A 72,089-nucleotide genomic window follows, 5' to 3' on the forward strand; every position below is an offset into this window, starting at 1 on the left:
GGTACCCTTAAGTGTTTACCCCTCAATGGATGTGTCGGTTAACCACACACGCTCCATCGATACTATGATAAACATTAAGTTACCCTTTGCCTACCTTGTTAAATACGAGTTAGTGTGTCGGTTAACCACACACGCTCCACTAACCGACTTAACCAAAGTGCAAAGTGTAATTTCATGGACTAGCACCTTATTCACATTTTCCTAAGTAACTAAGATTGGGTATTTATAAAAGGTTTAGTTACTTAGTATTTATCATTAATACTTTTAATGATGGGAGAATTATAGTCCTTGTCCTACCCGTTCGTATAACGACCCTCCACCAGTCAAGGAAGCGGTGGGTGAGAGTGGACACCCATTAAACTGTCATTTTATAGGCAGTAACCTTATACCCCCTTATAGACCGGCTTCGTGAATGAGGCCTACTAACAGTAAGACTGACTTGCTCTTATACATATATATTATTAACTTATAATATTATAAAGTATAAGGGTTGAATTTTAACTTTTAAACTTCTAAGGGCTAAACTTGGAATTAAAGTATTCATAAGAGAAAACTTTTCAAATTCCAAAACTTGAGGGCAAGTTTTGTAACTTTCAAAAATTTTCTATCCCATAACTTATGTGTTTAAAGTAGTTTTAATTAAAAAACTCTTCAAGTTCCATAACTTGAGGACAAGTTATGGAAGACTTTAAACTAATAAAAGAGTTAACTTTTCTTTATTTTATAACTTATGGAATTAATTATGGTTACACATTTTATTACTTAATGAAGTGACCCTTGAACTTCCATAACTTGAGGACAAGTTATGGAGTCATAAAACCATTCAATGAGACAAGACTCTTCATTTTGTAACCATTGCCAACTTTTACGAGTTTTATGAAACTTAAATGTGACCTTTCATGTAACTTGAGGACAAGTTCCACAAACACATTTTAGAATCAACTTTTAGATTAAATGGATTGAAAACAACTATTCAATTACCTTTTCTATTAATCTAAGCAACTCATAAGAACAAGATAATTCAAATCAAACTTTTTCATGTAATTAGTCTAAACCTTAAATTAATACAAAACATGAATCTATTGACAATTATCTTTGAAATTGGATTAGCATGAACATTACCACATCAAAAACAAGTTTATAAGTCCAAAAACATTAGGATAATGTTCCTAGTCCAATTCCAGCTAAAAAAGTCGAATATATGCTGTCTGGGGGTCCAACTCGTCGAGTGCACGAACCAACCTCGGCGAGTTGGATGCATTTTGCCTTGGACTCGGCGACTCTGCTGGGCAAACAGCATCAAAACTCGATTTTTCAGCTACTTTTGCAATTATAACAAGAAAACAAGCCTAGGCTCTGATACCACTGTTGGGTTTTGAGCATTCTAACACTCCTATGGTGTACATGCAACCCTATAAACCTTGGATCTATGTTTTCTCTATTATACATGCAAATAAGAACTTTCCAAGGCTTTAATCCTAACTAGCATATTATGAAGTTCTTATACTATAAAGTACTAGTTAGACGACATACCTTTTAATGTAGCTTGATGTCTTCAAGCTTTAAGAGCTTAGCCCCAATAGTGTGGAAGCCTCAAGTGGAATCACAAATCACCAAAACACCTTGGAAAACTTTAGAGAATATGGATACTTGGTTCTCTCTAGTGAAATTGGCTAGCCCTTCATAGTGTACCCACACTAGTTCCTATTTCGCCAACCAATGACATCTTTATATAGTATGGAAACTAGGGTTAAACCCATGACCTTTCATTTCATATGATCCATGGGTTAAACACTCCATGGACTATCCACGAAAGCTTAGCCCAACCTAAATGAACTTGGCCCATTCCATATATATATAAGAGTCCATATTTAATTAGTTCATTTTGATCACTTAATTAATTATAAATTAATTCTTGATTAATACTAATTAAATAATATGATTATATATTAATACATTAGAACTTATAATATATTAATATTAATCATAAATATACTATTCTCAAAAGATTATCCATGTAAATTGTGTCGGTGAAGTGCAACCCAAATGGACCATGCCGGGTCGGGTCAAGTACATACCAAATATAGTTATGGACTTAGACATTAATCCAACATCAAGTGTATGTTTGGTAATTATTGGGTTAAAATTTGAGAAGATTTTATGGGCCAGGGGCTAAAGTGTGAGTTTTGGCCTTGATTTGAAAAGGATTTTCGAGGTCAGGGTTTAAATGGTAAATTATGGGTTAGTTTTCAAAATAATTATGGTGGGGAGGGGTTGATATGGTTAAAATGGGCAGAAGTTTGATGAACACGGGTTACACCCGCTACCCCCCCCCCCCCTTCATGCAGCCTTCTTATATATGGTTAGGGGTATTAGAAACCCTAACCCTAAATGATAACACCCAACCGCCACATTATAACTTCTAGTCGCTGGCCGCCACCATCATCTTCAGCCGCCGCTTCCTCCACTGTCTAGAACCTAAACCATCGTCGTGCCCCTGTTGTCGGTGACATTGAAGACCACCGATGAAGCCATGAGACCCTCGCTGTTGTCTCACCGTCGGCGGAGGGTGTTGTGTTCGTCATTGTTGTTGCTTTCCCGTTGCTACGCCATTGCTCGCGTCGCCGCCTCGTCCTCCGTCTTTCTCTTGCTACGTCTCAGGCCACTACTCCGTGTTGGAGCCATAAAACCGTCGAGACTGGCGCCGGTGTACTCCTCTTGCTGCTCCGATTATCGTTTACCACCCCAATAGGGGGTTGTTGTGTTCGCATGAGCAGGCCTTCTGTCGAGCGATGTCGTGAAGAACCACCATGGCAGCCGGCCATGGTGGTTATTGCCGTCAACACCACTATCAACAGTTGCTGTCACCGCTATGGGCCACCAAGGGGGTGGCTGTAGTTGCTTGCAAGTTTAGAGCGTGGGTGGGTGCATTTTTCCGTTGAGTTTATGTGGTGTGTTTTATTTGACCGGAAAGTCGGGAATAGCCACCGCCACCACCGTGAGGTGGTGGTTGCCGCCACGAGCAACTGTCGGCCACCACGTTGTGGTTGTGTATGTGATTAGTTTAGTGTGTGAGTGGGTGTGTGTGTGATTAATTGAAATTTACTTTTGTAAAATGTAATTTGAATTTGGAATAATGAAAATGAACCAAACCACCACCGTGAGGTGGTGGCCACCGATGTGAGCCGCCATGGACCACCACTACCTGAGGTGGTAGTGGGTGGTGCCCCACAAGCAAACCCTAATGGGCCTAGCAAGATCCTTATGGGCTTAAAGATTAATTTTGGGCCTATTGGGCCATGTTTGAGTGAAAACCCTAATTATGAGTAATTGGGCCTTAGACTTATTGGACCCGTCTTTGGGCCATTGGGATTGGAATGTGTATTAAGCCGAAATCACTCCATATCATTTATCTAGTAGAGTAAAGGACTTAATGGATTAAGTCCTTAATGGGTTAAGTAAGAAACACTTAACCCTAGTTATCATTTTATGTGAAACCCTAATTTCACTTGGGATTTGTGTTACGCCATCCAAGAAAAAGCAAATGGACTAGAATAATTAGTTGGGCATTAGAGTAAGGCCCATATAAAGGATTGGGCCCATTTTGGAAAATTGGGCCATAGTTTGGGCCTAGATGGTTGTATGATATTGGGCCCTTAGAATGAGACATGTTGGACTGCACTGAACAATTGGGCCTTAAGGGAAGTCCATGTAGAGGTTTGGGCCCAATTTGGAATGTTGGGCCATATGTTAGGCTTTGATCCCTAGTTTACTTTGGGCCAATGGTTTGGACCTTGGGCTTAGGTAAGCCAAGCTTGGGGTAATGTAGTAATTATCCAAAGTATGTAATTATGGTTATGTAGTGGAACCCAATTATTAATTGGGTGTTATTTAGATGTTGACAGATTGGGAATCTATCATCTAGCAGCTGGGGTCGAGACTGCGGGACTTCAGCAGTGTGGGATTGAGTCTGCGAGACTTCAGCAGTGTGAGGTGAGTCCTCTTCTAGTAGGAACGGGTCTAAGGCCACAATGTCGGCCCGTTTAGATGTTAGTAGTATCGGGTGGGGCCCAATGAAGTGGTTTAGCTTACATGTTATATGTTATGTGTTTCGGACTTCGGTCAGATGTCGGGCGGGGCCCGATACAGTGGTTTAGCTTACATGTTATATGTTATGTTTTCTAGACTTTGGTCCGATGTCGGGGCCATCCCGAGAAGTAGTTATGGATACTTGATGTCTTTGTGATTCATGCATGTTTTGTTATGTGTAGCATGTCGGGCAAGCCTGACACAATATATGTGATTATGTTATATGTAATGCTATGTTCAGTTTCTTCCGGACTTCGGACTAATTTCGGGCGGGGCCCGATGCAGTGGGCTGGGCCCAAGTTATTCTGGACTTCGGTCTGATGTCGGGCGAGGCCCGATGTAGTGGGCGGGGCCCAAGATATTCCGGACTTCGGTCTGAAGCCGGACGGGGCCCAAGATATTCCGGACTTCGGTCCGAAGCCGGGTAGGGCCCGATGTAGTGGGCAGGGCCCAAGATATTCCGGACTTCGGTCCGAAGCCGAGCGGGGCCCGATGCAGTGGGCGGGTCCCAATATATGCATATATGATTCTGTGTATGGTATGTGGTAGCTTGGGGGAGACTCACTAAACTTCGTGCTTACAGTTTTCAGTTTTGGTTTCACGTACCCAGCTTTTAAAAGATGAGCTCGGGAAGATTGCAGTGTACACACCATTTGTTCAACCTGGGATGTTTATACTCTGATATATTCTTGACAGTTGTTAAGATATTTTGAGATACATTGTTTATGATTCTTATATGACGTTTGATGAATATGGTTTTATTACTAAATTAAATGAAACTTTCAGACTGTGTTTTTGGGATGTTTCAAAATATAAGTGTGTTAACTTAACATGGTTGTTGATTTTGTTTTTTTTTTAATTTATTTTAATGACTTCCAATACATATGGGTGCTTTGGAAGCCTTTTGTTGCTCTTTTCAAAAAAGTTTATTAATTAAGTATAATTGTTAACTAATAAAAGTGTGTGTTTCATTGGGTATTTTTTATAGAAACAAAAACATGATGAGATTCAGAGACCACTATAGAAACTGAGAAGAACTTATCGTCTTTTTTCCTCAGGTGCTTAAGCTAATTCTTTTTTTTTCATAAAAGAGGGTATTTGATTATGTTTGTTACGAATAAAAATGGGTATTAGATGTGTGATTGATTTTGTAATCAAGACTTATTTTCTGTACATATATCATTTACTTATAAAGTTTTTTCTTTTTAAGGATTTAACTAATATGTTGCATCTTTTTGGTTCTTGTATTATTTGCAAGATAACTGTGTTAAATGTAGATAAGAGTGATTTTATTTTGAAATTCTTCGAAAATTCCAAAAAATAGTTTGACCCTAAACTTCAATGTGACAGAACTAACATTTGGAAATGTTCTAGGTTAACTGCGGGTATTGGTGCTTCGTTGATGCCAAAAACATTTTTGAGGTATATCATATTACCATTCTTTATTCTTCAATTTTTAAAAAAAATTATGTTTGTTATCTTGCATTTTTATTCCATGGTTCTTGATGCCACCATGTGTAAAAATTGGAATTGTATAAGATTTTTCTAATACAAATATAAATAGTTTAGTGACTAAATTTATAACATGATAGAATTATGTTATGCTTTTATTTATTTTTCTTTAATATTAAAAGCCGCTAACTTGGGAAAATGGATTGGTTGTGCTTCAATTTGTACAGGATACTGTTCACAAAGGTTACTAGAAACAAGATTGATAACCTTGAAAATCATTTATCACGCTTTTCATAACAAGTTAAATGTTTGCGGTCTCACATTTGTATTGACACTTTGATATATGTAACATAAAATCTATTAACATATATTAAATGAATGAAATAACAACATATTTTTTTGGTTTTGATTTTGCAGTTTTTGATATAGGGGTAATTCTGTCAAATGCATAATTGGCATAAATTAAATTTGTATATTTGTAAATTTCTCACTTGGATTATAGTGGCATGGACTATACTTGGATCTTTATCATTAGAAAGGTAGTTATATGTTTTTTTTCGTAAACAGCATAGCAGTGTGATTAGTCTATCTAAAGAAGTTTAAATGAATGATACATGTTGGAGTAATATTTTGTGCCATCAATGTAGCTCATCGGGTGCTATGGAAACCAAAACTAAAGGATTAGTTGTCTTAAGAAATATGTAAAAAATTTACCGTATCCAACCCTGCAAAGTTGGGATTCTTCCCTAGTTAGTCTTAATTTCCCAAAGATGAAAGTTCTCATTCATCATAGAATACAAGTTGCATGATTCCAAGTTTTTGTCAAATTGAAACTTGGTGATGAGAATCTTTCCTTATTTGGTAAATTTAGACACTACCAAAAACGAAAGAATGAAATCCATATTGCTAAAAATAGAAACATACAAACATCAATTTTCACAAATGCTATTGCACGGAAATATAAGATAAAATCAAAAAATTTCTCTATTTATAAATTTGTAGAAAAACTTGTCCTTACAATGCAATTAAAAATGAAAACCGTGTTTCTAAATATTCCTAAGCAATCTATCATAACCCCTAAGTAGTAGCTCAAAATTCTGATCATCGAATCATGCGATCGAAATCCATCTCTTCACGATCAGACTCAACATGCTTTTCCGTTAATGTTCATTTCATCTTCTTCGATCCTTCAAAACATCAAAATGTAATCTTATCACATCATGTATTAAGAATCTATAAATAGGAACTTAATAGAGTTAGATAGTGGACTTACCTTAAGCAGAGTCAAACACCTTGACTTTACCATCCTTGTGATCTTTTAGGTAAATATGGCAGCTTCGCATCCAATACTCCTTCACTTGGCAATAGAAACAAACAGTCTCTCTCGGAATGGCACACGAGACAATCTCAGACTTAGCCTTTCTCTTTTCCATTTGGTCGACCGGTTTGACCATGGCAGATCCCTTTCCATTGGGAAGAGAAGACTTTTCTAGACTTCCAATGTTTCCATTGTCAATGTCCATGGAAGTTTGGGAAGTAGATCTTCCAATCAAATTTGCATTACCCGTGCATCAAATCATTTCTGATTCAGCAGGAATTAGCAAATAGGTAAGATCAATAAGGGTCACGTCGCGATCTGTCATATAGTAGTCTTTAACAAACTAACCATATGGCTCGGGGAGTGACTGAAGAACCAAGTCAACAGCCAACTTCCTCAAGAAAAAGACACGTAACATTCCTAACCTGTCAATATGTAACTTCGTCTCCAAGAAGGGAGCACATATAGACTTTCCATCTTCATGTTTGCTTGCCAATAGGGCTTGAGTTATCTTGAACTTTTCAAGTCGACGAACATGTGGATCAGGGAGAATAAATGGAGGAGGTGGAGGAAGTGAAGCATGATTTCTAGTTCCTTAATCAAAATGTGGAACATCATCTTCATGAGGAACCTTTTTCCAAAAGATTCAGGAAGACCGTAGTTGTCAGAACTAGACATCTACAAGTGAGAAATTAAAGTTTAGTTTATTTAAGTCTTAATATAACACCCAAATGAAATATTAAGGCTAGGATCCAACACAATAATTCACAATTCGGAAGAAGGATGTCGTAATCCAATTGCAAATTATTTAAGGGTAGGTGAATGACGATTTACCAATTTCCACCATAAAAATGAAAAAGAGTATTAAGTTTTAAATGAATTGAAATTCCTAGATTCTTTTGGGATTCATTTAACTTTTCAATGGCATGTTTAAATCTCGATTATTCCCTTCAAGTTTGTGACTAGGATACCGAGGATCATAAACAAGGTGTGAATAACCATGCAAATTATCTTGGTACTCTCGATGTCATTAATCACCAAATCAATGTTTCAGTTAACCACACACGCTCCATTGATCAATGATAATTTACGAGAACCCCATTTCCCATCCTTCATTAGTCCACATTAGTATGTCGGTTAACCACACACGCTCCACTAACGGGTGCAATGTGCAATTTCATGAGTTAGCATTAAATTCACATTTTCCTAAAGTAACTAAAATTGGGAATTTATAAAAGGTTTAGTTACTTTATATTTCATTATACTTTTGTAAGACCCAAATCTGCTTGTGTATCAATCAAATCCGTTTGATGGTGCGGAATCCCATTCAAACGGATGATGTCAGATCAAAATAGAAGAGAAGAAGAAGAAGAATATGAATCTATTGTATTGATGATATGAATGAAGATCCTTACAAGAGATTCACACACACATGCACCTTCTCTCTAGTTTCTCTCTCTAGAACAACTAAGAATACACACACTTAAGCTCCTCTTTTCTCAGCCGTGAACTCCTCACCCTCCTAACATCTATTTATATGAATATGGGGTACATGGGCCATAGATGCATTCACAGCCATGAACAGGTTTACGGCCGTGAACAGGTTTATGGTCGTGAACTGGTTTACGACTGTAAACACTCACCTGGCCATGAACACAGCCGCAAATATATATATTACATTACAGAAAAAACAATTGCCTAGAAAAGTAAAGTATAAACCAATATTTTAGACCCAACAATCTCCCCCTTGGTTTATAGCTTTCTTTTCTAATTGACCCAACAAACTCGCCATAAAAAGTAGTTGGCTTTTCTTGTCAATCTCCATTTGGAGTTTGGTTTCAGCTTTAATCTTCGATATCTTCACTTCAAGATGAACATATGAATCTTCAATAAATGACTTCATCTTGAGCAGTTGAGCTTATCTTCAGAATTTGACATTGAACGCACATTGGGTGAGGAGGATTCTTGATAAGATTCTTGAAAGATAGTTGTTTCAGCTTCAGAACCTTCAGAGAGAATAATAGAGAGAACAAATCTTCTTGATCACTTCAGCAGGTTCCTAGATAGCAACAGACTGATTATGGAGGCTTCAATGCAATCTGTCACATAATCTTTAATTACAGCTTCACCTTGGGATTGAACGATTGAATGTTTAAATAATAATCTTCATTTCATGCTCCTTCAAATGAGAATTATTCGATGATCATGGATGAAACCTTGGCTCAGAAAATCTCGATACAGTCTCCATGAGTTTGATCTACATCTCAATTCACTTTTCAAGACAAAACCAAACTAAAAGAAAACTTAAAACAAAACTAAAAACAAAGTTAGCACACAATACTTTTGGATTTTTCATATTTTCTGGAAAAATAAAACAGAAATAACACTATTTTTGGATTTTTTTTTTTTATTTTTTTTATTTTTGTTTGGTTTTTAAATTTTTCTGATTTTTGTTTGGATTTTTAATTTTCTTTTTTTTTTTATTTTTGCAATTTTTTTTAATTCTCCCCCCTTATATTTGTGCATAGGGAAAATTATGTACAAATTTAACAAAAAAAAAACATTCAAGTATTGATGATATGAATGAAGATCCTTACAAGAGATTCACACACACATGCACCTTCTCTCTAGTTTCTCTCTCTAGAACACCTAAGAGTACACACACTTAAGCTCCTCTTCTCTCAGCCGTCAACTCCTCACCTGCCTAACATCTATTTATATGAATATGGGGAACATGAGCCGTAGATGGGTTCACGGGCGTGAACAGGTTTGCGGCCGTGTAAGACCTAAATTTGCTTATGTATCAATCAGATCCGTTTGATGGTGCGAAATCCCAATCAAGCAGATGATGCCATATCAAAATAGAAGAGAAGAAGAAGAAGAAGAAGAAGAAGAAGAAGAAGAAGAAGAAGAAGAATATATATTCGTACACGGGTTCACGGTCGTACACTCCTCTTGACCACTAGTTCTTCTCTCTCTAAAACACCTTGGATTTCACACACTAGTTCCTCTCTCTAAAACACCATGGATTTCACACACTTAATCTCCTCTCTTCTCTCATTTGTACACTCTCACACACTCCTCACCCTATATATAGGGGATAATTGGCCGTACACGGGTTTACGGCCGTAAACTCGTGTACGGCCGTACACACAACCGTAAACACTTATATAGCTGTAAACACCGAGTTGTTTACGGTCCTAAACATAAAAATACATTTTCCTAGAAAAGCAAAGTATAAACCATATTTTTGACCCAGCAACTTTTAATAAGGATTTAAATGGCCTATCAAACCCGTTCAGCTAACGACCCTACACTGGTCAAGGAAGCGGTGGGTGACAGTGGACACCCATTCAATCACCATTTTATAGGCAATTTCCTTATACCCCCCTTATAGACCAGCTTCGTGAATAAGTCCTACTAATGATAAGACTGACTTTTAACTTTTACATATACAATATATTAGACTTTTAGTTTTATATAGTATAAGGGTGTATTTTAAACATTAAAAATACTTGGTGGTTTAATCTATTAATAAATTAGACTTTTAATTTAATTAAACTTAAACCATGTCATTATGGATTTATTAATTTTCTCTTTTAATTAAACACTTAATTAATTTAATAAAACCATAAGGGTGTAATTTGAACTATTCAAAATATCAAGATTCTAAATATAAAATTCAAGATTAAAACTATTTAGTTAATTTTTAAGTTACGAAACCAAGAGTTGCAATCTTTTTGAACCTTTTCAAATTACTATGGATTTTGGAATTTTAGTGCTTCATAAAAGAGACTTTTTTAAGTTGCAAAACTTGAGGGAAAGTTTTGATGGGTTTTATGCATAAGAACAATCCTATGTGCTCATACAAACCCTAATGCTTGGATCTAGGTTTCTCTATTGTACATGCTTTGAATCCAAGACTAATAAACATAGATCTAACATATTAGAAACTGAATTAGGGTTTATAGATTTACCTTTGACTGTTATATAGCAATAACAATCAATTCCTTGCTTGGATTGGCTTCAAAAGCTTAGTGCCTCAAGTGTTGCACCTCTAATGGAGTCACAAACACCTTATGCAACTTGGATGAAGAGGAGAAGAAGAGAGGCTGCCCAAAAACGGCTGGAAACCCTAATGGAAGACTTTTCCACGTTTTTGGGGCATATGGGCCCTTTATATACATGTAGGCTATTAGGGTTTACAACTAGGAAACCCTAATATGACTGCTTAGGCCCTAAGCAGCCCATGGACTCCTTAAACATATCCCTTGGACGATTTCTAATGGGCTTCCCATAGAATTCGTCCAACCTATATATTATTAGGTGATCCATAGCCCAATTATAATTATCTTATAATTACAACTTCAGTCCCCTAAGTTTAATTAATCCTTTTTAGCCACAAAATTAATTATCAATTAATTCTTGACTAATATTAATTAAACAATATGATTTCTCCTTTAATATATTATTCTCATAATATATTAATAAATCATATTTAAACCTTTCTCTCCTTAAATCATCCTACATATTGCTATGGTGAAGGCAACCCAAAAGGACCATGCTCATAATCGGGTCAAGTACATACCAAAATAGTTATGGACTTAGACACTAATCCAACAAGTTTTGTAACCCTTTAAAAACTTTTGGATTCCAAACTTGATGACAAGTTTTGTAACTCCTTAAAAAACTTTTGAGTTCCAAAACTTGATGGCAAGTTTTATAACTCTCTTTAGTCATAAAAGAGACTTTCCAAGTTCCATAACTTGAGGGAAAGTTATGAAACTCTTCAAAGCCATTTAGATCAAATATTTAACTAATAAAATAATCATATAATTTTATCTTTTATTAATTTGACCTAATTCCACTCATGTAGCAAGATAAATCAAATAACACAAATAACTAGCTTATCATATAACTTTAAATTATCTTAATATTTGACATTTATCTTTTAATTGGATGAGGTTGATCAATACCATATTAGAAAAAAAAATAGATTTTATGATATAAAACAGTTCATGGTAATGATCCTAATCCAACTATGGCCAAAAAAAACTTGAAAAATCGGCAAGCAAAACATCCTACTCGTTGAGTCCATGAACTAAACTCATCGAGTTGCCAGTCTGTGAGTGAACTCGTCGAGTCAGATCATTGGACTCGTCGAGTCCATCAGAAGAGGCCAGAAATGCAATTTTTTTAGATTTGAAAACAATACAATTGCATCTATATAACAGAAAACACCCATGTCTCTGATACCACTGTTGGGATTTATGTACTACAACACTCCTATGGTAGACATACAACCCTAATTCCTTGGATATAAGTTTTCTCTAATTATACATGCAACAAAATTATTCAAAGCATGAAACCTATAACTAGCATACAACATAGATATTTGAAACACAAAAACTAGTTAGAAGAATACCTCTTAGTTGTAGCATGTAGAATTTGGCCTTTCAAAAGCTTAGCACCCCAAGTGTGATGCCTCAAACAAGTCACAAACACCATGAACAAGTGGAGGATAATGAGAGATAGGTTAGGCACACCAAAAATCGGCTATACTCTTCATGGAATACACTCATCACGATTTTAGGGTTTAGGGAATACATATATAGTGTAGAATTCCAAGATTCATAAGCAAACCCTAATTCTTACACTTAGGCTTATGATCCAATAACTCATATGGACTAACTCTTCATGGACTCTCACGTAAACTTAGTCCATCATGGATCAATAGCCCAAACCATATGTATCACTGATTTACATAGTCAGTCCCCGTTAATTTAACTAGTCTCTTTTGATCACTAAATTAATTCTTGATCAATACTAAATAAATAATATGATTTCTCAATTAATATATTATACTTATTATATATTAATAAATCAAAAATAACCTCTTTCTCAAATATCCATCCTATCAAATTGTTTTGGTGAAGGCAACCCGAAATGGACCATGCTACTCTCGGGTCAATTACATACCAATTATAGTTATGGTCTTAGACACCAAATCCAACAGAAGTCCCTTAACCAAACTACTTCCTTTGATGCTTCACTAGCGGCTATGTACACCGATCCGCATGTAGAATCAACCACCGTGTCTTGCTTGGAACTTTTCCAAGTTACTGCTCCACCATTTAGTGTGAACAGTCAGCTAGATTGAGAATGAAAGTTGTCTCTATCTATCTGAAAGATGGCAGCACTATACCTGTCACTCTCAATGTATCACTGCCACCAATAACAAGAACCATGTGCTTTGTCCTTCAAAAATACTTGAGAATGTTCTTAACTGATGCCCAATAAGCTCTGCCAGGATTTCCCTGATAGCGACTAACCATACTTAAAGCCAAGGACACATCAGGGCGAGTGTAACACCAAGATTTCCAAAAATAAAATTTTCATTTAATTAATCAATTTAATATTAAAAACACTTGTTTAAAAATCTTATTCACATTCGAATTACAAAACGTAGTTTCATTTCCATTATAATAGAAGACCAGGATCCTCCAAAACACAGCTCTTTCTCCGGTGTGTACAATCAAACCGTTGCCATCCCGCGTTACTGCAAGAACCTGAAATAACATAACATAAACAACGTAAGCACGAAGCTTAGTGAGTTCCCCAATATACCTTACGCACATACGCCTTCCGGCCCGGACCTCACGGTCCACATAACATTGCCTTCCGGCCCGGACCTTTCGGTCCATGTGTCTCAGGGGACTTCCGTCCCTGCTGGGTAAACCTTCCGGCCTTACCCACGCCGACCTTCCGGTCCATCACACATCATATCGCCTTCCGGCCCATAACATAATTGCCTTCCGGCCCATACACATATATAACACATAATACAAATACTCTAACACATAAAGCACATATATCATATATCATACCTGACCTTTCTGTCACATAATACCTTGCCTTCCGGCCCATATATATAAGCATGTATATCACGCGTAGCAGCTAACTTTCCATTTATAGCATGTAAACATAACACATAACATACTTGACCTTCCGGTCACACAAACAAACCCTTTCGGGTGAAGTATAGTGAGACAACTCACCTCGCGGACACTGGAAGATAGCAACTCCTAAAATCCCTTGTACTTGATCCTCCGAGCTACAAGCTCCCTGTAACATCATATATCCCTTATTAATACTTCTATCTTCCACGTTAACTGACCCTAAGAAATCACACCAGTCAACTCTGGTCAACAGTCCATTGTCAGCTCGACTGGACTCGGCGAGTTCCCTGGCGACTCGGCGAGTCTGGTCGTCCTTCAATCCTCTAAGATTCCCCTTCTACTCGTCGAGTATCCTCTTTGACTCGACGAGTCACTCCTGGAAGAATCGCGGGGCCACCCCGACTCCACTCGCCGAGTCTGAAGAACAACTCGGCGAGTCCCAGTGAATCTTCAAGCTACTCGCCGAGTCTGATCATCCGACTCGGCGAGTCCATGCCATGCAGTCGATCAAACTGCTTCCTGAGATACATATTTTCCCCGAATATACAAACATAGGTCCTTCTGGACCTCTAAGGGTACTAATACAGGGTTATAAACGTTGGATAACAACACAACAATCCATCTAATCTCCAAATGGGTTTCATAAACCCTAAAATCGTGCACACATCAATATAGCAGAAATGATCCGAAATATTACCTGAATAACACCCTCTCTGTGATTCCAAACCTCAGAACTCGATCCCCTTGATATTCCTTTGGCCAAAACTCTTCTTCTTCTTGCCTAACAAATTCTTCAAGGTTCCAAAAGCTTTCTCTCCTGCTCTAGACGCCACAGTCGTTTAGGGTTCTCCACAATCGGCCAGAAGACGTGAAATGACGACATAACAACCCTTATATACGACCCAATACGAAACGGCTAGGGTTTCCGCTGAACAGCGTCGACTCGCCGAGTCCATACCTGGACTCGTCGAGTCCAGTCGCGAACCCGCGACCAAATCTGCGACCCTACTCGGCGAGTCTGGCTCCAACTCGCCGAGTCTCCCCTTTAAAACACCCCAAAATGCAATTTAACAATACTTGAGATTTTGGGCTGTTACAATTCTCCCCCACTAGAATTAGACTTCGCCCTCGAAGTCTCACTCTGAAAATAATTCTGGATGCTGCTCCCGCATCACACGTTTCGGCTTCCCTAAACACTTCCGATATCTTCCGAGGTCGCTACAGAACCAATACCAGAGGTACCTCCTTGTTCCTCAGAACCTTGATCTTCCGATCTCCGACGGCCACTGGCCTCTCGACGTAACACAGGCTCGCATCCCCCTAATCGTTCTCTAGTAGAACCACTGCTGACTCATCCGCCATACACCTCTTCAACTGCGACACATACCAGTGTCATGGATCCGTCCCAATTCCGTTGACAGCTCCAAACGATAGGCCACCCTTCCTACCTTTGCACCTTCACGAAAAGACCCAACATACCGGGGCCCCCCATTTACTCCTCTTCCTAAATCGAAGCACCCCGTCAGAAATACGAAGTTGCTGACCTGAATCATATACTCGTAACGGCGTCTGCCTGCATAACTTTCCTGATAACTCTAAACGATCACTAACTCTCTTTAACCTGCTGAGTCTGCTTTGTCAACTAAATACGAACTCTGAACTGCTCATCACTCTTTGTAATCGGAAATTACCCAATTTGTACTCTGCTCCAAATCTCAACGATCACTCAGCCCATAAGGGTTAGGAAACCCTGAACCACCGAATCCCCGATCCAAAGCCCACTTTGCCCATTCCGGACCGACTGAGAGATCCGTTCTCCCTCTCAAATCAACTCTCACAAGATCCCTCTTGCCATCACATATACATACTGAACTAGTCCCAACACTCGCAGGTTGAAAAACCCGATTCACTGATGATATCCTCGAACATCTCCCAAGACGAGCCACTAATATCCGTCCTATACCCTGATCAGAATCACACTGAGAATTCAAGATTCTCTATTCCCTTGCATCCTTTCTGAGTCTCGCCAGTCATCCCAACCCGGATGGGTTCCTACTTCACTGCCGCAAACACGATGCTCAAAACCATACTCGAAATACTCTAACCATAGCTCTGCTCTGCAGCTTTCACTTTCGTGAACTTGCACCCCCTTCGGAGTTACATACCCTCCTCTTTTCCTTTTCCACGGAACCCTCTTGAACATAATGCCACTCCAACCGGTGCCACGGTGCTCGCCCCAAGCGACACCACCCTTTTGCGTAACTGCTACTCACATACTCTGGTTCTCATTGCAGGGGCTCTCAATCCCATGCACTCTCTCCACTCATCAAAATCACTGCCTCCGCTAAACAAGATCAATAACCCGGGGCCAGACCTTCCAATGCAATCACACTGCAACATACGCGATCCGCAAATCTCAAACTAATCCAGCAATACCAACAGAGTCTCCAGTATGACTGGACCGACTCTCATAACACATACTAGCCACTCGAGGCTATATCTCTGTGGGTCCGTACACCCAAACTCTGCGAACCCTCAGGTTCTAACTCTGGGAACCTTCCGGTTCCAGCTCTAGAAACATGCACAACATAATCCCGTGGGATTAATGCAGTACAACCCATCACGTACCTAAAACGTACCAATACTCTGATCGCAAAATTCTGATTACTTACTCAAGCTTGATCCCGACCTCCTCTCAGGCCCCCACAATCAAATGCCCTGGTCTGTATCTCGCCCCGCATACCCAACACTCGCTCTCGTCGGCCTATACTTTGCGCTGACACACACTGCTGAATCCCAACAGCTAAGCACCCTTACATACTCATCGATCTCCCGGAGAATTTTACAATTCTCCCCCACTAAAGCACTGACTAATTGCCACCGATCGTCATTAACGACCTTTCAGAACCATCCTGCACAAAGAGAACATTTACCCACTGACTGCTTCCCACAAGCGTAAGCAACCCTCAGCAAAACACATCTCCTCCCTGATCAATCCGCTCAAAAGAATCCGATCTTTCAATTATCCACTCCACAACTGCAGATGCTACCCGTCATTCAACCCAGTGCCGCATCTCCACTATCAACCCTCACGAACGATGACCAACGGAATTCCCAAGCAATAACCCATAACCAAACCCACAACCTGCCAAAGGTTGAATATCGCATCGAAAACCGCACTAGGCTACCGGTACCAAAACACCAAACTATAATCATACTAGACCATCAGGGAACAACGAATGCCAAGCGAACACCTGAAGCACCAATCCATAACCATGCCCAACCCGCGAAACAACGAATACCGCATCGAAATCCACACCAGACACCAGCACAAACAATACGCCACAATCAACGCAAGCTACTCAAGACATTAAGAGAGCATCATACTCGCAGCTGCCTCCGGCACTGCTCCGTCTCCCTCTGCCGCAAGCCGATAAGCACGACCTTGAGCCCTTGGGCTCTGCTCCATCCTGTCCTCCTCCTGAACTCCTCAAGGTGGCCGATGCTAGAGCCTGCACCGGTCCTGCAGGAAACTGTGGACGGTTGACCCTCAAATGTCCAACCTGCCGACACTGATAACAAATCCTGAAATCCCGAATTGGCACTGATTGCCGACAATCCCCCATTCTAACGTTTACGGTCATGGACCGTTTCGGCGCCGACTGCGACTGCATCGGGGCCTGCCTCATCTCACGCAACTGCAACTCAACCTCTAACTCACGCCACATGGCGGCCTCCTGCGATACCAACACGGTCTCGCGCCTCTGCTCAGACACGAACTGTCTGATACCCCCCCCCCCTTGAGCATACTCGGATATCGGGACATCTGAGCCTGCTCCGAAGCGAACTCAGGGCAAAACATCGCCCTCTCAATAAACATCCCGATGCTCTCAGTCACCGACTCCAAATCCTGCTTCAGCTTAAGGAACTTCCGAGCCAATTTCTCCTTTTCATCCCGCGGAACATAGCGAGTACTGAACATCCCTCTGAATTGATCCCACGAAACCGCAGCCCTCTGCGCATCGGAAAATGACCTCGTGGTCAATCTCCACCAATCCTTCGCCCCGAGCCTCAACAGGTTCAGAGCACACCCCACCCTCTGATCAGCAGGGCATAACCTCGTGGAGAAACACCCCTCCATGTCCGATAACCATCTCATAGCACAATCGAGTCCTGGACTCCATCGAATGTGGGAGGCTTCGCATAATAGAAGTCCCGATACTGAAAACCCCGACTAGCCCCTTTCTTTGCCGTTGCTACAGCCGCTGTAACCGCCGCGGCAGCCGTCTCTGCGAAAGCCACATATCGCTCATCAAACTACTTCAATCATAGTGGTCCTGATCGACCCAAACAATTCTGGCGACTCAGCCCGCAACAATGCAGCAACCTCATCACGCCGGATCTCGCGAATCCTCGCATCCCGCTCGCTCGTGCTCGTCCGATCGATAACCGGATAACAAGATAGCCACAAGCACCATCCACTACGAACCATGGTACTCATCCCATGACATCCCTCCTCAACATGCTTCGGTGTATGGTACCTGAACCATAGCACCACTCCTCAATCTGCTCCAATGTGTAGCACTCGAACCACAACATCTATCTCAATCTGTTCCGATGTATGGTGCCCTGACCATAACATCACTCTGTATCCGCTCCGATGTATGGTATCCGAACCATAACATCACCCCTCAACCTGTTCCTTAGGACCTTCAGAATGCCCCCTGTATCAAGTATGGGTCCTCTGCTTTCAGTAGTACGGGCCCATACTACCTGCCACATCTACCCATACTTTCCACACGGACCATCCCAGAGTTCCTAAGTAGCTGATAAACCTGCTCTTTCACCCATCTCATCGCGCGTGCTCGCTTCCCAGCGAAATCTTCTACTCTACCCGCGCACTCATCTGGCTAGGTTTACTCCCTAGTCCCTTCCGCCGTCCTCCCACTTCTTTGCTATCAGCTGCTGAAGAGTTCCTAATGATGCCAGCCCTCTACCTCCTGAGTATCGTCATACTCACTTAGTAGCTAACTCCCATCATCGACAACTCCACAAAGCACAAAGCAAGCAGCATTCGAGCATTGAAGCATACATAGGACTCCCCATCTGTGGTAGCTCCACCTTCTCGGCTCATCCTCGGAAGTACCTCTGTACCCCGTAGCTTTACCCCTTGTGCGTTCCAACTAGATACTCTCACTCATCACATACACACAAAAGCATAACGCACATATAACAGCAAACCCTAGACTAAGGCATCACAAATCAGGCCACTCTAGTCCTAAGATGTGAAATACCTAGCCTGTCTCTAGCATGCAATAATGTCTCATAAAATGCATAATAGATATTCCATAATACAAAAGTAAGGGTATTTTGGGAAATCACCGTTTGGCTCTGGCTGATTGTACACACTGCTCTTTCTTGCTTTCTCTTTGAACTCTTATTCACTTTTAGAAAACCATTTATTTGGAAAACTTTTTCTTACTTCCTCAGTTTGAGTCCAGATTTACCCGTAGGTGCGTCCGAATCCCTCAAACCAAGGCTCTGATACCAATTTGTAACACCAAGATTTCCAAAAATAAAATTTTCATTTAATTAATCAATTTAATATTAAAAACACTTGTTTAAAAATCTTATTCACATTCGAATTACAAAACGTAGTTTCATTTCCATTATAATAGAAGACCAGGATCCTCCAAAACACAGCTCTTTCTCCGGTGTGTACAATCGAACCGTTGCCATCCCGCGTTACTGCAAGAACCTGAAATAACATAACATAAACAACGTAAGCACGAAGCTTAGTGAGTTCCCCAATATACCTTACGCACATACGCCTTCCGGCCCGGACCTCACGGTCCACATAACATTGCCTTCCGGCCCGGACCTTTCGGTCCATGTGTCTCAGGGGACTTCCGTCCCTGCTGGGTAAACCTTCCGGCCTTACCCACGCCGACCTTCCGGTCCATCACACATCATATCGCCTTCCGGCCCATAACATAATTGCCTTCCGGCCCATACACATATATAACACATAATACAAATACTCTAACACATAAAGCACATATATCATATATCATACCTGACCTTTCTGTCACATAATACCTTGCCTTCCGGCCCATATATAAGCATGTATATCACGCGTAGCAGCTAACTTTCCATTTATAGCATGTAAACATAACACATAACATACTTGACCTTCCGGTCACACAAACAAACCCTTCCGGGTGAAGTATAGTGAGACAACTCACCTCGCGGACACTGGAAGATAGCAACTCCTAAAATCCCTTGTACTTGATCCTCCGAGCTACAAGCTCCCTGTAACATCATATATCCCTTATTAATACTTCTATCTTCCACGTTAACTGACCCTAAGAAATCACACCAGTCAACTCTGGTCAACAGTCCATTGTCAGCTCGACTGGACTCGGCGAGTTCCCTGGCGACTCGGCGAGTCTGGTCGTCCTTCAATCCTCTAAGATTCCCCTTCTACTCGTCGAGTATCCTCTTTGACTCGACGAGTCACTCCTGGAAGAATCGCGGGGCCACCCCGACTCCACTCGCCGAGTCTGAAGAACAACTCGGCGAGTCCCAGTGAATCTTCAAGCTACTCGCCGAGTCTGATCATCCGACTCGGCGAGTCCATGCCATGCAGTCGATCAAACTGCTTCCTGAGATACATATTTTCCCCGAATATACAAACATAGGTCCTTCTGGACCTCTAAGGGTACTAATACAGGGTTATAAACGTTGGATAACAACACAACAATCCATCTAATCTCCAAATGGGTTTCATAAACCCTAAAATCGTGCACACATCAATATAGCAGAAATGATCCGAAATATTACCTGAATAACACCCTCTCTGTGATTCCAAACCTCAGAACTCGATCCCCTTGATATTCCTTTGGCCAAAACTCTTCTTCTTCTTGCCTAACAAATTCTTCAAGGTTCCAAAAGCTTTCTCTCCTGCTCTAGACGCCACAGTCGTTTAGGGTTCTCCACAATCGGCCAGAAGACGTGAAATGACGACATAACAACCCTTATATACGACCCAATACGAAACGGCTAGGGTTTCCGCTGAACAGCGTCGACTCGCCGAGTCCATACCTGGACTCGTCGAGTCCAGTCGCGAACCCGCGACCAAATCTGCGACCCTACTCGGCGAGTCTGGCTCCAACTCGCCGAGTCTCCCCTTTAAAACACCCCAAAATGCAATTTAACAATACTTGAGATTTTGGGCTGTTACAGCGAGTACATGTCATAGCGTACATGATCGATCCTATAGTCAAAGCATAAGTTACTCGAATCATATCAGCTATCTCTTCATCCTTACATGGGCTTCAGTCTTCCTTAACTTGGCAATTCTTTGAATAAGTACCTCTCCTTTCTTTGAGTTTTCCATACTAAACCGTTTTAGTACTTTGTCCAAGTACATACTTTAACTAAGTCCAATTAGTCTGTTCTTTCTATCTCTTAAAATTCTTATCCTGAGAATATAGGTTGTCTATACTAGATCTTTCATAGTGAAACACTTTCCAAGCCAAACATATTTTCTATCTCTTAAAATTCGTCAAACATATTTTCTAAATCATTGTAATCAAGTTGTCCTTCAGGCTCTTTTTCAACCACCGAAAATCTGTCTTGTCAATACATTCATAGTCAATAGGATCGTAAGACCTTTTGTCAACCCTGAGTCTACAAAATCATTCATAGAAAAAGTTGTAAAAATAAAATTACATTGATATTAATTAAATATTTTATGATAATAAAATGTACCTATTTTATAAACGCAAGTTGTAGTGCACAAATACAAGATTGTTTAGTCTTTGATGTTCCAGTCTATTCCTCTTTTTTGTATGAATCCTTTCAAAGACACTCCAATTACGTTCACATCCAGAAGAATATGCGGTTTGGCTTAGTATTCTAATAGCAAACTTTTGTAATATTGGAGTATCTCCACCAAATAACTTCCACCACTCATCTACAAATAAAATGGTAAGAAAAAAATATATTTCACAATAATATAGTTAATAGTATTATACAAAAGTTAAATGTTACCTGGACGAGTACTAGTATGAGAAGCAATGGCACTATTGATGGGTTTTGAGCATTCTAACACTCCTAAGGTGTACATGCAACCCTAAATACCTTGGATCTATATTTTCTCTATTATACATGCAAACTTTCATTTTCCAAGGTATTACCCTAACTAGCATACAAAACTTTAATACTTGGGTAATAAAACAAGTTAGATAACATACATTTTGTTGTAGCTTGTTGCTTGGAGCTTTAAGACCCTAGCACCAATAATGTGAATGCCTCAAGTGGAATCACAAATAACCACTAACGCTTGGAAACTTGGAAGAGGACTCTCTAGCTCACAAAAATCGGCCACACTCCTGCAAAGACTCTAGGTGCCAATTTCTTAAACCAAAGGCTTCTTATAACTTGTAGTTACATTAGGGTTACACCAAGTAAACCCTAATGTGCATGACTTTCAACATTCCTCATGATCCATGGGTTTTAACCTCCATGGAGTATCCATGGGTCACCACATGGGTTAAGCCCAACACAAGGAATCATGGATCATTAGCCCACATTATAAGAATGAATGATTTACACAATCAATCCCTATATATTTAATTAGTCTCTTTTGACCAAATTAATTCCAAATTAATTCTTCATCAATACTAATTAAATAATATGATTTCATATTAATATATTATAAGTTTTAATATATTAATAAATCATAATTATCCTCTTCTCAAAAGTCCAAATTGTTCCGATGAAGTGCAACCCAAATGGACCATGTAAAACCGGGTCAAGTACATACCAAATATAGTTATGGACTTAGACACCTTATCCAACAGTCTCCCACTTGGTTAAGTCTAATAACTATAGTTGCAAGTACGACTTCAGGAACCGACCAGCAATCGTAGCTCATAAAACTTGATGAACTAAGACGCGCCATTTTAGACAAGTGATCATATAATCCTCTGTTCTCAAGATATCAGACGCACAAATACATGGAACAACGTCATACTTATTGTCCAACAGTTTGTTTCCTGATTTCCGATTTGTTTGACATAGAACTTAATCGAACACATCAATTGAGTTCTGACCGTGCCCGACACATAGGTCAAAAAAATCATCAAAGGGCCCAAGATATCGCTTTTAATCCTCCGAGAACTAAAAGGAACAGATAAACTTTGACTCATATCCTTGTACTAACTATTCACCAAATCATACACAACAGTATGTTTTATAACATCAAGTTACTGATGCGTTTTCGTACTATCAATGCACAACCAACTCATAGTCAACAACTCATATCTCTTGGTTTGAAGATTTACATGATATTATTATCTCACAATCACTGGAAAGGAATTCCATGAAGTGATATGAGTGAGTGTGTGTTTAATCCAATACTCATAACTTATAAGCACTCATGAATGTCATAGAAATGTCTAACCATTTCAGACAATCTACAAGCCAAATTAATGACAGTCTTAATTCAATACCTACTTCCAAAGTATGATCGACTGTGGACAGTTCGAATAATCTTATTATTATGGAAGTCAAAACATGCAAAATTGAAACTATAGTAAATAATTGACACAAGATAGTAACTTTACTCATAAATGAACAAAACCTTTTATTTAATCATCAAATGTCAATTACATTTTATCTATTTCAAGTTTCATAAATAACTATTTAATCATTAAAACTAATATCGTCTTTCAGCCTAATGTGCCTAGCATTCTGCAAATGCTTAACCCTATCCAGTCCCTTTGTGAGGGGATCTGTTGGGTTCTCTTCTGACGATACCCTCTTTGCTACGAGGAGTCCTTCTTCTATCTTGTGTCTTATGAAGTGATATTTTCTATCAATGTACTTGGATCTGCCATGATCCCTAGTTTCTGTTGGGTTTTGAGCATTCTAACACTTCCTAAGTGTACATGCAACCCTAAATACCTTGGATCTATGTTTTCTCTATTATACATGCAAATAAGAACTTCCAAGGTATTATCCTAATCTAGCATACAAAACAATAACTATAGCAAGATAGAATACATACCTCTTTGGTGTAGAATGTCTTCATGAAGCTTGAGTGCCTAGTGCCCCAAGTGTGACACCTCAAATGGAATCACAATCATCAAAACACTTAGAATAACTTGAGAGAATTCTACACTCTTCAAAATCGGCTAGCCCTTTCTTCACACACACTAGTGGCCAATTTTTCCTCAATAATAAGATGCTTATATAGTTACACAATTAGGGTAAACTCTTAATTGTCATGGCTTTCCATTTCCTTGGATCCATGGGTACAAATACACCATGGAGCATCCATGGACCATCCTATGGGTTTTAGCCCAACTTGATTATCCATGGAGCATTAGCCCACTATACAAGTATGGATGATTTACACAATCAACCCATATATTTAATTAGTCTTCTTTTGATCACTTAATTAATCCTAGATTAATTCTTGATCAATACTAATTAAATAATCTTATTATTCTTATTATTAATATACTAGAACTTATAATATATTAATAACCATAAGTGTCTTATTTCTCTCATTCAAGTGCATGATGGTATGCAACCCAAATGGACCATGCCGGGTCGGGTCAAGTCTTACCAAATATAGTTATGGACTTAGACATTAATCCAACAGTCTCCCACTTGGATAAGTCTAAAACTATTATTTTGTATGACTTCAAACCTAACTGGCAATCGTAGCTCTTAAAGCCGCTGTCGAACTCTGATCTTGTCAACGAACTTGTCCATTAGATAAGGGATCATATATTCCTCCATTCTAGATATCATATGGACTGAGACATGGATTATAATCATTCTCTCTGTCCATTTGTTGTTTCCCGATTTCCGATTTATGACAACTGACTAATTGAACAAATCAAATCAGTCCTGGCCCGGCCGAGCACTTCCATTTGTCATCATCAAATCATCGAGGGGCCCACAGATATCGCTTTTATCCCGAAGGTAAAAGGAATGGATAAACTTCGACTCATATGGCTTGTTCTACTACTTGTTGAATCATACACAAAGGCACGTTTTATAGCACCGAGTTACCGAATGCGTTTTCATGCAATCAATGTACAACCAACTCATAGTAACAACTCATATCTCTAGGTTTGAAGAATATAAGATATTATCGTCTCATGATCACTCGTGATAAAATCCATGAAGTGATTCCAATGAGCGCGGGTTGAATCCAATACTCAGAACTTATGAGCACTCATGAGTGTTGTAGCCCTTTGTCCAACACCTTAGACCTCTACAAGCCAACCCATGACAGTCTTAATTCATATCTACTTCCAACATATGACCGACTGTGGATGGTTTGAATAACTTAGTCATTCCGGAAGAATAACCTAGTTTATTCGGGAAGTCAAAACATGCAAAGTGAAACACAATAATAATTGAATCCAATATGGTATCAACTCTTTGAACATAAATAAAACACCTTTTATTTATCACCATATGATTACACATTATTCATTGTATACTGTTTTAGCTATCAACTTTATTCTTGAATTTAAAACAATAGTTGTCCCATGCTCCAAGCATGTACACTATGTTTTCTTAAACACTAGTCATGCCACACACCAAGTATGCATACTATGTTTGTCTATGATCCTTACTTTGTGAACTAGATCAATTGAACATAACTTCAATGATTCTCTTTTCACACTCCCAAATCCTTACCGCAAATGCAAGAATTCCAAATTCATGCCATTTACTGAAATCTGTTAGATTCTAAACTTATATGCATTGATCCTCTCGTAATGATTATGCACAAAGTCATAAAGACTTGACAACAAACATTACAGATCATTCCAAAGGAGATCAACTCCTTGGAACCATCCTTCTTGCATTAAGTTTCCTTAATCTTACACAGAGTGAAAATTCTAACTTTGAAACATTTCCAGATTCCATTTTGACTATCACTTCTGAACAAGAGTTGCCTCCTTACAGATTATGTCAATATGGTCCTTCCAGAATTATCACTATACTTCCAACTGTCCTTGAGCAACCAATCTTTGGTAAACCTTAGATTGTCCTCGACAATTGTTTAATCCTTTTAGTCATATCCAGTTCTAAACCTTTTCCCTTCTTAATGCCCCAGACATTTGGAAAATTTTAGAACGGATGAATATAGCACATGTAATCGATCCTATATCCGAAGCATATGGGACACGATTCATGATGTCTTACATAAAGACTAAACCAGTCTTTTGCTATAATATTTCCATTTCAATTTGCCAAGTTCTCATAATTCAGATTATAAAAAGGGATGTCGTAATCATAATCGAATTTTAGAACGCAAATAATGGACCCATATACAGAATTTCCTTATGTTGAGCCATTCCAACATGAAATTCATATATATCCTTGACTAAATGATTAAAACCTCACGATCTAAGCTTATAGATTTGAGATGAAGCATAATTTCCTCTCCCTTAATTATAGCAAAACAACTTTTTCCCAATTGAAAATTTTGTTTTCTATAATTAACATTGCTAACTTGCAATACTTATCATAATTATCATGCTCCCACTAACATGAAGATTATTAGCATAACACTTATGCTCCCACTAGCTTTGACATGTACTCAGAAATCAGCTGGACAGTCTGAAATTTAGATTCATACACCCTTTCCGTAGATAGCTCACCTGTGTGTCTAAGCAATTTCAAGAACCATGAAAAGGGATACCGTAATCATAGTCTCAATTGCTTAGGCATTTGCCATTTCTCACAAGTCCATGTTAGTGTGCCGGTTAACCACACGCGCTCCACTAACGACTTTTGAAAATGCAAATAACACAATTGATATCTTCGTAAAATCTACTTAGTGAAAGCGTTTCCTCACCATCATTTTCATGAATCGGAGAGAAACCTTATGACACTTAGATTTATATGGTGTATGAGTTCCTACCCATATGAATTTGTCAAACCATAATCACAAGACAAAGATAATGACAAATCCAAAACCATATGGATTGAACTCAATCTTAACTTCTTGCCACCTGGCAGCTCAAGGGCCTGCCATTGCTTCCAAGTTGTTATGCAACAAACTGAGAACTCTAAGAACTCATATGCAAAGCCAACTTTAACTGGAATGGGCACAGATATGTCAACACGATAGGTTATAAACCTCAAGTCGTGTGCTAGTGAAGAATTTCAGGTTTTATTCTTGATTATTTCTTGAGACTTTCAAGACCTTTAAGACTCCCACTGTCCTCTTGACATATAAGACTCCCTTGTCAAACATCCAAGAGATAGTGCGGATTCTAATCAAGAAAAACACTTTACCCAATTGGCCTAAGTTGGTCTTTGTTTTATCCAAAACATCACAACTTACCAATTTCAAATGTACAAGAGTAGAAAACTTTTACTCTTACATTTGATAAGTGTTTTAAACCTTCTTTAAGACATGTCACTCAAATGACAATCTTGGAGTATGACTCTAAGACTTGTATTGGAACGAAGTATGACTCATCTTCTTGATTTAACCATTTCAACAATTCAAGTTCCTCTTCTTAGTCATAAGAATGCACTAAGATTTCCTTAGAGAACTAATTTTGATATGGTTTCTTAATCATTAAGATGATCACAAAAACTGATACTAGAGTACTCTCCCATCTTTTCAGATTTGAGAAACTTTTATCCTTCTGCCTAATTTGATTCTTCTTATTCGCTCTGCCTTACATTGGAACCTTTTCCAATGTCTCAGAGTTACACTTAAGCTTGTAAGTATAATCATATTTACTGAACTTTAGTAAACTATGACGAATAGTCTTATCAATCTTTTGTGGTGGACTTAATCAGTGCACAAGAATGTGTACTCGATCCCTTAGTCCTTTACTTGACTCACACATCCATGTGACCGAGTAATTAGTCTTAATTTTCCAAAACTTGAAAGTTCTCATTCATCATGCTATACAACTTGCATGATTCCAAGTTTCGGTCCAAATGAAACTTGGGTGATGAGAATCTTTCCTTATTTGGTAAATATAGACATTACCACAAATGAAAGAATCAACTTCATATTTCCACTCTTGCTCTTAATGGAATCATATAAGCAACAATTTTTCCTCAAAAGCCATTGTAAGGATATTTTAAAATAAATAAAATCAAAAAAATTTCTTTTATTTTAAAACTTTGCGGAAAAACTTATCCTTACAATCCATATGAAAACTTGTTGTTATCTATTCCTAAGCAATATCTCATAACTCCTAAGAAGTTGCTCAAGAATCCGATCTTCAAACTATGCGATAGAAATCCATCTACGCCATCAGATTCAGCATATTCTTTCTTTAAGTTTCTTCACTTTTCTTTGATTCTTAAAACATCACCATGTGACCCAGTCACATCATGTATCAGGAATCTCAGAATAGAAACTTAACAGAGTTAGATAGTGGTCTTTACCTGAAGTAGAGTCAAACTTATTGACTTTAACATCCTTAGGTAAATTTGGCAGCTTCGCAACCAATGCCCCTTCCCTTGGCAATATAAACGTATGGACCCTTTGATAATGGTACACGAGACTATCACAGACTTAGCTTTTCTCTTTACCATTTGGTCAACCGAGTTGACTATGGCCGATCCCTTTCCACTGGGAAGAGAGAGCTTTACTAGATATCCAATGTCATCATTGTCAATGTCCATAAAGATTTAGGAAGTTGATCTTAGCAAATAGATAAGATCATTAAGGGTCTTGTCATAGTCTGTTTCATAGGTGTCCCAAAGGAACTCACTATGTGACTTAGAAAGTGATTGAACCACCAACTTTCTCAAGACTTTGACACCCAACTCTCCCGGCTTGTCAATATGTGACTACATCTCCAAGATGTGATCACACCTAGACCTTGCCTTGCCAATAGGGCTTGAGTGACCTTAAACTTTTCAATAACTTGTGGGTTAGGGAGAATAGTTGGAGGAGGAGAAAGAAGTATGATATCCATGGGACATCATCTTCATTAGGAAACCTTGTTTCAAAAGATTTGGGAAGATCATAGGTGCCTAAACCAGACAACTTTTGGGAGATATTCAAGATAGTTGATTTAAAGTCCTTAATATGACACCCAATATGAAATATTAAGGCTAGGACCCAACAAACTATTTTATAACTTAGAAGAGGTATGCCGTAATCCAAGCTATAAAATATTTGAAGGTAGGTGAATGACGATTCACCAATTTCCACCAAGATAAACGAAATGTATTATTAGGTTTTAATTGGTTTTGAAACTCCTAGATCTTTGAGATTCATTGAACTGTTCAAAGGCATGTTTCAATCTCGAGTGTGCCCTTCAAGTTTTGTGACTGGGATGCCGAGGATCACAAAACAAGGTGTGAAGTAACCATGCAAATCACTTGGTACCCTTAATAAATTACCCCTCAATCGATGTGCCGGTTAACCACACACGCTCCATCGATACTATGATAAATATTAAGTCACCCTTTACCTACCTTGTTAAGTCCAAGTTAGTGTGCCGGTTAACCACACACGCTCCACTAACGACTTAGACAAAGTGTAAAGTGTAATTTCATGGGTTAGCACCTTATTCACATTTTTCCTAAGTAACTAAGATTGGGTATTATTAAGAGTTTAGTTACTTAGTATTATCATTAATACTTTTAATGAATGAGAATTATAGTCTTGTCAAACCCGTTCGGCTAACGACCCTCCACCGGTCAAGCAAGCGGTGGGTGAGAGTGGACACCCATTAAGTTGCCATTTTATAGGCAACAACCTTATACCCACCTTATAGACCGGCTTCGTGAATGAGGCGTACTAGCGGTAAGACTGACTTTACTCTTATACATATATATATTATTGACTTATAATATTATAAAGTATAAGGGTTGAATTTTAACTTTTAAAATTCTAAGGGCTAACTTGGAATTAAAGTATTCATAAGTGAAAACTTTACAAATTCCAAAACTTGAGGGCAAGTTTTGAAACTAGTCAAAACTAATTAATCCATAACTTATGTGTTTAAAGTAGTTTTAATCCAAAAACTCTTCAAGTTCCATAACTTGAGGACAAGTTATGGAAGACTTTAAACTAATAAAAGAATTAACTTTTCTTTATTTTATTTTATTAAATGAAGAGACTCTTGGTCCTCCATAACTTGAGGACAAGTTATGGAGTCATAAAACCATTTAATTAGAACTAGACTCTTCATTTTGTAACCTTTGCCAATTTTTATGAGTTTTATGATTCTTAAATGTGACTTTTCATATAACTTGAGGACAAGTTACAAAAACACATTTTTGAATCAATTCTTAGATTAATTTGGATTAAAACCAACTATCACATAATTTTCATCATTAATCCAAATTCACTCATAAAACAAGATAACACAAAAAAACTTTTGGTGATCCATAACTTATTCTTAAGTTATGTAATCCTTTAAAACATTAACACCAAATTTTGTAACTCCAAAAAAACTTTGAATCAATTTTTTTTTTAAAACCTTTTCAAATCCATAACTTATGGAGGTTTCAAAAAATAAAACTCTTTAGATCAAACTTTTAAAACTAATAAAATAATCATATTATTTTATCTTTTATTTGACCTAATTCAACTCATAAAGCAAATTATTCAAATTTTACAAATAATTAGTTTTTCACAAGAACAAGTAATTATCTTAAAATTTGACGAACTTCATGTTTTTTTTTCTTTTTTTTTTCAACTTTGAAAATAAAATATTTGCATCAATATAACAGAAAACAACCCGTGGCTCTGATACCACTGTTGGGTTTTGAGCATTCTAACACTTCCTAAGTGTACATGCAACCCTAAATACCTTGGATCTATGTTTTCTCTATTATACATGCAAATAAGAACTTCCAAGGTATTATCCTAATCTAGCATACAAAACAATAACTATAGCAAGATAGAATACATACCTCTTTGGTGTAGAATGTCTTCATGAAGCTTGAGTGCCTAGTGCCCCAAGTGTGACACCTCAAATGGAATCACAATCATCAAAACACTTAGAATAACTTGAGAGAATTCTACACTCTTCAAAATCGGCTAGCCCTTTCTTCACACACACTAGTGGCCAATTTTTCCTCAATAATAAGATGCTTATATAGTTACACAATTAGGGTAAACTCTTAATTGTCATGGCTTTCCATTTCCTTGGATCCATGGGTACAAATACACCATGGAGCATCCATGGACCATCCTATGGGTTTTAGCCCAACTTGATTATCCATGGAGCATTAGCCCACTATACAAGTATGGATGATTTACACAATCAACCCATATATTTAATTAGTCTTCTTTTGATCACTTAATTAATCCTAGATTAATTCTTGATCAATACTAATTAAATAATCTTATTATTCTTATTATTAATATACTAGAACTTATAATATATTAATAACCATAAGTGTCTTATTTCTCTCATTCAAGTGCATGATGGTATGCAACCCAAATGGACCATGCCGGGTCGGGTCAAGTCTTACCAAATATAGTTATGGACTTAGACATTAATCCAACAGTTTCCTTGGCTAAGGCAACCGCACTGACACTGTCATAGAAAATCTCCATAGGCTCCTTTATAGCTGGTACAACTCCAAGGTCTCCAATGAAGTTCTTCAACCATATCGCATCCTTCGCCGCTTCACTTGCTACTATGTAATCTGATTCTCACGTTGAATCAGCTACAGTCTCCTGTTTGGAACTTTTCCAAGTAACTGCCCCTCCATTCAGGGTAAATACCCAGCCCGACTGAGAGCGGAAATTATCTCTGTCGGTCTAAAAGTTGGTGTCACTATACCTTGTCAGTCTCAAATCATCGCTCCCACCGAGGATAAGAACCCAGTCCTTAGTCCTTCGCAGGTACTAGAGAATATTCTTTACCGTAGTCCAGTGAGCCTTACCAGGGTTCCCCTGATATCTACTAACCATGCTCAAAGCAAAGGCAACATCAGGGCGAGTACAAGTCATTGCACACATGATCGAGCCAATTGCGGAAGCATATGGTAATCGAATCATCTCAGCTCTCTCAGCCTCTGTACTCGGACTTTGAGTTTTACTCAGTTAGGCATTGCTCTGGATCAGTAAATCACCTTTCTTGGAATTCTGCATGTTGAACCTCTTCAACACCTTGTCCAAGTAAGTACTTTGACTAATTCCAATTAGTCTCTTACTCCTTTCTCTTAATATCGTTATCCCTAGTATATAGGCAGCTTCTCCAAGGTCCTTCATAGCGAAACACTTCCCAAGCCGGGATTTCACCTCCTGCAAGGTTGGGATGTCATTTCCTATGAGTAGTATGTCATCCACATACAGTACCAAAAAGCTAACTATACTCCCACTTGCTGTGACATATACACAAGACTCATCCTCGCTTCTCGAAAAGCCAAACTCTTTGACTTTCTCATCGAAACAAAGATTCCATCAACGAGATGCTTGTATCAATCCATAAATGGATTTCTCAAGTTTACACGCTCTATTAGGGTACTCTGCATTGACAAAACCCTCTGGCTGACTCATGTAAACATCCTCAGCTAACTTTCCATTAAGGAAAGCGGTTTTGACATCCATTTGCCATATTTCATAATTATGAAATGCAGTTATGGCTAGCCGCGCCTTATAAGTGTGCACTTTCCCGTCCATGCTAGTCTTCTTTTTGAAGATCCATTTGCACCCGACTGTCTTACGACCCGGTACATTGTCAACCAAGTTCCAAACTTGATTTTCATACTGAATCTCGTTGTCCATAGCCTCTTTCCACTATACAGACTCGGGGCCTGCCATGGCATCCTTATAGCTATTAGGTTCATCCAAATTTACCAGTGTGCTATCACTGATTAATGTATCACCTTCTGTAGTAATATGGAAACCATAAAACTCAGGTGTATTCCTAACTCTTGTGGAACGCCTCAGAGGTACAGATTCGTCAATCGGCTCAATAGGAGTTTCCTCCTCAGGTTGATCGCTAGTATTTAAGGTTCCTTCATCGCTTGAATCTTGAAGCTCTTCAAGGTCAATTTTCCTCCCACTGTTTCCTTGGCTTATGAATTCTCTCTCATGAAAAACTCATCTCCTCGCAATGAAGACAACATTGTCACTCGGTCTGTAGAAGAGATAACCAAAGGATTTTTGTGGGTAGCTGATGAAAATACACCTCTAACTTTGAGGTTCGAGCTTGTTGTGAGTCTCACGTCTCACGTAAGCCTTACAACCCCAAACCTTGATGTGTGCCAACGAGGCAACCTTCCCTGTCCACATCTTGTGAGGTGCTTTGGCAACCTTCTTAGTAGGGACTAGAGTAAGGATATGGGCGGTAGTCTCTAAAGCATAGCCTCAAAATGAGATAGGTAACGAAGCTCGACTCATCATGGAACGAACCATGTCGAACAAGGTTCGATTGCGCCTCTCAACCACACCATTAAGTTGTGGTGTCCTAGGAGGTGTCAATTGTGAAACAATTCCACATTCCTTAAGATAGTCTAGGAACTCGATACAAATATACTCTCCACCTTGATCGGATTGGAGCATCTTTATCTTCCTGCCCAGCTGATTCTCCACTTCTTTCTTAAACTCTTTGAATCTTTCAAAGGTTTCTGACTTATGCCTTATTAAGTAGACATAGCCATATCTACTATAATCATCAGTAAAAGTCACATAAAAGCGGTTAGCATCCCTTGTGGCGGTTCTGAAGGGTCCACACACATCTATGGCATGTGGTCCATCAAACCTTCACCCCTCTCACAAGAACCAGTGAAGGGTGACATAGTCATTTTTCCAAGCAAAAAGGATTCGCAACTATCAACTGACTTTAAGTAAAATAATTCCAAGAGTTCAACCTTTTGGAGTTGGCCTATGCGCTTCTTGTTGACATGTCCAGGACGACAATGCCACAAGGATGTTTTATCCAAACTAGTGGAAGAATCAATATGCAATACATTATTTCCTAAGTTTTCTACAACCATCGCCGTTTCATATACACAATTACAAGGTAATGCTCTAAAATAAAAATAAAAAACACCATTATGATAAGAATTTATTGCACCAATTTCATTATCAAACGAAAAGTGAAACCTTGTTTGTACAAACCATGAAAAAAATAATATTTCTCTCAATTTCAGACGAGTAACAACAATTATTCAAATCTAATTTTAACCTACTACAAAGCAATAAAGAATAAGCTCCAATCTTGGTGAGAAGTGAAGCTTTCCTATCCCCATGATTAAGTTTATCTTCCCGTGCTCCACATCCTCACTTCTTTTTAGTCCCTGCAAATCAGAACAAATGTGAATACCACAACCTGAATAAATGACCCAAGAATTAGTATGCGATGAGTTATTAGACAATATAGTGTAAATACGTGCATGGGTGGGTTTTACTTTCCCATCCTTAATATCATGTAAGTACTTTGGGCAGTTTCGCTTCCAGTGCCCCTTATCATGAGAATAAAAGCACTCAGCTTCTTTTGGGTTGGAGGAGGGAGTAGCAGGACCGCCTTTAGTCTAGCTAGAAGAGGAACCATCAAGAGACTTTCCCTTGTGACCCTTGGAAGGGGTCTTCCTCTTCTTTCCCTTGCCTTGCCTGTTTTCCATGACTGGGGCAGTAGCAGTAGGAATGGTTACAACAGATTTACCTTTGAGACCACTTTTGGCAGTCCTCAAAAGGACCTGAAGCTTGCTCAAAGTGACTTCCTCATTGTTCATATGATAAGTCATGCGGAACTGATCACAACGTGGAGGTAAGGAGTGTAGAATATTATATATATATATATATATATATATATATATATATATATATATATATATATATATATATATATATATATATATATATATATATATATATATATAGCCAGCTCCTCATCAAAGTTCAAATTCAATTTGTGCAAACTGTCCATAAACCTTTGCATTTTCTGCAAGTGGCCCGTGATGGATTCACCATCCTTCATCTTTGTTGTAATCATGGAGCAGATGATTTCATACCCCTCTTGACGATCACTCTGATGGTATCTTTCCATCAGGTCCTGGTGCATCTCAAAAGGGTAGAAGTCCTCATAGGACTTTTAGAGTTCAAGAGACATGGTGGAAAGCATGATACAAGCTACCTTGGTGGCATCTTTCTCATGTGCTCTAAAATCAGCAATCTCCTGAGGAGTGGCAGCAGACTTATCGATTTCCTTCAGCTCCTTGTCAAGGACATATTCCTTGTCCTCATAAAAACTGGCCATCCTTATGTTCCTAATCCAATCATTGAAATTAGTTCCATCAAAGATGACTCTCCTATACAGGTTAATGAGAGAGAAGGAGCCGGTAGGGTTTGATCCAGAAGCAGCATTGTTGGAAGACATCTGAAAAAGAAGAAAGACAAAGTTTAGATTAGATATAGATTCCTTAATATAACACCCAAAATGAAATATTAAGGCTAGGACCCAACACAATATTTTACAATATGGAAGAGGGATGTCGTAATCCAAGTTGCAAAATATTTGAAGGTAGGTAAATGACGATTTACCAATTTCCACCATGAAAAACGAAATTGATTATTAGGTTTTAGATGAATTGAAATTCTTAGATTCTTTTAAGATTCATTGAAATTTTCAATGGCATGTTTAAATCTCGATTATGCCCTTCAAGTTTGTAACTGGAATACTGAGGATCACAAACAAGGTGTGAATAACAATGCAAATATGTTTGGTACTCTAAATGTCATTTATCACCTAATCGATGTGTCGGTTAACCACACACATTCCATCGATCTATAACAAAAACATTAAGTTGCCATTTACCACCCTTACTAGTGCATGTTAGTGTGCCGGTTAACCACACACGCTCCACTAACAACTTAGTAAGGTGCAAAGTGTAATTTCATAGGTTGGCATCAATTTCACATTTTGCTAAAGTAACTAAGATTGGGAATTTATAAAACATTTAGTTACTTTATATCTATCATTATACTTTTAATGAGAATTATAGTCTTTGTCCTACCCGTTCGGCTAACGACCCTCCACCAGTCAAGGAAGCGGTAGGTGAGAGTGGACACCCATTAAACCACCATTTTATAGGCAGTAACCTTATACCCCCCTCATTGACCGGCTTCATGAATGAGGCCTACTAACGCTAAGACTAACTTGTTCTTATATATATATATATATATATATATATATATATATATATATATATATATATATATATATATATATATATATACACACGCACACTAGTCGTTTGCCCGCGCCAAGCGCTAGGTGCGAATATTTTATTGAGAAATTAGTTTGTAAAGACAATTAGTTTTTTTTATATAAATAGCTTACTACTTATAAATAGTTATCAATAAGAATCGTGGTAGCAGAAGTCAAATCAATAAGAATTAAAAATGAAAATTTGGGATTCTTTAAAAATGCACATAGACACATGATTGATTGTGCATTATTAATCGTACAACACTTCTCTGTACATCACATTTGATGTATAGACTTCACTGACTTTGAATTGTTCGTTAGACTTCACTAATACTTTTGTATTGGTACGTGATATCTCTATAGATAATGACATATAAAGTTGGTCATTCGTAAAAACCGATTCCGAAAGATAAATACGTATAATTGGAATTGTTTGTCCATGAGCTTTATGGAACGTCATTCCGAAATATAATTGAATTGGAAATTATTTCTTTTCAGCTTAAATAAGAATAGTCATCTAGACGGACATAGATGAATCATTCCAAAAAAAAGAAATACCTTTTTCCATATTATAGCTTTTCAAAAAAGAAATACCCTTTTCCATATTATAGCTTTTCAAAATATCCCAAATCGAATAACCGATAAATCGTGACGACTTTGATGTTATCTAATTGGTAGTTTGGATTTTTGTTAGATGTGCTATGCCAAGGGTGAAGTCTATTGCATTATGTTGGGTTCCTATTCACATTTATGTAACGGCTAACCAAAAAATTTAATAAGTTTAATATATTAAGTTTTATGTTTAATTTGATTTTTATAAATTATGTTTTGTGAGTATCGTGACTTAGTAAAAAAGGATTACAATTTTTATCTCCAATTATTCATACTCAAAAACAAAATTAATTTATACAAAATCATGTCATCTCATTCTTATTCTTTTTTTAAGAAAAAATTATTTCCATTTCTTACTTAAAAATATGATTAAAAATCATATTTTAAATATTCACGATATTTATATAAATATTATAGAAGCTCGCCTTGTCTTTTATACATAGCCCAATTTTAAAATTTTAAAATCAATATTAAATATAATAATTAACTAATAAATACAAACTACAAACAAATAATTTAAACACGTAATAGATAACTACGATTTTTACAAATCCTTTTGAAGAAAAAAATTAATAACACTATTATTTATCCATTTAATAGCTTAGTTTAATTTTTTGCTCTTACCTAATATAAATATGATATTTCAAACTTTTAAATACTTTATATCTAAAAATCATAGACCTATAAATATACAATAATCATTTCCAAATAATATAAACATAAAATTTAATGATATTAATTTTATTTAAGTAAAGCGAGTTTAATTCACAATTTTTTGGTGTATATATTGTGGTACATGTCAAGGTACAAGGTTATACCATTTTTCCCTATTCAAAAATCTTTTTGCCTCTTATGGAAGTCTTCATGTGATTTCAAAACGTTTAAAAGAATCATTATATGTAGTATGTATTTTTTTAACATTTTCTTTGACTTTTCAATTCACCAAATATCACACAAATGACCATCATACCCTTGGCAGCATTGCAAAACGTTTTGAAGTTAAAAATAATATACCATATGGTTGTTTTTTATTCCATTATTCAACCTTTAGGCAGACAAAAATAACAATGTAGTTTCATTTAATTATTTATTATAACGGCCTACTTTCATTTTATCATGTTACAACATTGTTCCTTGTAAAGCTAAAAAAACTCAAACAATAATTAAGCAACCTACTTTTCCTTGTATTAACTAAATCATTCCACATCATATACAAAACCAAGAAACCAACATTATAAAAAGAAACCAACATTATAAAAAGAAACCAACATCATATACAAAACCAAGAAACCAACATTATAAAAAGAAAAAAAGAAATACGAAAAATCAGTTTAAGCACCATCATCAACTACTTGTATACTGAACCTCAAACCCCAACCCAAGACAAAATGAAAGACCAACATCAGTGAAAATTGAAAACAAAAAACAGTAATATTTTTTTTGCAGGATACACACACTTAGATGCACAGACACACCTAAATACATATATTGCTTATTATTGTAACTTTAATCCAAAAATAAGCACATGACTTTTTTTACTGTAAACCTAATTAAATGTGTTTCAATAAAAAAAAAACATACACAAAGAACCATAATAAAAAGATCCTTGTACAATTGATAAGTTATTTATGTTTATTTCACCAATAAAGGGGCTTGTTAAAAAAAAATCAATATACCTACAAAGCTAATCTTTTCTACTGGGTGAAATTGGATTTACCTTAGATAGAGAAATATAAAAAGAGTTAGATAGATAAGTCAACTTATACAATGATACTGATGGGGACAAATATTGAAGCAACATACCATATTTTTAAAAGGAACAAAACGTAATTTATACATCAAATCGAAGCAACCTAATAACACAAAAGAAAGAAATATTCAAAATTAAGTTACCTAAACACTCAAACGAAATAGCGCAAAAATTTTAGTGCATACACCGATTGTAAATAGCGCAAAAATTTTGTAAGACTTAAAATTCAGCATTTGACCAAAAATACTTTATAAGGTAATATATATATATATATATATATATATATATATATATATATATATATATATATATATATATATATATATTATTAAACTTATAATATTATAATAGTATAAGGGTTGATTTTTAAACTTTTAAAATTCTAGGGTTTGGAATAAAGTTTTAATGTGTGACTTTACAAATTCCAAAACTTTAGGGCAAATTGTGAAACTCTTCAAAACTTTTCAACTTAATAACATATGAGTTTAACGGTCTTTTAAAATGAGACTCGTCATTTTTCTATAACCTATGACTTTTAATGATTCATTTAAATGATAAACTTTTGGAATTCCATAACTTGAGGATAAGTTATAGAGTCTATTAAAATCATCAAGATCATCAATTAAACTAACAAGCATGTTCAAGTTCTTGATTAAACTCATATGAACAAGACAATTCAAATCAAACAAATTTATGTAATTAAACTAATCATATAAACTAATACAAAACATGAAATTTTTAGAATTATCTTTTGAATTCGATAAGCGTGATCATTACCACATCAAAAACAGGTTTATAAGTTCAAAAACAGTTTAGGGTAATGATCCTAGTCCAATTACAGCCTTAAAACTCAAAAATCTGTACTCAGGGGCTCCAACTCATCGAGTGTATGAACCAACTTGGCGAGTTGGTCGGGATTGTGAAGGGACTCGATGAGTCCACTGTCCAGACAGCAGATTTTTGATTTTTAAAGCACTTCTAAGAATGTAGCATCAAGTATAATTGAAAACAAGCCTATGCTCTGATACCATTGATGGGTTTTGAGCATTCTAACACTCCTAAGGGTACATGCAACCCTAAATACTTTGGATCTATGTTTTCTCTATTATAAATGCAAACTTTCATTTTCCAAGCTATTACCCTGACAAGCATACAAAACTTTGATACTTGGGTAATAAAACAAGTTAGATAACATACCTTTTGTTGTAGCTTGTTGCTTGGAGCTTTAAGAGCCTAGCACCAATAATGTGAATGCCTCAAGTGGAATCACAAATCACCACTAACACTTGGAAACTTGAAAGAGGACTTTCTAGCTCACAAAAATCGGCCACACTCTTGCAAAGACTATAGGTGCCAATTTCTTGAACCAAAGGGCTTCTTATATAGTGTGGTTACATTAGGGTTACACCATGTAAACCCTAATGTGCATGACTTTCCACATTCCTCATGATACATGGTTTTTAACCTCCATGGAGTATCCATGGGTCACCACATGGGTTAAGCCCAACATAAGGAATCATGGATCATTAGCCCACATTATAAGAATGAATGATTTGCACAATCAATCCCTATATATTTAATTAGTCTCTTTTGACCACAAAATTAATTCCAAATTAATTCTTGATCAATACTAATTAAATAATATGATTTCATATTAATATATTATAACTTATAATATATTATTAAATCATAATTATCCTCTTCTTAAAAGTCCAAATTGTTCCGGTGAAGTGCAACCCAAATGGACCATGCTAAACCGGGTCAAGTACATACCAAATATAGTTATGGACTTAGACACCTTATCCAACAACTATATTTACCAAAAGTACCTTCACTGTCACGAAACTTGCCTAGAGATAGTGTGAGATCTAAAATGCTTGTACCGGAAAAATTATTCTCAACCATATCGAGAACACCTTGAAACACCTCTCTCTTAGAACAAACATTCTCATGATTATATTGAAAAATTGGATTTAACCAATACGCTGCACAATGAATACTTTTTCTTAGAATTCTATCCCAACGACGATCAGTTATGTCAGTATAAGGCTTGTATAATTCGTTCTTCTTCTTAAATAATTCCTTTACCCTTCTTCTTGCCCGATACATTCCCTCATAAACATAACCCAATGCAGGTTTTTCATCTGAATCACATAACCGCAAAAGTCTTAACAAAGGAGTCATCACTTTTACCGTAATCAAACAATTTCTCCAAAAATTATCATTCAAGACAATATCTTTACATTCAACCGCATTTTTCACTTTCAACATCTTCTTAAAGTCGTTAGATATGACCATCGCTTGCAAATCGGCTTTATGGTCATACAAACTTTTCAATTCAATAAACGCAATACCAAAACGGGTAGCACCTGGACGGATGATTTTTGTCCAACCATCTCTTTTTCTTAACCAATTCAAGGGCCACTTATGATTGTAAATAAAAATAGTAACTCTGGATGCAAGAGTGACTAAACTTTTTACATTATCCAATTCCGAAACATCATTTAATATAAGATTAAGACAATGTGGTGCACATGGAGACCAAGTAATAGAAGGATATCTTTCACATAGGTTATTACAGCAAGTTTGTAATTGGCAGCATTATCAGTAACAATTTGAACCACATTCTTGTGTCCTACCATTTCAACAATCTCAGCAAACAAATTACACAAATTTGAAGCATTACTCTCTATATCAGATGCATCAACAGATTTAAGAAATGATATTCCTTTCGGACAATAAACCCAAAAATTAATTAAATAGCGTTGCCTAGGATCCCTCCACCCATCACTCATAATTGTGCAACCACATTTAATCCATTGACTTCTATATGAATCAATTAACAATAAAACAGATTTCTTTGCATCTGACAATAAATTGACCCTCAAAGCATGATAATTAGGTGTTTTATACCCATGACCAATACCCGCTATTTCATCTATCATGTGTTGAAAATAAGGAGAGTTACAAGCATTCATAGGTACACATGCATCATAGAACCACATCGCAATTGCTAAATCGACATCATGTATTTTTTGCTTAGTTGCATGGCAGATTTAATAGTGGGTTGAGAATGATCATTTATACTTTTTGTGAAGAAAGGATGAAAATTTTATGTACCTTCCCGTTTTCATTCTTTATTAGGTCGTGCTTTGACATTTCGATTTTGTGTTTCTTCCGTTTCTTCATCGTTATCTGAGATAGTAACACTGTTTATGCCATCACCACTACCTTTGCATTTTTCCCTTTGTGTCGTTTCTTTCAAAAGACATTGCATTAAGAAACGAACTTCTGGAGATACTTTAGTTAAGCTGATATGTCACCAATAACACCGGCAAGATGTTTCTTAGCTCTGCTTATTCCACCACCAAGCCAAATTTTTTGACAAAAATTAAATATGTAATTCTTGTTTCCTTTTTCATCCTTAACTACAGTTATATGTTCTCATGCTTTATCCGTCTTCATTCTTACATTTGATTGAACGAAAGGTTGTGATTGAGATTGTGTTTTCATTGGTTGTTTGTCTCGAGAATCCATGTTGAACCATGGGCGAGTCTAAGTATAACAAAGGTAGGTCACTTGACCTACCTTTTTTTTGTAAGAGATTATATATGGTTATAAATTGGGACCTACCTTAAAAACTTTGAGTGAACTACCTTAATCTTTTTGGCAACAAAAATAAATATGCATCAAGATTTAAAAAGCTCGCATTTTATATTTTAATAGGCACCCAATTTATTTAAGGTATAACCGAATAAAAAATAGCCCAATACAAGTAAAATATAATTAAATAAATACAAGAAAAAAGAAAAAAAACAATAAAAAAAATCGTTCGCAACACGATGTTCTTCTCCCGCTTCATACCGTCAATTGCACAACGTCATACGTCGGGCACCAAACCTCCGCCACCATTGATGTCAAGATATAAAACCTCATCAGGTACAATTGTAATACATTAAATTTTTTTGCTAGTACAACACGTCCCAAAACCGCAAATGGTATTTTTTTTTTTTTACATTTCACTTAGATAGTGAACCACATGGTTTTATGTTCTAGACTCGCCACTGTGTTGAACTGTATTATAAAACCATAGAACAAATTCAAAATCAGAATAACAAACATAAATAAACTAAAACTAATAAAATTTGACAAATACAAATTGACTAACCATTAACCAAATAGTTTTTGAAGTTCCATATATATATATATATATATATATATATATATATATATATATATATATATATATATATATATATATATATATATATATATATATATATATATATATATATATATATATATATATATGTATATATATTAAACTTAAACAGTGGGTAAGGTTTCGTTCATAACCAACATTAATTAAAATAATATATAGTAAAAGGAAACAAGATAGGACTTACCGACTTATGTATTGATTTTTTCAGTTGACTTAATTAAAGTCATATATGGACGATGGATTGTAGATTTGTAGGTTTTCATCAATTAAAATTGAACTAAAAAACACATGTGCAGATGTGCTCAATTCCTACCTTAGTCGGTTGTGGCTTTTGAAGATGAAGGTTGTATTAAAAAAGAGCAACGTGATATGGAATATTGATCACGTCGACCATGGAGATAACGAGAGATAAGAACTTGACTTACTGTGCGTAACATTCAATTATATTTGCTGAAACTTGTGAAGCCTGCACTCCATATTTTAGCCTAAAAATTTTTAGTCATCGGCTTAAACGATATTTAATTGGTTCATTACAACCGGTTCACTTGAAAATAACAATAACTGGCCGGTTCACATCGGTATAAAATCTAGCAAAAAACCGATCCTAATTAAACCGGACACTACACCGGTTCTCGGTTCGACCGGTCGGACTGGCCGGTTCGAACCGGTTTTTAAAACATTGTCAATAAATGAGTCTCTCTCTCTCTCTCTCTCTCTCTCTCTCTCTCTCTCTCTCTCTCTCTCTCTCTCTCTCTCTAAAAGTCATCATATTCAATTACTAGGTTTAAATGCAACCCAAAAGCACTTAGCTAATAATTCAAGATTATACTAAGTTAGTAATTGGATTAGACACCTAATCCAACAGTCTCCTACTTGGATAAGTCTAAAACTAAATTACTCGCACAACTTCTAAATTAAATAGAAAAGAGTGCTTCCATAGGAACGGTCGAACTCTGAACTAACTAGATATTGGTCCTAAGATAAGTGGCCCAATATTCCTCCGTTCTACTAGATATAATACATATATGATATATGGATTGGAATCAATCTCATTGTCCAGGTTTTGTTTCTTGATTTCTGATTTGTGATGATGACATAAGACTTCAAATTAAACATATTAATTAAGTCTTGGTTGGGCCCAGCACTATAAGTCAACACCAAATCACCGATGGGCTGAAAGATATCGCTTTTCCTGTTAGGGCAAAAGGAACGAATAAACTTTGACTTATATGCTTGTATCCTTTACTCATCAAATTATACATGATACTGCGTTTTATAACATCATGTTACTGATGCGTTTTCGCAACAACAATGCACAATCGACTTGTAAATTACAAGTCATATATCTCTGTTTCAAGAATATAAGATATCATCATCTCAGAATTACTAGTGATATAATCCATGAAGTAATTTTCTGAGTGTAGGTTTATCCAATACTTAAATCTTCATTTCTATGTACTCATGAATGTTGTAGCAATACAATTTCTATGTCTAGCTCCCTTAGACAATCTACAATACAATTCATGACATTCTTAATTCACTACTTACTTCCCAAAGTATGAACGATTATGGAATTTGAATAATTAAATTATTCGAGAAGTAAAACATGTAAAACAAAACACAATAATAAATAATTAACAAAGGGAGTAAACAAACTCATAAATAATCTCTATTAGTTAATCACCAAAAATCAATTACATTTATTTTGTTACAAGTTTCAAACTAGTCAGAGCGTTTGTGAGAGGATCTGTAGGATTATCTTCTGACGAAACTCTCTTTACTATGAGATGACCATCTTCAGCTCTATGTCTGATATAATGATACTTTCTGTCGATATGTCTTGATTTACCATGATCTCTTGGTTCTTTAGTCAAAGCAATCGCACCTTCATTATCGCAGAAAACTTCCATTGGCTCCTGAATGGTTAGAACTACTCCAAGATCTCCGATGAAGTCCCTTAACCAAGCTTCTTCCATTGATGCTTCACTAGAGGCTATGTACTCTGATTCGCATGTAGAATCAACAACCATGTCTTGCTTGGAACTTTTTCAAGTTACTGCTCCACCATTTAGTGTGAACATTCAGCTAGATTGAGAATGAAAGTTGTCTCTATCTCTCTGAAAGATGGCAACACTATACCCTGTCACTCTCAACGTATCATTGCCACCAAGAACTAGAACCATGTCCTTTGTCCTTCGCAAATACTTAAGAATGTTCTTAACTACTATCTAATGAACTCTTCAAGGATTTCCCTGATAGCGGTTGACCATGCTTAAAGCAAAGGAAACATATGGGCGAGTACATGTCATAGCGTACATGATCGATCCTACTGTCAAAGCATAAAGGACTCGACTCATATCAGCTATCTCTTCATCCATACATGGGCTTGACTCTTACTCAACTTGGCATTGCTTTGAATAAGTAGCTCTCCTTTCTTTGAGTTTTCCATACTAAACCGTTTTAGTACTTTGTCCAAGTATATACGTTGACTAAGTCAAATTAGTCTGTTCTTTCTATCTCTCAAAATTCTTTTCCCGAGAATATAGACTACCTCTCCTAGATCTTTCATAATGAAACACTTTCCAAGCCAAGATTTCACTTCTTGAAAGGTTGGAATGTCGTTTCTCATGAGTAGTATGTCATCAACATACAATACCAGAAAAGTTACTATACTCCCACTAGCTTTGACATAAACACAGGAGCAGTCCACCTTTATGTTACAGGCTCGGGAGCAGTCCAGGTTTATATGTACTGTCGTGTGGGGTATTTTGGGGGACTCACTAAGCTTTGGCTTACAGTTGTTGATTTCAATGTTTTCACGTACATCAAATGACCGGGGAAAGGCAAAGGCGTGATCGTACACATCCTCCTGCTGATTTATATTTTTAGAGACTATTGTTACTCTGATTCTATGGATTTGACTTGAATACATGACCATCTTATGGTTTTTGTGAAAATGCTTTATAAAAATGAAAAATGTTATCATGGTTTTTGGGATGTTACAACTTTACTTTACTCCTATTTGATGGCCCACCACATTCACCCGATTCGTCATATTGAACTGCAACATTTTCACATTTCACCCTCATCCTGATTTTGTCATTTTTTTACAATGTAAACGGCCTTCCTAGTTTGTACAACATGTAATCTCATGATGTTTTTAATATCAAGCTTCGTCTTGAATGTCTAACCCACCCTAAAAAAAATTGTGAACCTTCCCATGTGAGCATGTAGTTGACCTACTCAACTCTTTAAGAATTATCTTACCCTTCATCTTCATGAAACCAACAAACTGATAATCATCAATATTAATAACTTCTAACTCTTCATCAACGTTGTCATCCCCTGCATCTTTGGTATAATTTTTCAAAATTCCATGTTCATCTACATCTACAAAACTATGAAACTCACTCATATCCACATCCATATCATATAATATACTGACTCCTCTACATTGTAGTCACTGTCATTAGAACCATCTACAATGTCATTATTATAACCATTCTACTATCATCATCAACTAGTCCCTCAACATTATCCACTCCTACTTGAGCTTCAAATACATCTTCAACATTGAATTCAGCATCAAAGTCACATGTTATTGAATAGTCTTCAAAACATGGTTAAAATTCATCAAATATCCCACTATGGACTCCACCATCAAGTTGGTGACTTGGTTCTTCTACATTTTAGAAGTTAAAATCAACATGGTAACTTTCCAATGGTTATTGAGATTCAACTTCATGATTGTTTAAATTAACCTTGTGTGACAACCCAAAATATTTGGATCAAACAAGGTCTAAATTGTAACCCCATTACAATGAAACCCTAGAAGACAAAAAGGGCATATGTGCTTGTACATGGAAGTATACACTTTGGAAGTCATATACAAGGTAAGCTCTTGAAAGTAAACAAGTTTATCAAGGCAAAACTAGACAAATGGATTTGACTAAGGATCACATGGTATAGACACAAGAACTTGTATTTGTGTCACAATCTTGAACACTTGAACTATAAGGCCAACATATTTGAGTCTGCTATTAACTAATACCATAAACACCTTCCTAGGACCCATCCAAGACTGTGAACACCTTTAAAGAAGTACCCTTGGCCGTAAATACCCTTAATGGGCCATCCTTTGGCCGTAAACTACCCTAAGAAACCTTAACTTGACCGTGAACACCCCAAAGAGGCCTTAGCTTGGCCGTGAACACCATAAGGGACCCATACTTAAGCGTAAACTCCTTAAGGAGGCAAGCTTTGGACGTAAACTCCATGGTGGACCACACCTTGGGCGAAAACTCCATCCTAAGAAGCACTATGGTCGTAAACTAAAAAGGGAAGGCACAATTGGGGCGTAAAACACCTTAAACTTGGACGTAAACACCTTCCTGGGGAGCATCTTGGGCGTAAACACTTAGATATTTTAAAGGGTTTACGGATTTATGAGTTGTATTTTGCCATTTTCCCAGGCAATCACGGATCCTTATGAATTATCCAATAGTTCTCCAAGTAAACTTCAAATCAGCTTCACTTCCCTTATTTAAACGAGAACCCCTTTTGTTAATCCTCACCATTACCTCATTTCATTCTCTGGATACTTCATACTTCCTCTAAAAATCCCTCCCTCACTCCATTCAGGAAATAAATTAAACTCCTCTCAAGAACAAGTGGGTATTTCCAAAAATCATTATCATCAAGGTGGTTCTTGGAATTTTGGTGAGCCATTTCGAAATCTCCTAGTATTCTTACATATTATTTGGTTAAATTCATCTTATTTACACACAAAGTTGTGTGTTAAACTTATTAGGATAATTTAGGCTTCAAGGAGTTCATCAAGGGCATTTTAGTGCTAAGGCTCAAGATCTCTTCTCTACACTTCAAAAACCTCCACAAAATCAACTCAGGTGAGCTTCATACCCCCATATTTTAGGGGGGGGGGGGGGGGGGGGGGAATACAAGTCAAACTTTGTTTATTCCACAAATAACTACAAGTTTATCATCTTTCTGTTAAGGATAAATTATTGTTTTGTATAGGTTAATGTATACTCTAGTTTGGTATAAATGTTGTGATATGAATATATTTATATTAGCAAAAACTAACATGATCAAAGTTATAAAAACATAATAAAAGTTAAGATCCATAAACTATATGGTTTTTGGGAACTTTTATTAAAGGATGGTTTTATTTGCAAAAATAGTACATTATAGTCAATCACAAAATCTAGGGAGTTTTAACATCAACATACTATGCTTCGATTTCATATTTTTCATGCTAGAACACACCTTTATATTTATATAAAAGAATATATAAATTATTTCAAACAAACAAGATAAACTATAATCGGTATAGTTTGGAAGTCACAAACCACGTTTTTTTTCAAAGACACGTTTAATCATTGAAAGGTATAACTATCGTGTTTTTACAAGAATATGAGTCATAGTTCACGTAAATTTGTTAAGGCTCTTGTGAGACGCCTTTTTTGTCATACCTAACTAGCGTATGTGGTAAGTCCTGTTAGTTATAATTAGAGTCTCCTGGAGAGAGAGCGGGAGTTTGTGTATAGATCTATAGCGGGCTGACACCCCACACCTTAGTTGTTCGCTACAGCTAGACTAGGCCAGTCTAGGGTGACAAATATCTTTTGACGGAAACTGACGCCTGTAAAACGGCAAGCTAGGCATATCAGTCATATTAGTATGGTTAGAACGACTTACATAGGGAATAACAAAAAGATTTTTGATTTACGAGAAGCTTATACTTCATTAGTTTTATTAAAAGAAATGAAACTAAAAACTACTTTCTGTATGATATTCACCCCCATCTTGGTCTTGGGATTTTAAGACCTGGTTTACGAAACTTATACCTCATTATCTTTATTAAAAGAAATGAGGTTATAAACTATTTTTCGTATTATACTTTCTTCCATATCGGTCTTGGGGTTTAAGACCACAATTCACCTTTAAGAAAATACTAGATTTTTCTGAAACTATATATTTGTACTTTACAAGTGAAGGATATACACCCCATTAGTTTTATAAAATACAAAACTATGTTTCGTATGTTATGTAAACTAAATTTTCACAACTTCGGTCTTAGGGTTTTAAGACCACAACCTTTCACATAACAGAAAATATAAGGTTTTCTGGGAACACATTCTTACTAACACACACCAAGGAAAACGAACAACATGCATGCAACTATACACTGTTTTTGAAACGGGACTCACAAACTACTTTTATAAGAAAATATTGGATTTTCTGGAGTTTTACGAGTTATGAACAAAGATATTACAATGTTTTACCTACAAAAGTGCTTATGAACTCACCAACTTTTTAGTTGACGCTTTTCAAAACGACTTGTATTCTCATGGATCTAGTAGACAGGTATTCACCACGTTCTAGGCCCGGCGTCGCTGCATTTTGTTTTTCTACTTTTGATATTTGTGTTTAGCTTTTGAACAGAACAGGTATTGTAAACAATGTAAATTTAATATTAATGTATGAATGTTTGTGTTGCTATGTTTCATTACTATTCAATTATTACTATTCAATTGTTATGATACTTTGCATGATGTTATCCGCCCCCGAATGTTTCCGCCGTTCTGGTTTAGGGGTGTGACACCTTGCACACTTATTTTTCAGTTTCAATTTCATCTTCATCAACTGATCCCTTATTATTGTGTATTTTACCATTGGTCAATCCTTCTTGAGAATCATCTTCCTAACTTTGTTGGCTAACCTATGAGATTATATATGGTACAATAGTCTTGGAATAATCATGAACTTCATCCATATTTATTATTTATGACCGCTCAACTACATATTTGACAGGTTCATTTAAATCAAGCTTTCTACTACATGATCCTACTTCTCTTTTACTAGGTTTCCTTCTCTTTTACCAGGTTTCCATCTATTTAGTTCTGGTAACACAATGTTAGGTTCCAACTCCTCAATAACAACTTTGAACGGTGACTCAAAATAAGTATGTACCCTAGTTTGTCCATTTTCAATGTACATTCTTATAAATCTATGTTTATGGACATATAAAACCATTTTAAGTACATCTTGGTCATTCCCTAAAGGCAAGAAGCCATAGCCTAAGGAATAATCATGGATGTACAAATGGTAGTACAAGGTCTACTCATTTGGGTACACTAATTCTCGAACCGTGTCATCAAGTTCCTATACTCAAAATAGAGTAGTGTCAACATCGTCTATGTATGATACAGTGACATCAATGTATTTTTCTTCCAGGTAGCCTGGTGAAGACACCATTATAGTGTATGTCAACATCGTCTATGTATGATACAGTGACATCAATGTATTTTTCTTCCAGGTGGCTTGGTGAAGACACCATTATAGTGTATCTTCAACGTGAATTAGTATTGATATCCTTCTTCAAACACACAAATTGATAGGGTAAACAAAATGATATTCTTCGATGGATACCTACTAAGAAAAAAAGCTCAGTTTTTTGAAGAACCATACCATATCTAGCTTATAAGTCCTTCAAGTTGGAATATTTATCATGAAAAGTCCATACTGTGAGGACCATTTTCGACTCCTTATCAATAAACCTTAAACCCCAAATTTGCTTCCTGTAATTGAAAGGTTGGATGAAGAAGAAGGCTTGTGTTTTCTTGGGAGAGGGATGGGTTTTGAGAGTTAATGTGAAGGTGATCGAATATGTTGGGCATAATCACTTCCCTCAATTAATTACAGGTCACATGTAAAATGATGTATATGGCCTCCTCTTATTTTAATCAAATGGAAGTTAGCGGCCCAAAATTGACGGTGGAAGCAAAAAGGACTATATATCAAAAGTTTTGAAACCGCATAGACTTTTTATAAGGTTTTTTTTAAGTTAGGGATTATATCCTAGATTTTGAAAAAACACATAGACCATTTATGAAGTTTTGTTATTAAATAATAATACTAAATAAATATAAATTTTAAAAATTTTAACAAGTGATGAGTTGTAGACAGAATGGAAGTTTCAACCTTGACTCAACTAATTTAATTACGTGTGGACCCGTTTAGTTAAAGGTTGAAAATATCAACTCAACCTACTAATTACTCGGTCGAGTTGCGTTTGGATTGAGATTATTACCACTAGGTCCTAGTAGTGATGTCAATCTAGTGTATGCCACAACAAAAATACATAATAAGAAATTGAAAATTCGAATTTGTGTCTACGGTTTAACAAAAACAATGGTGTTTCATGTATTGTTTAAAGTTAGACATGAAATTAACACCACATTACAAGTGTTTTTTTATGATTAAGCATATAAACTAAGTAACCTAATGGTAACTTTATGTTATATTTGTTTGTGTTTTCCATGTTTTAACTAGATTGTTTTCGTATTAGTAAAAAAACATATCCGGTCGTGTTATATTCATGTCATATCATATCATGTCAAGTAAATTCATTATTACCCAATTTAACACCACTAGATCTTAGTTGTAGATAGTTCACTCATAATAGAGTTTTTGGTATACAAGTTACCGAATTTCGCAATAAACATAACAAGGATACTTATCGTAATACAAGTCCACACCATGTGTGTATTTTTCCCTCTAAACGTGTCCATAGAAAATAATAGTTTAAGAATATCAACGTCATTCTTCCTACATTAAATCAAACCGAAACAATAATAACAATAATATCACTCAAACCACACGTGTAATCGAGTCATGTGTAAAATGTACTATAAGATCTACACATTTACACTTACTACACACTACACCTCTTTAAAAGTAATGAGTAATCACAATTATGTATTTCTTATCTTTTCACAACTATTACTCAAAAAAAACAAGTCCCAAAGTGTGACCCAACCAACATTAGTTTCCCAACGTCTATTTCTTACATATTTGTACTGTGTTTGATATGCATCAGATTGATTTCGTAGGATGGAAAAATGATTTTTTTTTTCGTTCCTCAACCTCACTCTGGATGTCTTGTGTGTACAAAAGACGTAAATACCCTAATGATTTAGCATAGTGCTAGATGTTGAACATAGTTGTTGCACCAAAAATATCGGCTATTTGTGAAATGGTTTCAATAGATAGAGGCGTTGTAGGTAAGAAAGCATTTGGAAGGGGAGGTGAACATTCCGGAACATATTCTTTTTTACCCGAAATAGGAGCATATAGTGATAAAATCGCCCGACAAAATATAAACCTGGAAGAATTTTTAAAGATTTAATTCACGTTTAAATTTTGGATCCAAAAAGATTTATATAAAGAATAAGAACCGAAAGTATTGCGTTTAATGATGTAAGCCATTATGCTTTTGTTGACCATTTAAAATAATAATAATAATAATAATAATAATAAATAAATAAAAACATTTTTTCTTTCTTATTATTGTTATTTTTTCAAATTAATATTTTATATGTAAATTTTATAAATTCATTGCCAAAACTCTATTATTTAACTTATTAACTAGTAATCAAATAATTGCATTTGTATTGTTTACTTAAACTAGTAACAAATCACAAATTTATAAAACTTGTTACCAAATTAATTTTAGTTTAGTTTTTTTTTTTTTTTTTTAACTCCAGTTTCTTTCAATTTGGTTTGAATTTACTAATTTTAACTTGTAAACTTGTGAAACGCTTAACCCTATTTAGCCAACTTTCTTTTTAATAAATTTGCCCAAAGTTTTTATTTCTGTTACGAACTTTGTCCCAACTTTTTTTTAAAAAACTCGCCCCAACTTTTTAACAAAATTTGTTTTTTAATATTTATTTTGTTACAACTTTGTCTTGGCTTTCAGAATAAAATTTTGTTTTTTGTTTTGCTTTAATATTTTTACAATTTCGTAAAAAAGTAGGGGCAAATTTGTTTAAAAAAATTGTAAAAGGATGCGGCAAAACTTTTAAAACACACAAAAAAAAATATTCAGAAAATTAAACCAAATTTGTAATAAAAAATAAACATTAAAAGAAACAAATTTTACAAAGTTGGGTAACTTCGTAAAAGAAGTGCGGATCAAATTCGTAATAAAAAACTAAAACTTGGGGCAAATTTGTTAAAAAAAAGTTGGCTAAAATGGGTGTAAAATGTAACGATAGAAATTTATAAGTTAAACGAACTCGGGCGTCTAAAATTTTTTTTAAAAAAATGTTAGGGACTAAACAGGTAAATAGTGAATAGTTGAAGGGTAAATTTCAACCTAAACCCCCAAATTATTTCATAATTTATCAATAAAAAAAATTTTAAAAAATGATTTTGAATTTTACCTTAAAAGGAGTCTCCTAATGAACGGATCTTCCAAAACTTGAGCCCAAACGGGATGAATTGTGTCTAAAGATGCCAACATTTCTCCCCACTTATCCAAACACGAAGAAAGAATATTCTGTGCCTTGTTAAGATTCTCCTTTAAAAAAAATTAAAAATGATTTCGATTTTATTCAACTAACAAGGGCAAAATAGTAATTTCACATAAAATACCATTTGGATTTGGATGTCGGAGCTGGAAAAGCCAAGTAGGATGATAAGAGATTGCAAAGGGGATGTGAGAAAACTTGTGAATTGGCTTCCATTGGGTATGCGAGGGTCTATGGTATTATTGTGTGGTGTCGGGTATGAAGAGGTTGGAGATAGGAGAATTGCAATTGGTTCTCCTTTTTCTCCCTTGTTTATTCCCTAAAAAATAAAAATAATAAATTTTTATTTATTATTATCCTTTTGAATTTTATATGTCAAATCTTTTATGTGAAAAGAACTAAAGTTTTTTAATAAAAACTTGCCTGAAAAGCTTTACTGTTGTCACTATCAATAATAAGGAAAAGTGGTTTTCTTGTAAATGGTAGCAAGTCGCAAGGATAAATCAAATTAAACACTGAAATTAAAAAAATAAAAAGTAAATTATTAGACACGAATCTTTTATTGTAAAAATAAATAAATAAATAAAATCGTATTATTCTATCAACAACTAACAATTACTATCAAGTTAAAAAATCTTACATATTATACTATCTACTCTAATAAATATAGTTTTTTTTGCCACATATCACATTGTTATTTAATTTGCCAAATGTTATTTTTTAGTTATTTTGAAATAATTTTTTCCACATGTCATTTTATGGGTCTTTTTTATTTTATTAAATTTCATATAATATTTTAATATAATAATTACAATAAATATAGTAATAAATAAATATCAATTTCATTAATGGACTTACCTTCTAATTTCAAAATCCTCAAATTCAAGCTTATTAATTTCTTTTGTTTATTTATTTAAATTATTTGTTTAAATTATATATATATATATATATATATATATATATATATATATATATATATATATATATAAAGTTTCAATTTTAATAATTCATTATTTTTCTTATTTTCTTATAAATTTAAAGTTTTTAAATATTTAGACTTTTATATCTATTTTTTTTTTAAATTAACCCATGTAATCTCCCAACTAGTTTAACATTAACCAAATGTTTTTTCATTGTTTATAAGAGCACATACGTGTTACAGTGTTGTTTTAGTGAATTGCACTTTTGGTCCCTGTAGTTTTCAGATACATAAAATTACAGAAGTGATCCCTTAGTGAGAAAAAGTTTACCAAAATGGTCCCTACGTTACAAAATTACAAAAACAATCCCCCTTTATGAAAAAATTTACAGAAATGTTCTTTGTGTAAAAGAAGGTTACAGAAATGGTCCCTATGTATGAAAAAATTACAGAAATGGTCCCTCTCACTGCAACAGGTGCGCTTAAAACCCTTGTAATTGTACGTTATATAAAAGATTAATAATATTTTGTTTAAGAGTTTTTTGAAAGCTTACTTTTATACTATTTACAAAATGATTAAATACAAGAAGGTTACAGAAATGGTCCCTGTGTAAGAAAAAATTACAGAAATGGTCCCTCTCACTGCACCATGTGCGCTTAAAACCCTTGTAATTGTACGTTATATAAAACATTAATAATATTTTGTTTAAAAGTTTTTTGAAAGCTTACTTTTATACTATTTACAAAATGATTAAATAAAAGAAGGTTACAGAAATGGTCCCTGTGTAAGAAAAAATTACAGATATGGTCCCTCTAGCCGCAAGATGCGCGCTTAAAACCCTTGTAGATGTATATTATATAAAACGTTAATAATATTTTGTTAAGAGTTTTTTTGAAAATTATTTGTATACTATTTACAAAATGATTAAATAAAAGAATTACCTCCATTTCCATGAGAGCCAATATTTAAGCCTCCAAGACTATTATCACACACAGCATCTGATTGAGTCATATTAGTCTGAATGTTATCAGCACCATAATTTGATGCACCTAAAACAAATTCAATGTTGCACAAATGAATAAATGAACAATTTTAAATTTAAATAATAAAATGAAAATTTAAAGAAAAATGGAACCTGAAGCAGATAAATATATCAACAGAACACCATCAGCAGGGAGCTCCTCACACAGTGTAGCAAGAACCTGTCATTTTTTAATGATAATAATATCGTGTTATAAATAATATATGAAAGATATTGCAATGTACTTTCATTTATTTATTTTTTATAGTTATAGTATATCCTACTTTCATCTCTTTATATAATAAAATTCTACTTTCGAATTTTTTTTCCTTATCAAGGCTTTGTATTTTGAGAAATCTACCTAATTATAGCATTGTAATTTCAAAAAAAATATAGAAAATCTTATTTTGAGAAATCTATAAATTTATAACAGTGAAATCTGTGTTGCATTTGGATGACATAATTAGGGTAGATTTTTAAAGTACAATGTTCTAATGGAAAGAAATGAAAGTATGCGGGAAATCTACAGAAAAGTCCCAAACTTTCGGGAAAAGTTTCAATAATGTCGTAAAAGTTTTTTTTTAACAGAAAAGTCTCGATTACTTAACATTTTGCCCAAATTAACGAAAAAATCTTTTTTTATATTTGAACAGCAAATGACAGATTATATGATTTCTCAAAATAATGGGACTTTTCCGTTCAAAAAAAAACTTTTAGGACTTTATTGAAACTTTTCCCAAAAGTTTGGGACTTTTCTGTAGATTTCCCAAAGTATGATGCTATAATAGGATTGGTTAATTTCATAAAAGACCTCATATTTTATATTTTTTCCGATTTAAACTACATTTTTATTTTTTTTCCTGAAAAAACCTTGTTTTTTTTCATTCTTTCCAAAAAAACCCTCAACTTTGTCTTTTTTTCCAAAAAAAAACCTCAACCTTCTACTGTTTCCGAAAAAACTCTCACATTTTACAATTTTTTTGGGTTAATCTCATAAAAGTCCTTATATTCTATGTTTTTTTCGGATTAAACCTCAAATTTATTTTTTGCCTGAAAAACACGTTGTATTTATTCATTTTTCCCGATTTGGCCCTTCTAGTCATTTTGTAAAATGTGAGGGTTTTTATCGCGAAAAAACAAAAAAAGCTGAGGGTTTATTTGTAAGCATTTAGAAGGTTAAGAGTTTTTTTCAGAAAAAAAAATAATAAAATACAAAGTTGAGAGCTTTTCCGAAAAAAACAAACAAATTGAAAAAATACAAGGTCTTTTTCAGACAGAAAATAAACTCGAGGTTTAATCCGTAAAAAACACAAACTATAAGGTCTTTTTAGTACATTGCTATTTCTTATATTTAGGTGTTTGTAGATTAGACACTCACAGCTATGAAGTGTGTGGTTGATGGAGAATACAAGACTGCTTTACGTGGATTTGGAGGCAAAGTAGGATCAGAAATCTCTTGAGAATAATAATTCACACGAATGGATCCTTGGTGGGGCCCACTTTGACCAATGTTTGACCAAGGGTTTGAGATTCCATTTCCATTTGATTGGTAAAAAGAGCCACTTGGTTCCCATTCCAAACATTGAAGCATTCTGAAATTGTCAATAGTCAGCTCTGAGAACTTAACCTGAATAACAAATGAAAAAAAAGAACAACACAAGATATATAAATAAGGGTTAATCTGAAAAGGGCTAATGTCATAAAAACCCTCAAGTTTTCAGAGTTTTGTCGGTTTTGCCCAAAATTGAATTTTATGTCCGTTTTTATCCTAACATTTTCCAAAAAATGTTCGGTTTTACCATTTTACCGGTGATAACAAGTTACCATTATATTAACTTCGCAAAAAACCCTTAAGTTTACAGTTTTTTTACGTTTTTACCCTTAAGTTTATAATTTGTTTTTACACTTTTACCCTATGTATTTTTTTTTTCATATTATACATATTCAAGCAGAAAAATCATATGAATATGTATATTATGAAAAAAATATACTTAGGGTAAAAGTGTAAAAAAAATTATAAACTTAAGGGTAAAAACACAAAAAAATGGTAAACTTAAGGGTTTTTTTTGCGAATTTAATATAATGGTAACCTGGAAAACCTGTTATCACCGGTAAAAGGGTAAAACCGAACATTTTTTTGAAAATGTTTGGGTAAAAACGGACATAAATTTCAACTTTGAGCAAAACCGACAAAACCCTAAAAACTTGATGGTTTTTATGACATTAACGCATCTGAAAAAAGACCTTGTATTTTGTGTTTTTTTTTTTTTGGATTAAACCTCAAGTTTATTTTTTTGTCTGAAAAAGACCTTGTGTTTTTTTATTTCATTTTTTCTGAAAAAGCCCTCAACTTTGTATTTTTTCCGAATAAACCCTCAGCTTTTTTAGTTTTTCTTGAAAAAACCCTCACATTTTACAATTTTTTGGGGTTAAGCTAAAAAAAAGACCTTATATTTTGTGTTTTATCCGGATTAAACCTCAAAAAACAAATTTTGCCTGAGAAAGAACTTGTATTTTTTCATTTTTTTCCAAAAAAAAACCCTCAACCTTCTAATTGCTTCCAAATAAACCCTCAACTTTTTTAGTTTTTCTCGAAAAAAACCCTTATATTTTACAATTTTTTTGGGTTAATCTCATAAAAGACCTTATATTTTGTGTTTTTTTGGATTAAGCCTCAAATTTGTTTTTTCCTGAAAACGACCTTGTATTTTTCTCATTTTTTCCGATCTGGCCCTTTTAGTCATTTTTTTCCAAAAAAAAAAAACGTAAAATGTGAGGGTTTCTTCGAGAAAAACTTAAAAACTTGAGGGTTTAGTTGGAAGTAGTTAGAAGGTTGAAAAAAAATTTCGGAAAAAAAATACAAAGTTGAAGGCTTTTTCGGAAAAAATGAAAATACAAGGTTTTTTTCAGGCAAAAAGTAAACATGAGGTTAAAATGTGGAAATTTCACCTAATTATAGCAATGTCATCCAAATACAAAACAATTTTATTTTCACTGCTATGATTGGGGAATTTTTCAAAGTACAATGTCCAAATAAGAAAAAAAAACCTAAAATTACAATGCTACCCCTATGTAGATTTTTCATGGAACAATGCCATTACTAGAAAATTGTGAAAGTATTACATTTTAATAGAAACAAGAAAGAAAATGGTTACAGGATTCCATAATAAAATTTTGGGAAATATCTACTATAATAAATCAAGATCAATTTTGCCACATGTCAATCTTTCATGAGTTTTGACGCTTGTCATTTTATGGTATTTTTGAAATAAATAATATCCACATGTCAATTTCTGGTTTTTTTTCCAATTTTTAAAATTAAAAAGCCATATAATATATATATATATATATATATATATATATATATATATATATATATATATATATATATATATATAAACTATTAAATAAATGAAAGTAGGTTGCTATTTCTTGAATTTAGGGGTAACCTCATTTGGATGATAGCTGCAAAGTATGGCATCTCTCAATCTTAGCTTTCTTTTGATGAAGGAAACATGTGGTAAATTATCTGGATCATGATCTAACACAATGCTGTATCTTAAAGGCCTCATATTCATGAAAGCAGTGTCAACTTTAAGAAATTTGGTTATGTCCCGAATTACCCTTTTCCATTCCTTGAAGTCAGTGTCCTGAAATTAATTAAACGTGTTATATTGTTGAGAAATTGGTGTTTTGGTTGGATGGAATGGAAAGAGAAATGGAATGGAATGAGTTATTACATTCCAAGATCATATTTGGTTAGATTGTAGGAATGGAATGAATTTTTTGTGTTTTGTATGATTTTTTTTTTTTGTGTATTATATATAAATACAATGAGCATTTAAAGGGGTAGTGTCTCCTTTTACCCCAAAAAAGTGTATAGTTTCAAGATTGTTATATATATATATATATATATATATATATATATATATATATATATATATATATATATAAATTATGATTATTGAACTAATTATTTACAAAACTAAAAAATTAAACATAATAAAAAAAAAAAGGCTCATTCAATTTCGAGTAGTATTATAAGGGTTTTATGCAGAAAAGTCTCATTATTTTGGGAAAATCATATAATCTGTCATTTCCTGTTAAAATAAAAATAAAAATGAAAAGAAGTTTTTCATTAATTTGGGCAAAAGGTTAAATAATCGGGACTTTTCTGTTAAAAAAAAAAGATTTAGGACTTTATCATAAAATTTCGCAAAATAATGGGACTTTTCTGCATAAAACCCTTATAATAAAAATATAAATTTTCTAGTTACTTTTAGAAAATAAAATTATAACTTAAATAAAATAATGACTTTTTCTTAAAATGTGTCATTAAAAATTTTATATAGTATTTAGGAATGAACTTTCATATGATTTTTTACATTACATTAAAATACATCATATAGTTTTAACTTTTAACTTTTAACACTATTCTAATTTCTAAATCATATTTAGTTATGATTATAAAAATTATTATCTAAAAGACTCAAAAATTAAACAGGATCAAAGGTCATTAAAACAGAAATAATATTATAGCATAAAAATACTTTTAGAAAATAAATTTACAACTTAACTTTAAAAAAGGTTTGTCTTTAAAGAATTTACAAATAAACTACATGTTATATTAAAACTTTTATACCCCTTGTAACAAATAACAAAAAGATTAAATACCTGAAACGCCCTTTTGATCTCAGAAACCAACATTTTGAGCTGATTTACCAACTGATACACCATTTCTCTTCGATTCAACACAAGACAAACTGTCAAAAATCTAGCAAGAAATCTCAGTTGTTTATTTGCAAGATTAAGATCTTGGAATAATCCATCTTTAAAATACTCCCTTGTTAAAACTGCTTCATAAAAAATATAAGCCTCTGATAAATAACTGGCTTGACTTGTTCTCATATATTGCCCAAAATAAAGTTGACCAATTCTTGATGCAATATCACCAATTTCCCATCTTTTAAGACCAGATTCCACCAGCTTTTGTCGATTTTCTTGTTGGAATTTCCATAGTTTTGTATAAACTTTGAATACTTTATGGAAGTGTGTATCATACCTGATGCAACAACACTTTGTTCATGGATTTCAGACTCTAATTTTTTGTTTATTGTAGCATCTTACTTTCATTTCTTCATATTACAACATTGTAGTTTGAGAAATCTACCTAAGTGTAGAAATTTTATTCAAATAGAAAGCTATAATGAGTAGATTTTTCAAAGTGCAATGTCTTCATAATAGAAACAGAAGTACAATGTTGTAATGTAAGAGAAATAAATGAAAGTGAGATGCTAAAATACACATAAATGAAGGTATCTTGTTGTTTCATTGAATTGAGCCCTAAGAAACTTAGGCAAAGACCTAGCACTTGGAAGCATCATAAAGCTTTAATCACTTCTGTAATCATGTTTAGTTTGAAATGTTTACTGCAAATTAACTTCTCTAATTAATTTAATTTCTTTCTGATGTATATAGTGTTGAATGGATTTTGATTTTGGTTAGTTAATCAATGCATACAATGATCGTATTAAATTTGTGTGACACTAAAAGTGGAATAGATTCATATTTGATCCTTCAAATTCAAACTTGAAACTAGTCATACAAACTGAATTTATAGTAATACCAGCTCTTTTCTTCTAATTAGCTAAACACTCAGACTTCCCAGTGTCAATATTTTGAAACCCTAAAACTTAAAAACGATGGATCTCAAATAAAGAACATCGCAATTCAGGAAGCTACCATGGCCAATATCTACTATTCTAAAGCATAGGTGATAGAATATCGCCAATTTCTACAGGAGCATATAAACATTCAACACAAACTCAAATGAATTCGTATCAGAAAAACTGAAAATTAGGATTTCACAAAATAATAAGTCAAAAAAGCCAGGCTCTTGATCGTTTGCTAGCTCAAACACAAACTCTAAGTACAGTAAACATAAAAAAAGCCGACCTGTGATGCTCGTAATAGGGCAAGTCTCTAATTTTGGAGAACTTCTTATCGGCTTTAGCTACGAGAGACCAATACACTTCACTCAGTTGAAGATTCGCAGTAGCAGCAGCATCTTGTGACATTTCTTTCTTCAAATTACTCCTACTCACTCGCCACAACTTTGCATCACATGTGTATTGATCCTGTATTCCTGTTTTACATAAATAGGACGCCGATTCTTTTATGAGAAGTGGATTTGTGTTTATGATCGCATCAGTTTATAGATTCGGACAACGGAACAAGCGCAAATTGATGTTGCTTTGTCCTAAGATATCTGAATCGAGATTTGGTAATTGGGGGTTTTAGGGTGTTCTGCCGTTCGGGATTGCTATTATAGCTAATAAACATTGGGAAAATTACAACCATTTTTTCGGTGGTTGCCTTGTATTTTTATAAACTTTTTTTTTTTTTAAAGTTAGGAAAGTATGTTTTTCTAACTTTTTTTAATTAAAAAGTCATTTTCCTTCTATTTAAAATCCAAAAGTCACTTTTAAAATGTTTTTACCAAACATCTTTTGCCTTTATCTTTTTCAAAAAACCTTTCAAAAAGACAAGACAAACACCTATTTAATTACTTATTAAAAAAATAGCCAAAAAATATCACTTAAGCCAAAAATACCACTTTTTTCAATGGAGCGCCCGAAGAACAATCAGATTTGTCTATTTTTCATCAAAATTTTACCGTCTTTATGATTAGGAGTAGGTTTTATATATGTGGTTAAATTTTTTTTGAAAAAAATCGAAAAAAATATATATATAACCGTAGGTTTGAAACCTACAGTGTACAAGTGCCTAATGCACAGATTGTGCATTGTCGACTTGTACACCTACGGTTTCGTATGAACCGTACGGAAATTTGTTTTTTTTCGTTTTTTTTAAATCAATTCAATGGGATCGGAATCTTGTTAATTTTGTAGTCATACAATTAAAATTAAAAAAAAAAAAATGAAACCGTAGGTTTTTTGGAAACCTACGGTGTACAAGCATTTACTGCACAGTTTGTGCAGTAAACACTTGTACACCGTAGGTTTCCCAAAAACCTACGGTTTCGTTATTTTTTTTAATAACTAATAAACACTTGTATCCCTTTTTATGTATTTTATGATTTTTTATTGGGAAAAAAAATCGTAGGTTTCCAAAAACCGATGTTTATATATATATATATATATATATATATATATATATATATATATATATATATATATATATATATCATTATTCTTTAAAAGAAAGTTATTTTAAACGTATTTTTAAGGATTGTATCCCCTTGTATGTATGTTATGATTCAATGTTAGCATGTTGTTTAAAATGATGTTATTTTCTATGTCTCAATTATAGCATACAGTAGCAATGTACTATTGATTTGAAAATGTTTTTATGTTTATAATTTGTAGATACATTAAAGTATACTGTATTGATAAAATAACATTGTGTTTTGCTACTTTCGGGTTTGTTATAAAATATGTTACTGTCACACCATTTTGAAAGTACAATGCTAAATTTTGTATACTAGTGGTATAGAAAATACAAAAAAAAAATGTAGTCAATTAATTTCCTTTGGTATTTTATACAAAGTAAATAGAATATATGAAATGATTAAGTCTTATATTGTGTGTTTTTTTCTAATTGTTTATCAGTTTTTTTAGTTTTATAAAATTTTATTTAACCTTAATGTTTATTTAATTTTGTAGCATCCAAACAAATCGATGATTGGTCACTTATCTGTTAAAGCTTCATGCCATAAATTACATGAAGTTTTGAGTCGCTTGAACGGACCCGTGTGCGATCTGTTTTCAAAAACTAGCTTTGGTTACTTATTGGACCTACCAGCTCAGTCCGGAGACGGACTTCTTATTCATGGGCTGTTACTGCATATGTTGCGTCCTACTGCTGAAACGGACGCCGCTGAACGCCTATATTTTAGGTTTTCTAGACGTACACTATCATTTGGGTTGGAGGAGTTTTGTCTGGTGATCGGACTTTACATGGTTCGGTGTCCTAAATCAAGGATCGAATTTTCAACCATGTATAAACACGGATATGGTGAAAATACATTTCAGTCCAGAGTCTTTCCATATCGCACGGACACTTCTTTAGTTGTAGAAGATTTAGAGCTCTTTATCTTAAATCAACGGTTCAATGACATATCGGCACAAGACGGTGTCCATGGCATTTTGCTATATATCCTCAATCAAGGTTTTTTGGGAAAGGAGCTTAATGATAAAGTCACCAAGGAATATTTGTGGGTGGTGGAGAACCTGGATCAATGGAATAGGTATTTGTCAATTTAATATTTATAATAAAATACTAATTTTTATACGTTTAACTAATATTTTTTTCTAATAATATAGGTTCTCATGGGGGAGTTATTGTTGGGTTTAGAGCATTCTAACACTCCTATGGTGTACATGCAACCCTATAAACCTTGGATCTATGTTTTCTCTATTATACATCCAAATAAGAAGTTTCCAAGGCTTTAATCCTAACTAGCATATTATGAAGCACTTATACTATAAAGTACTAGTTAGATGACATACCTTTTGATGTAGCTTGAAGTCTTCAAACTTTGAGAGCTTAGCCCCAATAGTGTGGAAGCCTCAAGTGGAATCACAAATCACCAAAACACCTTGGAAGACTTTAGAGAATATGGATACTTGGTTCTCTCTAGTGAAATTGGCTAGCCCTTCTTAGTGTACCACACTAGTGCCAATTTCACCAACCAAGGACATCTTTATATAGTGTGGAGGATTAGGGTTAAACCCTAATACCCATGACCTTTCATTTCCTAGGATCCATGGGTTAAACACTCCATGGACTATCCATGAAAGCTTAGCCCAACCTAAATGAACTTGGCCCATTCCATATATATAAGAGTCCATATTTAATTAGTTCCTTTTGATCACTTAATTAATTCTAAATTAATTCTTGATCAATACTAATTAAATAATATGATTCCATAATAATATATTAGAACTTATAATATATTAATATTAATCATAAACATACTATTCTCAAAAGATTATCCATATAAATTGTGTCGGTGAAGTGCAACCCAAATGGACCATGTCGGGTCGGGTCAAGTACATACCAAATATAGTTATGGACTTAGACATTAATCCAACAGTCTCCCACTTGGATAAGTCTAAAACTATTATTTTGTATGACTTCAAACCTAACTGGCAATCGTAGCTCTTAAAGCCGCTGTCGAACTCTGATCTTGTCAACGAACTTGTCCATTAGATAAGGGATCATATATTCCTCCATTCTAGATATCATATGGACTGAGACATGGATTATAATCATTCTCTCTGTCCATTTGTTGTTTCCCGATTTCCGATTTATGACAACTGACTAATTGAACAAATCAAATCAGTCCTGGCCCGGCCGAGCACTTCCATTTGTCATCATCAAATCATCGAGGGGCCCACAGATATCGCTTTTATCCCGAAGGTAAAAGGAATGGATAAACTTCGACTCATATGGCTTGTTCTACTACTTGTTGAATCATACACAAAGGCACGTTTTATAGCACCGAGTTACCGAATGCGTTTTCATGCAATCAATGTACAACCAACTCATAGTAACAACTCATATCTCTAGGTTTGAAGAATATAAGATATTATCGTCTCATGATCACTCGTGATAAAATCCATGAAGTGATTCCAATGAGCGCGGGTTGAATCCAATACTCAGAACTTATGAGCACTCATGAGTGTTGTAGCCCTTTGTCCAACACCTTAGACCTCTACAAGCCAACCCATGACAGTCTTAATTCATATCTACTTCCAACATATGACCGACTGTGGATGGTTTGAATAACTTAGTCATTCCGGAAGAATAACCTAGTTTATTCGGGAAGTCAAAACATGCAAAGTGAAACACAATAATAATTGAATCCAATATGATCTCAGAACTTATGAATATAAATAAAACACCTTTTATTTATCACCATATGATTACACATTATTCATTGTATACTGTTTCAGCTATCAACTTTATTCTTGAATTTAAAACAATAGTTGTCCCATGCTCCAAGCATGTACACTATGTTTTTTTTTCTAAACACTTGTCATGCCACACACCAAGTATGCATACTATGTTTGTCTATGATCTTTACTTTGTGAACTAGATCAATTGAACATAACTTCAATGATTCTCTTTTCACACTCCCAAATCCTTACTGCAAATGCAAGAATTCCAAATTCATGCAATTTACTGAAATCTGTTAGATTCTAAACTTATATGCATTGATCCTCTTGTAATGATTGTGCACAAAGTCAGAAAGACTTGACAACAAACATTACAGAGCATTCCAAAGGAGATCAACTCCTTGGAAACATCCTTCTTGCATTAAGTTTCCTTAATCTTACACAGATTGAAATTTCTAACTTTGAAACATTTCCAGATTCCATTTTGACCATCACTTCTGAACAAGAGTTGTCTCCTTACAGATTATGTCAATATGGTCCTTCCAGAATTATCACTATACTTCTAACTGTCCTTGAGCAACCAATCTTTGGTAAACCTTAGATTGTCCTCGACAATTGTTTAATCCTTTTAGTCATATCCAGTTCTAAACCTTTTCCCTTCTTAATGCCCCAGGCATCTGGAAAATTTTAGAATGGATGAATATAGCACATGTAATCGATCCTATATCCGAAGCATATGGGACACGATTCATGATGTCTCACATAAAGACTAAACCAGTCTTTTGCTATAACATTTCCATTTCTATTTGCCAAGTTATCATAATTCAGATTATGAAAAGGGATGTCGTAATCATAATCGAATTTTAGAACGCAAATAATGGACCCATATACAAAATTTCCTTATGTTGAGCCATTCCAACATGAAATTCATATATATATATATATATATATATATATATATATATATATATATATATATATATATATATATATATATATATATATCCTTGACTAAATGATTAAAACCTCACGATCTAAGCTTATAGATTTGAGATGAAGTATAATTTCCTCTCCCTTAATTATAGCAAAACAACTTTTTCCCAATTGAAACATTTTGTTTTCTATAATTAACATTGCTAACTTGCAATACTTATCATAATTATCATGCTCCCACTAACATGATGATTATTAGCATAACACTTATGCTCCAACTAGCTTTGACATGTACTTAGAAATCAGTTGGACTTCTAGAAATCAATACTTCATTGACTTTCTTACCAAAGTTCAGATTTCTGATGCTAGATTGTTTTGATCAAACTTTATCAAAATCATACACCTTCCCTTAGATAGCACACTTGTGTGTCTAAACAATTATGAAGAGGTATGCCGTAATCATAATGGTTAGACCTTTTGCCACTTCTCACAAGTCCAGGTTAGTGTGCCGGTAAATCACACACGCTCCACTAACGACTTTGAGAATGCAAATATCACAATTGCTATCTAGCTAAAATCTACTTAGTGAAAGTGTTTCCTCACCATCATTTTCATGAATCGGAGAGAAACCTTATGACACTTAGATTTAATGGTGTATGTGTTCTTATCCATGTGAATTATCAAAACCATAGTCACAAGACAAGGATAATGACAAATCCAAACTCATATGGACTGAACTCAATCTTAATTTCTTGCCACCTGGCAGCTCAAGGGCCTGCCATTGCTTCCAAGTTGTTGTGCAACAAATTGAGAATTCTAAGAACTCATATGCAAAGCCAACTTTAACTGGAATGGGCACAAATATGTCACCACGATAGGTTATAAACCTCAAGTCGTGTGCTAGTGAAGAACTTCAGGTTCTATTCTTGATTAGTTCTTGAGACTTTCAAGACCTTTAAGACTCCCACTGTCCTCTTGACATATAAGACTCCCTTATCAGATATTGAAGAGATAGTGCGGATTCTAATCAAGACAAACACTTCACACAATTGGCCTAAGTTGGTCTTTGTTTTATCCAAAACATCACAACTTACCAATTTCAAATGTACAAGAGTAGGAAACTTTTACTCTTACATTTGACAAGTGTTTTTTTAAACCTTCCTTTGAGACATGTCACTCAAGTTACAATCTTGGAGTATGACTCTAAGACTTGTATTGGAACGAAGTATGACTCATCTTCTTGATTTAACCATTTCAACAATTCAAGATCCCTCTTCTTAGTCATAAGCATGCACTAAGATTCCCTTAGAGAAATAATTGTGCTATGGTTTCTTAATCATTAAGATGATCACAAAGCTGATACTAAAGTACTCTCCCATCTTTTCAGATTTGAGAAACTTTTATCCTTCTGCCTAATTTGATTCTTCTTATTCGCTCTGTCATACATTGGAACCTTTTTCCAATGTCTCAGAGTTACACTTAAGCTTGTAAGTATAATCATATTTACTGAGCTTTAGTAAACTATGACGAATAGTTTTATCAATCTTTTGTGGCGGACTTAATCAGTGCACAAGAATGTGTACTCGATCCCTTAGTCCTTTACTTGACTCACACATCCATGTGACCGAGTAATTAGTCTTAATTTTCCAATACTTGAAAGTTCTCATTCATCATGCTATACACCTTGCATGATTCCAAGTCCTGGTCCAATTGAAACTTGGGTGATGAGAATCTTTCCTTATTTGGTAAATCTAGACATTACCACAAATGAAAGAATCAATTTCATATTTCCACTCTTGCTATTAATGGAATCATATAAGCAACAATTTTTCCTCAAATGCTATTGTAAGGATATTTTTAAAATAAATAAAATCAAAATTTTTCTTTTATTTTAAAACTTTGCGGAAAACTTATCCTTACAATCCATATGAAAACTTGTTGTTATCTATTCCTAAGCAATATCTCATAACTCCTAAGAAGTCGCTCAAGAATCCGATCTTCAAACTACGCGATAGAAATCCATCTATGCGATCAGATTCAGCATATTCTTTCTTTAAGTTTCTTCACTTTTCTTTGATTCTTAAAACATCACCATGTGACCCAGTCACATCATGTATCAAGAATCTCAGAATAGGAACTTAGCAGAGTTGGATAGTGGACTTTACCTGAAGTAGAGTCAAACTTATTGACTTTAACATCCTTAGGTAAATCTGGCAGCTTCGCAACCAATGCCCCTTTCTTTGGCAATATAAACATATGGACCCTTTGATAATGGTACACGGGACTATCACAGACTTAGATTTTCTCTTTACCATTTGGTCAACCGAGTTGACTATGGCCGATCCCTTTCCTTTGGGAAGAGAATGCTTTTCTGGATTTCCTGTGTCATTATTGTCAATGTCCATCAAGTTTTAAGGAAGTTGATCTTAACAAATAGATAAGATCATTAAGGGTCTTGCCGTAGTCTGTTTCATAGGTGTCCCAAAGGAACTCACTATGTGACTTAGAAAGTGATTGAACCACCAACTTTCTCAAGACTTTGACACCCAACTCTCCCGGCTTGTCAATATGTGACTACATCTCCAAGATGTGACCACACCTAGACCTTGCCTTGCCAATAGGGCTTGAGTGACCTTAAACTTTTCAAGAACTTATGGGTTAGGGAGAATAATTGGAGGAGGTGAAAGAAGTATGATTTCCATGGGACATCATCTTCATTAGGAAAGCTTGTTTCAAGAGATTTGGGAAGATCATAAATGTCTAAACCAGACATCTTTTGGGAGATATTCAAGATAGTTGATTTAAAGTCCTTAATATGACACCCAGTATGAAATATTAAAGCTAGGATCCAATCAAACTATTTCATAACTTAGAAGAGGTATGCCGTAATCCAAGCTATAAATATTTGAAGGTAGGTGAATGACGATTCACCAATTTCCACCAAGATAAACGAAATGTATTATTAGGTTTTAATTAGTTTTGAAACTCCTAGATCTTTGAGATTCATTGAACTGTTCAATGGCATGTTTCAATCTCGAGTGTGCCCTTCAGGTTTTGTGACTGGGATGCCGAGGATCACAAAACAAGGTGTGAAGTAACCATGCAAATCACTTGGTACCCTTAATAAATTACCCCTCAATCGATGTGCCGGTTAACCACACACGCTCCATCGATACTATGATAAATATTAAGTCACCCTCTACCTACCTTGTTAAGTCCAAGTTAGTGTGCCGGTTAACCACACACGCTCCACTAACGACTTTGACAAAGTGTAAAGTGTAATTTCATGGATTAGCACCTTATTCACATTTTCCTAAGTAACTAAGATTGGGTATTTATAAAAGGTTTAGTTACTTAGTATTTATCATTAATACTTTTAATGAAGGGAGAATTATAGTCCTGTCAAACCCGTTCGGCTAACGACCCTCCACCAGTCAAGCAAGCGGTGGGTGAGAGTGGACACCCATTAAGTTGCCATTTTATAGGCAATAACCTTATACCCACCTTATAGACCGGCTTCGTGAATGAGGCCTACTAACGGTAAGACTGACTTTACTCTTATACATATATATATTATTAACTTATAATATTATAAAGTATAATGGTTGAATTTTAACTTTTAAAATTCTAAGGGCTAACTTGGAATTAAAGTATTCATAAGTGAAACTTTTCAAATTCCAAAACTTGAGGGCAAGTTTTGAAACTATTCAAAACTAATTAATTCCATAACTTATGTGTTTAAAGTAGTTTTAATCCAAAAACTCTTCAAGTTCCATAACTTGAGGACAAGTTATGGAAGACTTTAAACTAATAAAAGAATTAACTTTTCTTTATTTTATAACTTATGGATTTAATTATGGTTACATATTTTATTACTTAATGAAGTGACTCTTGAACCTCCATAACTTAAGGACAAGACTCTTTATCTTTTGTAACCATTGCCAACTTTTATGAGTTTTATGAAACTTAAATGTGACTTTTCAAATAACTTGAGGACAAGTTACAAAAACACATTTTAGAATCAACTCTCAGATTAATTTGGATTGAAAACAACTATTTCACTCAACTTTTCTATTAATCTAAGTAACTCATAAGAACAAGATAATTTAAATCAAACTTTTTCATGTAATTAGTCTAAACCTTAAACTAATACAAAACATGAATCTATTGACAATTATCTTTGAAAATGGATTAGCATGAACATTACCACATCAAAAACAAGTTTATAAGTTCAAAAACAACTTAGGGTAATGTTCCTAGTCCATTTCTAGCCAAAAAAGTCGAATTTATGTTGTCTGGGGGTCCAACTCGTCAAGTGCATGAACCAACTCGGCGAGTTGGATCGGTTTGATCACTTTTTAGGCATGGACTCGCCGAGTCTCCAGATGGACTCGCCGAGTCTGATGTTCAGACAGTAACTATTTCGATTTTTTAAGCAGTTTTACAAGTATAACAAGAAAACAAGCCTAGGCTCTGATACCACTGTTGGGTTTAGGCATTCTAACACTCCTATGGTGTACATGCAACCCTATAAACCTTGGATCTATGTTTTCTCTATTATACATCCAAATAAGAAGTTTCCAAGGCTTTAATCCTAACTAGCATATTATGAAGCACTTATACTATAAAGTACTAGTTAGATGACATACCTTTTGATGTAGCTTGAAGTCTTCAAACTTTGAGAGCTTAGCCCCAATAGTGTGGAAGCCTCAAGTGGAATCACAAATCACCAAAACACCTTGGAAGACTTTAGAGAATATGGATACTTGGTTCTCTCTAGTGAAATTGGCTAGCCCTTCTTAGTGTACCACACTAGTGCCAATTTCACAAACCAAGGACATCTTTATATAGTGTGGAGGATTAGGGTTAAACCCTAATACCCATGACCTTTCATTTCCTAGGATCCATGGGTTAAACACTCCATGGACTATCCATGAAAGCTTAGCCCAACCTAAATGAACTTGGCCCATTCCATATATATAAGAGTCCATATTTAATTAGTTCCTTTTGATCACTTAATTAATTCTAAATTAATTCTTGATCAATACTAATTAAATAATATGATTCCATAATAATATATTAGAACTTATAATATATTAATATTAATCATAAACATATTATTCTCAAAAGATTATCCATATAAATTGTGTCGGTGAAGTGCAACCCAAATGGACCATGCCGGGTCGGGTCAAGTACATACCAAATATAGTTATGGACTTAGACATTAATCCAACAGTTATCTATGGAGTAAAACATACCCTAAATTGTCGAGTATGTTTAAGAAATTTGAGGATCATATGTCTAATCATCCAATAAAAGCGATTGTGTATACACTATCATGTTTTGTTATTCCTTTGAAGGAATATTTGTGGGTGGTGGAGAACCTGGATCAATGGAATAGGTATTTGTCAATTTAATATTTATAATAAAATACTAATTTTTATACATTTAACTAATATTTTTTTCTCTTATAATATAGGTTCTCGTGGGGGAGTTATCTATGGAGTAAAACATACCCTAAATTGTCGGGTATGTTTAAGAAATTTGAGGATCATATGTTCAACCATCCAATAAAAGCGATTGTGTATACACTATCATGTTTTGTTATTCCTTTGAAGGTATATTTAGTAATTAAAAAATATATTTAAAATTTATCGGTTATTTTTTTTTTAAGTTTTAGTTATTGCTAACACTTATAAATTAACATATATTTATTACAAGATATGGATATGGGAGATGTTCCCAGCAATCCGGGGAAATGGTGCGATACGACGCAATTATTTATATCCCCGTATATTGCGCTGGTTTCATATTAGGAGGTTAACTTGGGCAAAAATCTGCGATCTTTTCGATGTTGATCAGGACGAGGCGCATCAACCGAAAAAAAAGATGATTGCCTCAGATGTCGAGGCCTCTACTCCACATTATCTGTCATATATTACTAGTCTGAATTGTAAATCGTCTAAAGTCCCTTCTTCTGTACGCTACAACTTTAGAAATGATGTAAGTAAATTTGTAAAAGCATAATTTTATATAATAAAAATTTTCAAGTATTATTGATATATGAAAAAATTTATGTAGGGGGCATCTTTGTCAAAAACAAGTTGTGGAAACAGCCAATCTTCCAAGTCTATCGAGCGAACTCATACGGTGGAAATTAACAAAAACACCGCGCGAGAAATAATGGCAAAACTTGAATCTGTGGAGGAAGAAATCCGAGGATTGAAAAATAAAGGTGGAACTCGAGACGGTGATGATTTGGAACAATTTTTGAATGACGCTTTTGAGGTATTACTATCAATTTAAATATATATGATGTATTATTTAATTTTTTAACAAAGCTTTTTATTAATTATTTTTTCT

The 72,089-nt window shown here is 34.9% G+C and overlaps 2 protein-coding genes across 3 annotated transcripts; both read right to left on the reverse strand.

Annotated features, from left to right (window-relative positions):
* Positions 1 to 21,436: 21,436 nt before the first annotated feature.
* Positions 21,437 to 44,622, reverse strand: LOC128127696 (uncharacterized). Its single transcript, XM_052766369.1, has 5 exons — positions 44,442 to 44,622; positions 40,905 to 41,308; positions 40,200 to 40,794; positions 21,701 to 21,796; positions 21,437 to 21,510 (listed from the first exon to the last, which is right to left on the reverse strand). Exons 1-5 carry the CDS (start codon positions 44,620 to 44,622, stop codon positions 21,437 to 21,439), a joined length of 1,350 nt encoding a protein of 449 aa, XP_052622329.1.
* Positions 44,623 to 51,179: 6,557 nt separating this feature from the next.
* Positions 51,180 to 61,209, reverse strand: LOC111921388 (uncharacterized). Of its 2 annotated transcripts, none has more exons than XM_023916961.3 (10): positions 60,826 to 61,209; positions 59,545 to 59,932; positions 58,320 to 58,520; positions 56,249 to 56,497; positions 54,985 to 55,051; positions 54,791 to 54,898; positions 53,353 to 53,444; positions 53,054 to 53,248; positions 52,843 to 52,979; positions 51,180 to 51,779 (listed from the first exon to the last, which is right to left on the reverse strand). In XM_023916961.3, the coding sequence occupies exons 1-10, from the start codon at positions 60,945 to 60,947 to the stop codon at positions 51,602 to 51,604; spliced, it is 1,737 nt and encodes a 578-aa protein (XP_023772729.1). In that variant the 5' UTR covers positions 60,948 to 61,209; the 3' UTR covers positions 51,180 to 51,601. The 2 variants fall into 2 exon arrangements, with proteins under 2 accessions (XP_023772729.1, XP_023772730.1); XM_023916962.3 differs by having other exon boundaries at positions 59,545 to 59,946.
* Positions 61,210 to 72,089: the final 10,880 nt, after the last annotated feature.

This window comes from Lactuca sativa, chromosome 1 (genome assembly GCF_002870075.4).
Source record: "Lactuca sativa cultivar Salinas chromosome 1, Lsat_Salinas_v11, whole genome shotgun sequence".
Classification (NCBI taxonomy): Eukaryota; Viridiplantae; Streptophyta; class Magnoliopsida; order Asterales; family Asteraceae; genus Lactuca; species Lactuca sativa.

Bases quoted from the DNA above. Each gene is read 5' to 3' on its own strand.
- LOC128127696 (XM_052766369.1), bottom strand. From the start codon at position 44,622: ATGGTTGTTGATTCTACATGCGAATCAGAGTACATAGCCTCTAGTGAA. The intron at 41,309-44,441 runs GTAAATCAAGAC...AACACATGATAG, and splicing joins TAAAGAACCAAGAGATCATG to ATGAAATAGCGGGTATTGGT. The intron at 40,795-40,904 runs GTGCACCACATT...TACAATCATAAG, and splicing joins TTCTATTACTTGGTCTCCAT to TGGCCCTTGAATTGGTTAAG.
- LOC111921388 (XM_023916961.3), bottom strand. From the start codon at position 60,947: ATGTCACAAGATGCTGCTGCTACTGCGAATCTTCAACTGAGTGAAGTG. The intron at 54,899-54,984 runs GTTCCATTTTTC...AATTTGTTTTAG, and splicing joins GATATATTTATCTGCTTCAG to GTGCATCAAATTATGGTGCT. The intron at 52,980-53,053 runs GTATTTTATGTG...TTTTTTTTAAAG, and splicing joins CCGACATCCAAATCCAAATG to GAGAATCTTAACAAGGCACA.